We start from the raw sequence: 72,089 nt of genomic DNA, 5'->3' as shown, positions 1-72,089 counted from the left end.
GCAATTCTGGGTGTGGTGTGGCTATCTGTTTCCAGGAAAGCTGTGTTTGTCTGTGCTGCAAGTTTTGGGATGAAACAAAGACAATTGTGTGATTAGGTTGGAAGACAAATGATTCAGTGGAATGTGAATGGGTGTGGCTTTGAGTTGTAGTGGAGTTGAAAGTGTGAAAGAGCCCTAATGGATGCTTATTAGCAGAGCTGTGTGTGCAATTCAGTTTTTATGTGTAAGGGCGTGGTTATGAGCTGTTTTGTGAAGATGAGTACATGAAAAGGTATATGAATGTGTATGGAGTATGATATTTGTTTTCATATAATAAGTGCATTGAGAATTTTATTTTATTTTTCTTGGAAGTTTTTGGTTTTTATTGGTGCCAACAGCATTGATCAAGCTGTACATTTTTTTTATTGATTGAAGTCAAAGAAAAGTTTTTATGGGCCTTTTGTGTGTTATGTCTGTATTGTCAGATCTGTTTGTTTCAATGTTTGAAGTTATGTATTACATGTTAAGTGTTGTGCTTCACATCAGAGCTCTGTCCTCATGGGCAGCTGGGACACTAATGACAGAGAGTAGGAGGACCACAGCGTCCGACTAAAAGGGGTGGACTTAAATGACTGAGAGTAGGATTCATGGTAGATAGCAGTGCAACCTCAAGTGTGTTAAGTAAAGATTTGTTCATTAAGCTTGACTTACAAGTGTCAGCCAAAAATCAGGGCATAAGAGTACACTCCGATCTCATTCCAATCTCTACACCAGTGCCACTGATTCTTGCAAACATACAGAACCACCCAGAACTTAATAACATTAACCCTGCATTATGATCTTCAAATGAATATGCCACAGGATTCATAGATTGCACACCTTACAAAGCTACTGTAAAACCAGGTGTCATCTCAGTGTTCCAGAAACAATACCTACTGCCAAAAGAGAAACTCGATGGACTTAGGCCAATGATAAAAGAATTCCTACAAAAAGGGAATCCTGGAAGAGGTGATTTCACCCTACAGCACGCCTGTAAACCCAGTGACAAAGGCAGATGGTACTACCCGCTTTGTACAGGATTTAAGGGCCATCAACAACATCATTGTGCCTAAAGCCCCTATTGTACCTGACATCACTCAATTACTATCTGCCATTCCAGCAGACGCTGTTTGGTTCAGTGTGATAGATCTGAAAAATGCATTCTTTTCTGTCCCAGTTGACAAGAAGACCAGACTAATTTTTGCTTTTTCCTTTGACAGACGTCAACTGACCTGGGGAAAAATGCCCCAGGGATGTGCTGATTCACCTGTAGTGTACAGCATAGTCCTCCAAGCCACGTTAGAACCATGGTACCCCCCTCAAGGTTCCGTGTTGTTGCAATACGTGGATGATTTACTGTTGTGCAGTATGTCAGTGGAGGCCAACATTGAGGATGGTATAACACTGTTACAATGGTTGTTTGAATGTGGACACAAAGTGTCATTAGGGAAAATGCAATGGTGTAAACAGCAAGTCGAATACTTGGGGTTAGTCCTCACAAAGGGGGAAAGAAGGATCAGTCCAGGGAAAGTTCAGTCTGTAGCGGGCCTGGTCACCCCGCTCTCCAAGAAGGAAATGCTATCCTTCCTTGGAATGATAAACTACTGCAGACAATGGATCCCAGACTGTTCCTACTATGACAATATCTTGAGGCAGGCAACACTACAGGACAAACCTGATTTAATAAAATGGTCTTCAGAAATGTACAATGCATTTGATTATCTGAAATGTTCATTAATGTCAAGTCCAGGATTGGGCCTCCCCGACTACAAACTGCCCTTCCACATGTTTGCACGACAAAATTGTAAAACCATGGCGGGTGTACTGACACAAGAAAACGGAGGCAAGTTGCGTCCTTGTGTATTTTTCTCAAAGGTAATGCCCACCCCTGTTCAAGGGATGCCGGCATGTCTGTGTTCTCTTGCAGCCTGTGCTATGATGGTAGAGTTGGCAACTCCTTTCACAATGTGACGTTACACCATTTTTGCACACTACACATGATGTTGTAGGCCTACTCAAGGGCATCCACACTCAACACAGCAGGCAGCTGAGCTCATTGCACTCACTAGAGCATGTATTCTACATGCTGGAAGACCTCTCACCATCTATACTGATAGTAGATACGCACATGGGGTAGTGTGAGACCATGGTATGATTTGACAGAGGAGAGGATTCACGGCAGCAGATGGTAAGGATCATGTCTCACAGGGCAATGCGCTGGCAGATAAGGTGGCGAAACGAGTGGCCAAATGCAACCCCACAGGTCCGTGTACCCATTGGGAGATGCTACGTCCGGCACCTCCAACCCCTGAGATGTCGCAAATGCTTACTAATCTTCAGTGGTATGCCACTGAACAGGAACAGAAAGACTGGTGTTATCCAGTATTGCAGAAAAATCCTAAGACAGGATTAGTCTGCAAAGAGGGGGTAGATTATAACAGCATTGAGAATCCTTACAGATACTCATGGGAAGGCCTTTCCCCACCCGCCCAACAATAGTGCAGGACGGAGACCTTGATTTTATAAAGGAAAAATGTCACCAAATTGATACAGGTACTTAATAAAACTGAGGAAAAAGTTGCTTGTAAGTCTCCCTCTCTTCCACAGGAACCCACCCACCCATACAGGGTGGGGGATGAGGTAGAGATCAAAACACTGAAGAAAGGAGAATCCCAAGGTGACTTTGCATATGGCCCACCCACTACCATGGTCGCAGTAACCAGAACAGCCATGCTGACTGAACAGTCTCCAACTTGGATCCACGCCACCCGAGTGAAGTTTGTGAGAACAAGAGAGGAGGCAGGAACGGAGGCAGACAGCCTTGGCCTTGAAGAAGGACAAGAGGTACTAACGGGGGCAGACAGCCCTGACCTCCGACAAGGCCCAGAGGTACTAACGTGGGCAGACAGCCCTGACCTCCAACATGATGAGCTCATCACTCTTTTCTGGAAAATGGTTGAATGTACTGACTAAGATTGCTTCAATAATCTTGCTGATTTTACCAATTAGCAGTATGGGAGAAGTAGCCGCAACTAGTAAGGGCGGCGTCATCACCTTTTGGTATAATTCATCTAACACTCACGTAGCTACCTACACCTTTTGTCTTTGTGATATATTGAAAACATGTTCATATTATAACTACTGTTCCAACAAGGACAGGCCTATATATGTGTAACAGACTCATACTGGGGAAAAGGTTGTGCATATTGGGGATCAGTAGGATGGAATACAGGGACTGAATGGGGATATAAACCAGAAAGCGCCCTCAAAAGGAGGGATAAAAATTCTAAGTCCCTTTTGACTAGAATGACACTCCTTGAGAGACGGACATGTTATGTGGACACCTCCTCATTGAATTATTGCAAAAAAAGGTCAGCGGAAATGAAAATTGTATTGACAATAGAAAACCCTGGTAAATATGATGAAGGAGATTATGTACTGGGATGGTACTTCCATAAAATGTGGGGAGCTGCGACTTCCCGGGTAACAGAAATGTTCAGACTTAGAGATATGTATAAGTCTAAGGAATACCAACCCATCACAGGTGTCCCCAAAAACCCACTAGCCCCACATATAGTTTCTCTAAAAAACCTAAGGGCCATATCTGATCCCACATATGAGGATACTTTGGCCATGGAGACGAGTTTTTCTGATGCTAATTTGTGGCTGGAGTGGATGAAGTATAGTGCAGCCTCTGTGAATAAAAGCAACTGTTACATATGCGGTGCTGCCAAGCCACACCTAGGTACCGTACCCCTAGTGTTACCAGAAAGTGTTGTAGAATGTTTTTTGACTCTTTTTGTTAATATGTCTTATAACCACAGTGCATGTACAGAATGGAAGTCAAAATACCCTCTGTTATTAAAAAAATCCTCGCCCGGGGCAGGAATCCAGGTATATCCAGGTAACTACACATGTTACAAAGGGAGTACACATGGGAGGAATGTACAGAATTTCACCAAAGGTTATTGTCACAAATACAGCAATCTGAACATATCACTCACTCAGAACCAAGTGTACTCCATAGGAGATGTGTACTGGATCTGTGGAGATGGAAAAATAAGATCCAGATTGGAAGGTCCCTGGAAAGGTGAATGTGCGCTTGCCAAAGTTATAATGAACATGCACATTTTTACTGAATCAGATATTATAGAAAAAGGGGTGCTAAAGATAAACAAAAGAAGCAGCCCCCTTTCAATTTTTGACCCCTATGTGTATATAGATGCAATAGGTGTTCCAAGAGGGGTCCCAGATGAGTTCAAAGCTAGAGATCAAGTAGCCGCCGGATTTGAATCAATATTTCCCATCATTACTGTGAATAAAAATGTGGATTGGATAAATTATATATACTACAATCAGCAAAGGTTTGTAAACTATACCAGAGATGCATTACAAGGGGTAGCAGAAGAACTACAAGCAGACTCGATCATGACATTCCAGAATCGAATGGTGTTAGATATGATTCTTGCAGAGAAGGGCGGAGTGTGCCGAGTATTGACTGATCCAACCTCCTGTTGCACATACATACCAAATAATACTGGCCCCACTGGTAAGGTCACAATAGCTATAAAAAAAGCTTGAAGATCCGTCAATAGAACTGAAAAAGAACTCAGGTATAAATAATCCATGGGATCAATACTTTGGGTGGTTCACAAGTTGGAAACAAGGTCTCATGCAACTAGGGATTGTCATACTAATAGTAATTGTAGTAATAGATGTAGTAGCATTATGTGTTATTCCTTGTGTGAGACGAATGCTAGAAAAAGGGCTCTCTAATATGTCATGATATCAGACTACTCTACCCCAGGAGGATCGAAGCCCAGATGGGTATAAGAATTACCTAATATCATATAGAGAGAAAAAGGACAAGAAAGGAAAGAACCATGTAGTGTGATCCCCTAAAGGTTCTTAAGAGGGGATTTGAAAGGAATCCATGTTCTTTTTTATGTCAAAACCAAATGTGCTTTTTGCTGAAGTTTCGTTTCTCTGTTAGGAACCAACTCTGATTGCTGTGAAAATAATTGCTGTAAGGTTTCTATTCTCTGTAACCCTGAATCTTATCTCTTTGGCACTACTCCCGGACAATATTCCTAATATTGAAGTTCCGTTTTTGTTTCTCTTTTTCTGTCTGTAGCATGAAACGTGTTAATATGATAGGTTGAATACATAACTTACGATGATATGCTAATAAAGGGGGTAAAGCCCCCTCTATATAACCTGTGTGCATTAAAAATAAACCTCAGAGTGTTCATTCAGTACATCACTGTTGTGTCTTTTATTACCTACTGAGTGAAACGCTCTCCTGACGTCAGAAAAGGACTCAAACCAAGCCGATACTAGAAGTTTGGTGCCAGGGGTACCAAGTGGGACGTTGAGATTCCTATCAGCACCCGTGCGGAAAACTCGCTCGTGTGAAAGGGGCCTAACATGGGGCCACTTTTAGTTCCCAGTCTGCCCCTGGGGAGCACAGTGGGCACGGTATTGGGAGTGGCAAGATTGGGTGTTTAGAAGGTGGGAGGATGATGGAAAAGTAGGAACTAAAGAAGTCTGCGTGACAAACCCTGCAGAGACGAGACATGGCTGAAAGAAGTCATTATGGCGGTCAGGTCCAAATGGAGAAGATGAGGAAAAAGAGCATCAGAAGAGATGTCCCTGGATATGAGACGTATGTGGTGTTGTATTCTCCTGTATACTTGGTAACGTAAAATGTAATTTAAAAAGTAATGTGGTGTCTGTCATTTTGACAGGATAATTAGCGTTGCATGCTGCTCTATTCTTTCTGTCCATTCTGAAGGGACCGCTGACAGGGGCTTGGAATAGAGCCTATTGCAGTGGCACGAAGTAAGCTAACATTTATCACCGCTCACTCCCTTGGAGGTTGTCGGTTCACACTTCTCGTTACTAGCAGATACTCGGCGCAAAATGGTGGACATCCACTGTTCTTCTGTATGTGAATAGGGTCTTAAATACCCCATTCACTTCCACTGTATGCAGAATCTCCTGCCTAAACTCCCTCACAGGGCCCTAATAAAGTCAGGTCCATAAATATTGGGACATCGACACAATTCTAACATTTTTGGCTCTATACACCACCACAATGGATTTGAAATGAAACGAACAAGATGTGCTTTACCTGCAGACCGTCAGCTTTAATTTGAGGGTATTTACATCCAAATCAGGTGAACGGTGTAGGAATTACAACAGTTTGCATATGTGCCTCCCACTTGTTAAGGGACCAAAAGTAATGGGACATAATAATCATAAATCAAACCTTCACTTTTTAATACTTGGTTGCAAATCTTTTGCAGTCAATTACAGCCTGAAGTCTGAAACGCATAGACATCACCAGACGCTGGGTTTCATCCCTGGTGATGCTCTGCCAGGCCTCTACTGCAACTGTCTTCAGTTCCTGCTTGTTCTTGGGGCATTTTCCCTTCCGTTTTTTCTTCAGCAAGTGAAATGCATGCTCAATCGGATTCAGGTCAGGTGATTGACTTGGCCATTGCATAACATTCCACTTCTTCTACTTAAAAAACTCTTTGGTTGCTTTTGCAGTATGCTTTGGGTCATTGTCCATGTGCACTGTGAAGCGCCGTCCAGTGAGTTCTAAAGCATTTGGCTGAATATGAGCAGATAATATTGCCCGAAAAACTTCAGAATTCATCCTGCTGCTTTTGTCAGCAGTCACATCATCAATACATACAGAGAGAACCAGTTCCATTGGCAGCCATACATGCCCACGCCATGACACTACCACCACCATGCTTTACTGATGAGGTGGTATGCTTAGGATCATGAGCAGTTCCTTTCCTTCTCCATACTCTTCTCTTCCCATCACTCTGGTACAAGTTGATCCTGGTCCCTGTCCATAGGATGTGGTTCCAGAACTGTGAAGGCTTTTTTAGATGTCATTTGGCAAACTCTAATCTGGCCTTCCTGTTTTTGAGGCTCACCAATGGTTTACATCTTGTGGTGAACCCTCTGTATTCACTCTGGTGAAGTCTTCTCTTGATTGTTGACTTTGACACACATACACCTACCTCCTGGAGAGTGTTCTTGATCTGGCCAACTGTTGTGAAGGGTGATTCTTCACCAGGAAAATAATATTTTGGTCATCCACCACAGTTGTTTTCCGTGGTCTTCCGGGTCTTTTGGTGTTGCTAAGCTCACCGGTGCGTTCCTTCTTTTTAAGAATGTTCCAAACAGTTGTTTTGGCCAAGCCTAATGTTCTTGCTATCTCTCTGATGGGTTTGTTTTGTTTTTTTCAGCCTAATGATGGCTTGCTTCACTGATAGTGACAGCTCTTTGGATCTCATCTTGAGAGTTGACAGCAACAGATTCCAAATGCAAATAGCACACTTGAAATGAACTCTGGGCCTTTTATCTGCTCATTGTAATTGGGATAATGAGGGAATAACACACACCTAGCCATGGAACAGCTGAGAAGCCAATTGTCCCATTACTTTTGGTTCCTTAACAAGTGGGAGACATAGTAACATAGTACATAAGGCCGAAAAAAGACATTTGTCCATCCAGTTCGGCCTGTTATCCTGCAAGTTGATCCAGAGGAAGGCAAAAAACCCTGTGAGGTAGAAGCCAATTTTCTCCACTTTAGGGGAATAAAAAATTCCTTCCCGACTCCAATCATGCAATCAGAATAACTCCCTGGATCAACGACCCCTCTCTAGTAGCTATAGCCTGTAATATTATTAAGGTCCAGAAATACGTCCAGGCCCCTCTTGAATTCCTTTATTGTACTCACCATCACCACCTCCTCAGGCAGAGAGTTCCATAGTCTCACTGCTCTTACCGTAAAGAATCCTCTTCTATGTTTGTGTACAAACCTTCTTTCCTCCAGACGCAGAGGATGTCCCCTCGTCACAGTCACAGTCCTGGGGATAAATAGCTGATGGGATAGATCTCTGTACTGACCCCTGATATATTTAAACATATTAATTACATCTCCCCTCAGTCGTCTTTTTTCTAAAGTGAATAACCCTAATTTTGATAATCTTTCAGGGTACTGTAGTTGCCCCATTCCAGTTATTACTTTAGTTGCCCTCCTCTGAACCCTCTCTAGCTCTGCTATGTCTGCCTTGTTTACAGGAGCCCAGAACTGTACACAGTACTCCATGTGTGGTCTGACTAGCGATTTGTAAAGTGGTAGGACTATGTTCATATCACGGGAATCTATGCCCCTTTTGATGCAACCCATTATCTTGTTGGCTTTGGCAGCAGCTGCCTGACACTGGTTTTTGCTGCTTAGTTTGCTGTTTATTAAAATTCCTAGATCCTTTTCCATGTCAGTGTTACCGAGTGTTTTACCATTTAGTATGTACAGGTGACTTGCATTTTTCCTTCCCATGTGCATAACCTTACATTTATCAGTGTTAAACCTCATCTGCCACTTATCTGCCCAAGCCTCCAATCTATCCAGATCCCTCTGTAGTAGTATACTGTCCTCATCAGTGTAAATTACTTTACACAGTTTAGTGTCATCTGCGAAAATTGATACTTTACTATGCAAGCCTTCTACAAGATCATTAATAAATATATTGAAGAGAATAGGGCCCAATACTGACCCCTGAGGTACTCCGCTAGTGACAGTGACCCAATCTGAGTGTGTACCGTTAATAACCACCCTCTGTTTTCTATCACTCAGCCAATTACTTACCCACATACAGATGTTTTCTCCCAGTCCGAGCATTCTCATTTTATATACTAACCTTTTATGCGGTACAGTGTCAAATGCTTTGGAGAAGTCCAGATATACGATATCCATTGATTCGCCGCTGTCAAGTCTAGAACTTACCTCCTCATAGAAACTGATTAAATTAGTTTGACATGACCGATCCCTCAAGAAGCCATGCTGATATGGCGTTATTTGCTTATTTCCGTTGAGATGCTCTAATATAGCATCTCTCAGAAAACCTTCAAACAGTTTACCCACAACAGATGTTAAACTTACCGGCCTATAGTTTCCAGGCTCTGTTTTTGGCCCCTTTTTGAATATTGGCACCACATATGCCACGCGCCAATCCTGTGGGACATTCCCTGTCAGTATAGAGTCTGCAAATATCAGAAATAAGGGTCTGGCTATGACATTACTTAATTCCTTTAGGATACGGGGGTGTATGCCATCCGGTCCCGGCGATTTGTCTATTTTAATCTTTTTAAGTCGCTGATGTACTTCTTCCTGGGTCAGACAGGACACTTTTAATGGGGAATTTATTTTTGCATTCTGCATGTCATCTGACAATTTATTTTCCTCAGTGAATACATTGGAGAAAAAAATATTTAACAGCTTTGCTTTCTCCTCGTCGCTCTCTGCGACTCCCCCCTCATTACTCTTTAAAGGGCCAACACCTTCAGCTTTATACTTTTTAACATTTATATAATTGAAGAACATTTTAGGGTTAGTTTTACTCTCTTTGGCAATTAATCTCTCGGTCTCTAGTTTGGCCGCTTTTATTTGTTTTTTACATGTTCTATTTTTTTCCTTATAGTTTTTCAGCGCTTCCTCACTCCCCTCCTGTTTTAGTGTTTTATATGCTTTCTTTTTGTCATTTATTGCTTTCTTTACAGTTCTGTTTATTCACATTGGTTTCTTTTTGTTCCTTAACCTTTTATTACCATACGGTATGTACCTCTCACAATGAGTTTTTAGGATGTTTTTAAAGATATCCCATTTTGTGTCTGTATTTGTGAGGACTTTGTCCCAGTTAGTTTGGCCTATGGCCTCTCTTAGTTGGCTAAATTTAGCTTTTTTGAAGTTTGGTATATTTGTTCCTCCCTGTAGAAACGCTCTTTTGAATGATAATTGGAAGGTTATTACTTTATGGTCACTATTTCCCAGGTGTCCCCCGACCTGCACGTCTGTTGTTCTGTCAGGTCTATTGGTTAATACTAAGTCCAGTATGGCCGTCCCTCTAGTCGGGTCCTGAACCAGTTGGGAGAGGTAATTGTCTTTGGTTATTGCCACGAACCTGTTTCCCTTATGAGATATACAAGTTTCAGTTTCCCAGTCTATATCTGGTTAGTTGAAGTCCCCCATAATAACCACCTCATTATGATTTGCCGCCTCATCTATCTCGTTTAGTAGTAGATTTTCTGTGGACTCCGGTATATTAGGTGGTTTATAGTAAACTCCTATTAGTAATTTATTGTTGTTTTTAGCTCCATGTATCTCTACCCATAGTGACTCCACATGTTCATGTCCCTCACTTATATCTTCTCGGACTGTGGGCTTTAGACAGGACTTTATATAAAGGCAGACCCCTCCCCCTCTCCGGTTTTGACGATCCTTTCTAAACAGACTATAACCTTGTAGATTAACTGCCCAGTCATAGCTATCATCCAGCCATGTCTCAGTTATTCCCACTATGTCATAGTCCTCCTCACACATCACTAATTCCAGTTCACCAGTTTTATTAGTCAGGCTTCTGGCATTAGTTATGTATATTTTTTACCCTACATCTTTCCTTCTGAATTGTTCTAGTCCCTCCTTCCATTCCTCCCCCATTCTTATTACCTTGCCCCCGGTCTCTATCTGCACTATCTTCCCCTCCTATAACGTAATTACCCTCCCCCCCAGTCCCTAGTTTAAACACTCCTCCAACCTTCTAGCCATCTTTCTCCCCAGCACAGCTGCCCCTTCCCCATTGAGGTGCAGCCCGTCCCTACGATAGAGCCTGTTGCCGATAGAAAAATCGGCCCAGTTCTCCAGGAACCCAAACCCCTCCTTCCTACACCAGTTCTTGAGCCACTTGTTAATCTCCCTAATCTCCCATTGCCTTTCTTGTGTGGCTCGTGGTACAGGCAGTATTTCGGAAAATACTACCTTTGAGGTCCTTGCCCTCAGCTTTTGACCTAAATCCCCGAAATCATTTTTAAGGACTCTCCACCTACCTCTAACTTTGTCATTGGTTCCGATATGGACCATGACCGCTGGATCGTCTCCATCCCCTCCCAGTAATCTGTCAACCCGATCCGCGATGTGTCGAACTCTAGCGCCAGGAAGACAGCACACTGTTCGGCGATCACGGTCTTTGTGACAGATTTTCCTATCTGTTCCCCTAATAATGGAGTCTCCCACTACCAGCACCTGTCTGGCCTGCCCTGCTCTCCTGGTTCCCTGCTTACTGGAGCTGACATTCCCCTGACTGGCAGAGGAAGTGTCTGGCTGCAGCAGTGCCGTCCCCGGACTGACATCCCCCTCATCTGCCAAACGTGCAAACTTGTTGAGGTGTGTCAGATCAGGGCTAGCCTCCCTGGCACTCTTCCCTCTACCCCGCTTTCTAACTTTTACCCAGCTAGCGACCTCACTTTCCTCAGCCTCCTCTCTGTCACCCTCCCCCTCATCTACCCCAAAGAGTGCTTGCTCGGTGAGAAGCAAACTCTTTTGCAAATTATCAATGCCTCTCAGTGTTGCAACTTGCCCATTTAGAGACTCGATCTGCGATTCCAAACGGGTAATTTGCTCACATCTAGAACAAAGATATACACCCTTGAACTCCTGTTCCAGGACTGCATACATCATGCAAGATGTGCACTGGACTGCGTTGTAAATTGTGCAACACATACTAAATGGGGATTACAACAGTAAAAAAAGTAAAACAGTATAAATGATTTAGATTTAGACCCTGTCTGCTGTAGTTGAAGGACCACGTAAAATTAAGCCAACAACACACAAGGAAATTATATCCAACCTTAGTTTCCAAACTCCTTTTCTTAAACTCCTTATTTTTTAACTCCACTTAATAAGAAGCCACTTAGTAGAGCAAGCCTCAGAAAGAGCAGGCTCTGAAGAGTATAAGTGGCTCAATTTATAGCACCTGGTTGCCCCGGGCACTCGCCTTAATTAACCACCTCCGGACCGCTGTACGCACAGACGCGTCCTGGAGGTGGTTGATTCATTCCTCCTGGACGCGCCGGCGCGTCCTCTCGCGAGACGCGAGATTTCCTGTGAACGCGCGCACACAGGCGCGCGCGCTCACAGGAACGGAAGGTAAGAGAGTTGATCTCCAGCCTGCCAGCGGCGATCGTTCGCTGGCAGGCTGGAGATGTGTTTTTTTTAACCCCTAACAGGTATATTAGACGCTGTTTTGATAACAGCGTCTAATATACCTGCTACCTGGTCCTCTGGTGGTCCCCTTTGTTTGGATCGACCACCAGAGGACACAGGTAGCTCAGTAAAGTAGCACCAAGCACCACTACACTACACTACACCCCCCCCCCGTCACTTATTAACCCCTTATTAGCCCCTGATCACCCCATATAGACTCCCTGATCACCCCCCTGTCATTGATTACCCCCCTGTCATTGATCATCCCCCTGTAAAGCTCCATTCAGACGTCCGCATGATTTTTACGGATCCACTGATAGATGGATCGGATCCGCAAAACGCATCCGGACGTCTGAATGAAGCCTTACAGGGGCGTGATCAATGACTGTGGTGATCACCCCATATAGACTCCCTGATCACCCCCCTGTCATTGATTACCCCCCTGTCATTGATCACCCCCCTGTAAAGCTCCATTCAGACGTCCGCATGATTTTTACGGATCCACTGATAGATGGATCGGATCCGCAAAACGCATCCGGACGTCTGAATGAAGCCTTACAGGGGCATGATCAATGACTGTGGAGATCACCCCATATAGACTCCCTGATCACCCCCCTGTAAAGCTCCATTCAGATGTCCGCATGATTTTTACGGATGCACTGATAGATGGATCGGATCCGCAAAACGCATACGGACGTCTGAATGAAGCCTTACAGGGGCATGATCAATGACTGTGGTGATCACCCCATATAGACTCCCTGATCACCCCCCTGTCATTGATTACACCCCTGTCATTGATCAACCCCCTGTAAAGCTCCATTCAGATGTCCGCATGATTTTTACGGATGCACTGATAGATGGATCGGATCCGCAAAACGCATCCGGACGTCTGAATGAAGCCTTACAGGGGCATGATCAATGACTGTGGTTATCACCCCATATAGACTCCCTGATCACCCCCCTGTCATTGATTACACCCCTGTCATTGATCAACCCCCTGTAAAGCTCCATTCAGATGTCCGCATGATTTTTACGGATGCACTGATAGATGGATCGGATCCGCAAAACGCATCCGGACGTCTGAATGAAGCCTTACAGGGGCATGATCAATGACTGTGGTTATCACCCCATATAGACTCCCTGATCACCCCCCTGTCATTGATTACACCCCTGTCATTGATCAACCCCCTGTAAAGCTCCATTCAGATGTCCGCATGATTTTTACGGATGCACTGATAGATGGATCGGATCCGCAAAACGCATCCGGACGTCTGAATGAAGCCTTACAGGGGCGTGATCAATGACTGTGGTGATCACCCCATATAGACTCCCTGATCACCCCCCTGTCATTGATTACACCCCTGTCATTGATCAACCCCCTGTAAAGCTCCATTCAGACGTCCGCATGATTTTTACGGATCCACTGATAGATGGATCGGATCCGCAAAACGCATCCGGACGTCTGAATGAAGCCTTACACGGGCGTGATCAATGACTGTGGTTATCACCCCATATAGACTCCCTGATCACCCCCCTGTCATTGATTACACCCCTGTCATTGATCAACCCCCTGTAAAGCTCCATTCAGATGTCCGCATGATTTTTACGGATGCACTGATAGATGGATCGGATCCGCAAAACGCATCCGGACGTCTGAATGAAGCCTTACATGGGCGTGATCAATGACTGGGGTGATCACCCCATATAGACTCCCTGATCACCCCCCTGTCATTGATTACCCCCCTGTAAAGCTCCATTCAGACGTCCGCATGATTTTTACGGATCCACTGATAGATGGATCGGATCCGCAAAACGCATCCGGACGTCTGAATGAAGCCTTACACGGGCGTGATCAATGACTGTGGTTATCACCCCATATAGACTCCCTGATCACCCCCCTGTCATTGATTACCCCCCTGTAAAGCTCCATTCAGATGTCCGCATGATTTTTACGGATGCACTGATAGATGGATCGGATCCGCAAAACGCATCCGGACGTCTGAATGAAGCCTTACAGGGGCATGATCAATGACTGTGGTTATCACCCCATATAGACTCCCTGATCACCCCTCTGTCATTGATCACCCCCCTGTCATTGATCACCCCCCTGTCATTGATCACCCCCCCTGTCATTGATCACCCCCCCTGTCATTGATCACCCCCCCTGTCATTGATCACCCCCCCTGTCATTGATCACCCCTCTGTAAGGCTCTATTCAGACATTTTTTTGGCCCAAGTTAGCGGAATTTTTTTTTTTTTTTCTTACAAAGTCTCATATTCCACTAACTTGTGTCAAAAAATAAAATCTCACATGAACTCACCATACCCCTCACGGAATCCAAATGCGTAAAATTTTTTAGACATTTATATTCCAGACTTCTTCTCACGCTTTAGGGCCCCTAGAATGCCAGGGCAGTATAAATACCCCACATGTGACCCCATTTCGGAAAGAAGACACCCCCAGGTATTCCGTGAGGGGCATATTGAGTCCATGAAAGATTGAAATTTTTGTCCCAAGTTAGCGGAACGGGAGACTTTGTGAGAAAAAAATTAAAAATATCAATTTCCGCTAACTTGTGCCAAAAAAAAAAAAATTCTATGAACTCGCCATGCCCCTCATTGAATACCTTGGGGTGTCTTCTTTCCAAAATGGGGTCACATGTGGGGTATTTATACTGCCCTGGCATTCTAGGGGCCCCAAAGCGTGAGAAGAAGTCTGGTATCCAAATGTCTAAAAATGCCCTCCTAAAAGGAATTTGGGCACCTTTGCGCATCTAGGCTGCAAAAAAGTGTCACACATCTGGTATCGCCGTACTCAGGAGAAGTTGGGGAATGTGTTTTGGGGTGTCATTTTACATATACCCATGCTGGGTGAGAGAAATATCTTGGTCAAATGCCAACTTTGTATAAAAAAATGGGAAAAGTTGTCTTTTGTCAAGATATTTCTCTCACCCAGCAAGGGTATATGTAAAATGACACCCCAAAACACATTCCCCAACTTCTCCTGAATACGGCGATACCACACTTGTGACACTTTTTTGCAGCCTAGGTGGGCAAAGGGGCCCATATTCCAAAGAGCACCTTTAGGATTTCACAGGTCATTTACCTACTTACCACACATTAGGGCCCCTGGAAAATGCCAGGGCAGTATAACTACCCCACAAGTGACCCCATTTTGGAAAGAAGAGACCCCAAGGTATTTCGTGATGGGCATAGTGAGTTCATAGAAGTTTTTATTTTTTGTCACAAGTTAGTGGAATATGAGACTTTGTAAGAAAAGAAAAAAAAAATAAAAAATCATCATTTTCCACTAACTTGTGACAAAAAATAAAAAGTTCTATGAACTCACTATGCCCATCAGCGAATACCTTAGGGTGTGTACTTTCCGAAATGGGGTCATTTGTGGGGTTTTTGTACTGTCAAGCCATTGTAGAACCTCAGGAAACATGACAGGTGCTCAGAAAGTCAGATCTGCTTCAAAAAGCGGAAATTCACGTTTTTGTACCATAGTTTGTAAACGCTATAACTTTTACGCAAAGCATTTTTTTTTTACCCAAACATTTTTTTTTTATCAAAGACATGTAGAACAATAAATTTAGAGCAAAATTTATATATGGATCTCGTTTTTTTTGCAAAATTTTACAACTGAAAGTGAAAAATGTCATTTTTTTGCAAAAAAAATCGTTAAATTTCGATTAATAACAAAAAAAAGTAAAAATGTCAGCAGCAATGAAATACCACCAAATGAAAGCTCTATTAGTGAGAAGAAAAGGAGGTAAAATTCATTTGGGTGGTAAGTTGCATGACCGAGCAATAAACGGTGAAAGTAGTGTAGGTCAGAAGTGTAAAAAGTGGCCTGGTCTTTCAGGGTGTTTAAGCACTGGGGGCTGAGGTGGTTAAGCAGAGAAAAAAAAAAAAAAAGCGATTTTAAATGCAAGTACTAGAATACAAACACTTAACTTTCAATGATCTCTGCTGCAATCCACACTCAGCCACCTGCAATCACTCCCACAAAACCACACACAGCTCTAGAACTCCTTATTTTTTAACTCCACTTAATAACAAGCCACTTAGTAGAGCAAGCCTCAGAAAGAGCAGGCTCTGAAGAGTATAAGTGGCTCAATTTATAGCACCTGGTTGCCCCGGGCACTCGCCTTAACTAAGCAGAGAAAAAAAAAAAAAAAAAAAAGCGATTTTAAATGCAAGTACTAGAATACAAACACTTAACTTTCAATGATCTCTGCTGCAATCCACACTCAGCCACCTGCAATCACTCCCACAAAACCACACACAGCTCTAGAACTCCTTATTTTTTAACTCCACTTAATAAGAAGCCACTTAGTAGAGCAAGCCTCAGAAAGAGCAGGCTCTGAAGAGTATAAGTGGCTCAATTTATAGCACCTGGTTGCCCCGGGCACTCGCCTTAACTAAGCAGAGAAAAAAAAAAAAAAAAAAAAGCGATTTTAAATGCAAGTACTAGAATACAAACAGTTAACTTTCAATGATCTCTGCTGCAATCCACACTCAGCCACCTGCAATCACTCCCACAAAACCACACACAGCTCTAGAACTCCTTATTTTTTAACTCCACTTAATAAGAAGCCACTTAGTAGAGCAAGCCTCAGAAAGACACATATGCAAAATGTTGTAATTCCTACACCGTTCTCCTGATTTGGATGTAAATACCCTCAAATTAAAGCTGACAGTCTGCAGTTAAAGCACATCTTGTTTGTTTCATTTCAAATCCATTGTGGTGGTTGAAGGGATATATATGACTTCATTTTGTCTGTTTTAACAATGTGTATTGTGATAATATCTTGGTCAATGCACTGTTTCAAGTTCCCCCGCACTGGAATTTGGGAGTCTTACTGTGTCCTTGGACAGTTTCTTGAGACCCTTAAATTCCTAAGTGAAAACAGTCACACCTTATAAGGTCATCCCGGCTTAATGCATACTAAGCATATATGTGTCTACACATGATTGGTTAATGATGTTACTATGTAAATTGTACTCCCTGCTTCTTTAAAAGGCTGAACTAAGGGGCAATAAAATGATAGTGAATTTTGTACAGACCCGTGTTTTGTTGTATCTGATAAGTTCATTCTCCTGGCGTCAGAAAATACTTAATCCAAGCTGATCACCGAGGTCAGGTATCAGGGATGCCTAGTGAAGAGACGAATAGCATTACAGCTTTGGGGGCTCGTGTCCGGGATCGAGAGGGTCATCCTCGGGTCCGGTGAGAAAGACTTTGTCCTCCGTCTGATCCGAGGGCACTGGCCACGTCTCGACCCAAGTAAGTTGAACCATCTACTTAAGACTTTGGTAGGTCGCTGTGTCAGGGACACAGACAAAGGCTCAGGGAGCCTAAGTTGATTATAAGGGACTCCGGGAGTCCACATCACCGCAGATAGATTTAAAGTTCACTAAGAAATACTGTTCAGGGAACAGAAGGTTATAAGCTTGGATTAACTCTTATATATATATAGTATAAGTATCTTAGAAGTGATAAGATTATCTGTTTGTGTGAGATACTGACCGGGTGGTAGGTGTACGATCACATCCCACTGTTATTGTCAAATTAATGTATTTTGGGTTAACCACTGTTAATGTGTAAAATTGTTTGTGTTGTGGAGGACTGCAAGACGCCCCACTCCTTCGGCTAGGATTAAAATCCGCTGACCCGGAGACAGTGAACGCAAGTGGCGGTCCAAAACAGCAATAGTAGATAGGGGTCCAAAGAGTATAGAGAGACATTAAGATACGAATCCGCTGATCAGTTGACAGGATTTTTGTCGGGGCCTTTACGGTTCAGTACAGCCAGTCCTGACAATGATTGTCTCGCTAATTCTTTGAACTAAGAATATCAACATGGGAGGACAAGGGTCAAAAACAGATTACCCCAAACCTGAGACGGGAGAAACATGTAAAGTTTATGTTGCATGGTGTAGTCCCACAAATTACTTCCTAGTTAACCCATTGGTAGACAATTTAGCAGGATGTGATATTAATGGAGAATTGAAAGTTAAAATGTGAAAAAGAATGTTACTGAGAAGGTGTGGCCCCGGACAGCAGGTCGCCTGGCTGGCAACAGGGATAAAAATCTGTAAGAATCTGTGAAGTTAGAGCTTACAGACTGTATAACATCAGAACTCCTGTGATGTTGAGGGGGGGTTCTAATGAGTGAGAGAACAGAGCAGTGTCAGGAAGTTAATTGATGGCACTAGCAAGAAAGAAAGTGCCTCAGTATCTGCAATCAGAAAGGCGCTTGTGTTAAATGTTCAGAAATGAACTGGTTAAGTTTTGTTACCCTAATGATATGTGTGTGTTTAAATAGGGAAATAGGGAAGACCCATAGCCTGGTCAGTTAATGGATAAGTATTGTACGTAGTGTGAGAAAACACAGTATTGTCTGGTGCAGTATCTGTAAAAATTTGAGGAATATTTAAGACAGCTGAACGTCCTGCCTTAACATTCCTAAGATAAGAGAAGAGCAGGCAAAGGAAAAGGGGGGAGGGAATCATGCAGAGTAAGTAATGTTATAGGTGTAATAATCCAGCTTTTAACAAAAATTATTATATATGTGCAAACACTAACTAAGACCACCTGGCATATAAGATGATTTGGGTTTAACAAAATTACTGTATGATTATAACATGTATATTGTCTTCTTATAAGAGTTGATTAATCACAGAGTGAAGACCAGAAGACATTGGAAAACACAGTACAACAGCGACATAGACCATCAGCAATTCTGGGTGTGCTGTGGCCATCTGTTTCCAGGAAAGCTGTGTTTGTCTGTGCTGCAAGTTTTGGGATGAAACAAAGAAAACTGTGTGGCTGGGTTGGAAGACAAATGATTCAGTGGAATGTGAATGGGTGTGGCTTTGAGTTGAAAATGTGTGAAGACTGATGGATGTTTTTAGCAGAGCTGTGAATGCAATTCAGTTTTTATGTATAAGGGCGTGGTTATGAGTTGTTTGTGAAAATGAGTACATGAAAATGTGAATGCGTATGGAGTACGATATTTGTTTTCATATAATATGCGCATTGAGAATTTTATTTTATTTTTCTTGGAAGTTTTTTTGGTTTTTATTGGTGCCAACAGTGTTGATCAAGCTGTACATTTTTTTAATTGAAGTCAATGAAAAGTTTTTTTTTATGGGCCCTTTGTGTGTTCATGTCTGTATTGTCAGATCTGTTTGTTTCAATGTTTGAAGTTACGTGTTACATGTTAAGTGTTGTGCTTAACATCAGAGCTCTGTTCTTATGGACAGCTGGGACACTATTGACGGACAGAAGGAGGACCACAGCGTCCGACTAAAAGGGGTGGACTTAAATGACTGAGAGTGGGAGGAAGGAGAGTCTGAGCATTCTATGTGAATTAATGGGGTTTTGACAAAACCTTTCAAAACTGACTCACTACCACTCGAGACCATGGACAGGGAATACATCACAGATCATGTATTTAGCATTATACTAGATTGCCCAGTCAGCCTGTTAGGGAGAGATTTGTTCATTAAGCTTGAGAAACTTGATGGACTAAGGCCAATGATAGGAGAATTCCTACAAAAGGGAATCCTGGAAGAGGTGATTTCACCCTACAGCACGCCCGTGAATCCAGTGACAAAGGCAGATGGTACTACCCGCTTTGTACAGGATTTAGGGGCAATAAATAATATCATAGTGCCTATTGCTCCTATTGTCCCAGATGTCACCTCACTTCTTTCTGCAATTCCTGCAGACGCTGTCTATTTCAGTGTGATAGTTCTGAAGAATGCTTTCTTCTCTATCCCAGTTGATAAGGCAACCAGACTACTTTTTGCTTTTTCCTTTGACGGATGTCAACTGACCTGGTGCAGAATGCCCCAGGGATATGCTGATTCACCTGTAGTGTACAGCATAGTCCTCCAAGCCACATTAAAACCATGGTACCCCCCCCCAAGGTTCTGTGCTGTTGCAATATGTTGATGATTTGTTACTGTGTAGCATGTCAGCGGAGGCCAGCATTCAGGATGGTTTATCACTGTTACAATGGTTGTCAGGATGTGGTCACAAAGTGGCACTTAAGAAAATGCAATGGTGTAAAATGCAGGTTGAATACTTGGGCTTTGTCCTCACAAAAGGTGAAAGGAGAATCAGCACAGAAACAGTCCAGTCTATTGTGGGTCTGGTCACCCCGCACACCAAGAAAGAAATGTTATCTTTCCTTGGGATGATAAACTACTGTAGACAATGGTTTCCTGATTGCTCCTATTATGACAATATTTTGAGGCAAGCCACTCTGGAAGAAAATCCAGATTTGATTAAATGGTCTTCTGAAATGTACAATGCATTTGATTATCTGAAATGTTCACTCATGTTGAGTCTAGGGCTGGGTTTCCCTGACTATAATATGCCCTTCCACATGTTTGCACGCCAAAATTGTAAAACCATGGCGGGGGTACTGACACAAGAACACGGAGGCAAGTTGCGTCCTTGTGCGTTTTTCTGAAAGGTTATGCCCACCTCTGTTCAGGGGATGCCGGCATGTCTGCGTTCCCTTGCAGCCTGTGCAATGATGGAAGAATTAGCAACTACTTACACCCTGGGACATTTAACCTTTTTGCACACTACACATGATGTTGTAGGCCTACTCAAGGGCATCCACACTCAACACAGCAGGCAGCTGAGCTCATTACACTCACTAGAGCATGTATTCTACATGCTGACAGACCTATCACCATCTATATTGATAGTAGGGACGCACATGGGGTAGTGTGGGACCATGGTCTGATTTGGCAGAGAGGAGGATTTACGGCAGCAGATGGTAAGAATCATGTCTCACAGGGCAATGCGCTGGCAGATAAGGTGGCGAAACGAGTGGCCAAATGCAACCTTACAGGTCCGTGTAACCATTGGGAGATGCCATGACTGGCACCTCCAACCCCTGAGATGTTGCAAATGCTTACTGATCTTCAGTGGTATGCCACTGAACAGGAACAGTAAGAATGGTGTTATCCAGTATTGCAGAAAAATCCTAAGTAAGGATTAGTCTGCAAAGAGGGGTAGCCATGCATTCCCCAACACAGTGCTTCCATCTTAATAGCATATTTCCACGGAGTAGGACATAACAGCATTGAGATACCCATGGGAAGGCCTTTCCCCACCCCCTGGGCCCAATGATAGTGCAGGGAGAAGACTATGTCACCAAATTGATACAGGTACTTAGCAAAACTGAGAAAAAAGTTGCTTGTAAGTCTCCCTCTCTTCCACAGGAACCCACCCACCCATACAGGGTGGGGGATGGGGTGGTGGTCGAAACACTGAAGAAAGGAAGAGCTCAAGGTGATTTCGTATATGGCCCATCTACTACCGTGGTTGCAGTAACCAGAACAGCTGTGCTGACTGAACAATCTCCAATTTGGATCCACGCCACCCGAGTGAAGCTTGTGAGAGCAAGAGAGGAGGCAGGAACGGAAGCAGACAGCCTTGGCCTTGAAGAAGGACAGGAGGTACTAACGGGGCAGACAGCCCTGACCTCCAACATGATGAGCTCCTCACTCTTTTCTGGGAAATGGTTGAATGTACTGACTAAGATTGCTTCAATAATCTTGTTGATTTTACCAATTAGTAGAGAATGATACTCCTTGAAGGAGGGACCTGTTACATGGACACCTCTTCATTCTCTGGTATAGGTCATTGTCCGCAAATATCATTGCACATGAAAATAATGTTAACAATAGAAAATCCTGGTAAACAGGATGAAGGAGATTATGTACTAGGATGGTACTTCCATAAAATGTGGGGATCTGCAACACAAATGTTTAGACTTAGAGATATGTATAAATCTAAAGAATATGCAATGTAATATTACAAAAACAGTACCATCCCTAGACAAACATGTACCTCTACCAACAGGATGGGTATTGGCCTGTGAAAATACTAGTCACACATACATACCGGCCAATATTACAGAGGGACCCTGTACAATAGCTAGGTTGACATTAGCAATGATACCACTATTCCCAGCAATGCAGACACGACACACGAGAGACACTTCCCTACAGTTACCAGAAAATTGTGATTATAATGTGAATCTCCTCTCTAGAGCAGAATATATGAGTTTAGGGATGTCTTTGATAGGAGTACCAGGGTTGGCCATATATAACCACAGGACAATATCAAAACTTGCCTGTTTTATGGTAAAACAGATAAATGTCACTAGTGCAATTCTGCAAGATATGCTGCTGGATATACAATCATATAAAAAGGCTATCTTGCAGAATAGGGCAACTATTGACTATTTATTGCTCCAACATGGTATAGGATGCTCAGCGTTCGCAGGGATGTGTTGTTTCAATTTATCAGACCACTCCCGTGGAATAAAAGATAAAATAGGCCAACTATCACGGTCGGCGTGACTATCACATACGTGACACAGAGGGAGGGAACAAGGAAGGCCCTGCCCAAGTGAGAGGGAAGGTGGTGACCCCTGACTCACCTAGCGGCTGGCACCTGGCTGCCCTGACGTCCCTAGACGGGTTCCTCACCCGTACGCCGATCACGTGCCTAAAGCCCTGGCTTTCCCTAAGCTGAGCCCTAGATAGTGAACAGGGCGGTGGGAACACTAGTCCGCACCACTAGCTCTAAAGGAAAACACCAAGGGAAGGACAGACAATACAAACTCAACATATAATCCCAGGTGGGCGACAACAGGAGACAACAAGAAGCCCAACAGGGATCCGGAGGGTAGCACTCTGGAACGACAACCAGGATTCACAACTCCAGTGGGTTAGTATAGATGTCCAGGCAGGAAGCTCTATAACTGGCAACTAGAGAAGAGTGAGGGGAGAATATAAGGAGGTTGGGAGTGGCAGACAAGAAACAGCTGAGGAGGAGAAGCTACGGATCCCTGAGAGAGACAAAAAGGATAGCAAGGCAAACACAGAAAACAATCACTAAGAAACAACGTGATCTTTAGATATAGAGCGCGCAGCCACCCGCTGCGACCTCCTGACCCCGGGTATAACGGAGTCAGACGTGGCTCTTGATACCCTCGTGACACCAACTGTAAGAGATGATAAAACATATAAAACAAGATGTTGACCAAGGTTGGTGGGACTGGCTTTTTGGCTGGATACCTGACTTTGGTCAAATAAGATATGTTGTAGGAGTGGCATTTGCCGTGGTCGCTGCAATAGTGTGTCTCTGCTGTTGTCTACAGTGTGTGCCCTCCCTTCTTGCCGTATGTAAAAATGTGGCCGAAAGAGGGGTACACTCAACATTCCTCTATACACCGGTAGAGGTAGAAGAGGTAAACACAACCCCAACAAAGCCTGAGGATTATACTCCTGAAGGGTATATGGAATACCTAAAGGCTTATAAGCAAACCAAGAGAGAACAGAGAAAGAACCATATAGTATTAGGTATATATATAAGGTTCTAAGAGGGGATTGAAGGGATATATGTGACTCCATTTTGGCTGTTTTAACAATGTGTATTGTGATAATATCTTGGTCAATGAACTTTTTCAAGTTCCCCCGCACTGGAATTTGGGAGTCTTTCTGTGTCCTTGGACAGTTTCTTGAGACCCTTAAATTCCTAAGTGAAAACAGTCACACCTTATAAGGTCATCCCGGCTTAATGCATACTAAGCATATATGTGTCTACACATGATTGGTTAATGATGTTACTATGTAAATTATACTCCCTGCTTCTTTAAAAGGCTGAACTAAGGGGCAATAAAATTAGAGTGAATTTTGTTCAGACCCGTGTTTTGTTGTATCTGATAAGTTCATTCTCCTGGCGTCAGAAAAGACTTAATCCAAGCTGATCACCGAGGTCAGGTATCAGGGATGCCTAGTGAAGAGACGAATAGCCTTACAGTGGTGTATAGAGCCAAAAATGTTAGAATTGTGTCGATGTCCCAATATTTATGGACATGACTGTATATATTCTGATCTCTGTTTAAAAACGTGCACAACATGGATTAGGACAACTGGTCATAAACAGTGATGGCCAGTTCGCATTGTTGGCCCGCGAACATATGCGGGCTGCCATCTTTTTTCACAAGTCCGGCGAGGCGCAGGTAAGCCCTTACCTGTGCCGCGAGCCGGTCTGAAAACAAATACGGTCACCGGGAGCAGGCAGTTCCGAGAACAGCCCGATGAAGGCCCCCGGTGGCTGTTCTCAGAACTGCCTGCTCCCGCTGACCGCACTTGTTTTCACACCGGCTCGCACACAGGCACAGGTAAGGGCTTACCTGTGCCTCGCCAGACTTGTGAAAAAAGATGGCAGCCCGCATATGTTTGCGGGCGAACAATGCAAACTGGCCATCACTGGTTATAAAGCCACAAGTTTGTCTAGCCTACAGATCCATGCTGCGGCGCCATTATTAACCCTTCTGCCCAGGTGCCAATAAAGAGCCTCAACTGTCACACAAGCACTGGCTAAATCCTGTGCGCCGTTGTTCTGCCAGATCTCTATACCTTGCGAAAAGTCTATACCGGAAGTGACGTGGCCGCACAGGAATCAGCTGGAGGAGGGTGTGCGCGGCGCTGCGCACATTCACCGGCTTACCAAAAAATCATTGCAGCGCCGCAATAGAAGTACTTCGTACACCGCACGTGCGCACTTAGGGGTATAGAGATTTTGCAGCGCAAAATGTTAGGAGTATAGAGATTTTGCAGCGCAAAATGTTGCATCAGATCTCCCTACCCCTGAGTGCGCAGGCGCCCACAAATCATCAGTTGCAGTTCATCCTTACCGCAGAGCTGAGTGCTGGATACCGAGGTTACCAGTCGCCTGCGCACTCAGGGGTAGGGAGATCTGATGCAACATTTTGCGCTGCAAAATCTCTATACCCCTAAGTGCGCACGCGCGGTGCACGAAATAATTCTATCTCGGCACTGCAATGATTCTTTGATAAGCCAGTGGATGTGCGCTTGCGCAGCGCACACCCTCCTCCAGCTGATTCCGGTGTGGCCGCGTCACTTCCGGTATAGACTTTTCGCAAGGTATAGAGATCTGGCAGAACACTGTAATGATCTTATGATGTCACATGGTCAAGTGAGGCGCTAAACCAGGAGTCAGCAACCTCAGGCACTCGAGCTGCTGTGAAACTACAATTACCAGCATTCACACTGGCTCAGCTGCTCTTGCAACTCCTATAGAAGTGAATGGAGCATTCTGGGAGTTGTAGTTTCAGAACAGCATGAGTGCCGAAGGTTGCTGATCCCTGTGCTAAACTGACCTAGAAGCCGCTGGATGTAGTGGCAGCGTACTGTCTACGTCCCACGCACCACAACTAACTAATGACAGCCCGCCTCAGGCCGCCTGTACTCCTACGTCACGAGCGTAGTGGGAAATCTTCCTCCCGCATCTAGACGATTGCAAGTCACGTGGTATTTCCCCGCGCTCTGTTTCGTGCAATGGCTGCTGAAGAGGAGATGACTGCGAATGTCGCCGCGATACCTGAGGCTGGCGAAGGTCCCGAGAACACAGAGGCCCCCGCGCCGCCAGTGGCGTCTCAGAAGCTGATTAGACTTCCCATGTCCCGGGTAAAGTCGATAATGAAGTCAGATCCGGACGTGTCACTTGCCAGTCAGGAGGCCGTGATGATCATCAGCAAGGCGACGGTGAGGTCCTGCTGAGAAGGGCGCCTGTAGCTGATTGGCTGGCTGCATTGGTTCCCGAAGAGCGGGCTTGGTCGGTTGCTACGGGTGACGGACAGATTTCCTTTCACAGGTTGGAGACTGAACAGAATTTGGAGGGGTGTACGCAGGAGAAGACTGGCCCCAGTTCAGCACTGCAGCTCCTGCCTGACTATGGCAGTTCTCCATAGGAACATATTAAATGTCCTATTGGAAGCAATGGAAATTCATGGCAGTCAATGGGACAAGTAGTCTAACAATCGTATGTTCAGTCCCTTAAGAGGGTTTATGGGGATTGTTATACTGATGACCCACCTTTTCTCAAGATAGGTCTTCAGTAACTGATTGGTGGGGGTCCCGAGTGTCAGACCCCCACCAATCAGCTGTTTGAGAAGGCGCTTCCGTGAGTGTCTTCTCACAGCGCCGTATAGTGGCTAGTGGTATTGCACTCTCGCTGCGAGCGAACTGCCTTCTTCGGACCCCCACCAGATACTGATCTCGAGGAGGATAGATCATCAGTATTAACATCTTGGAAAACCCCTTTAATATACATGTTAAAACCTGTTAAAAATTTAATAAAAAGTAAAAATTCTAATCATGCCAATCATTAATTAAAATATATATCCTTTGCATGCCAGAAGTCCAAACTATTAAAATATACATCTATTTATCCTATATGGTGAATACTATAATGCATAAAAAACCAAAATGTCATACACACTCCCAAATGGTATCACTGAATACTACAGATCGCCCTGCAAAAACCCAGCCCCACATTTAGGCCTCATGCACATGACCGTTGTGTGTTTTGCGGTCCGCAAATGGCGGATTCGCAAAACACGGATGGCGTCCGTGTGCGTTCCGCCATTTGTGGAACGGCACAGACAGCCATTGATCTAACTGCCTATTCTTGTCTGCAAATACGACAGGTTATATATATATTTTTACGGAACGGGGCAACGGATGTGGACAGCACACAGAGTGCTGTCCGCATGTTTTGCGGCCCCATTGAAGTGAATGGGTCCACATCCAAGCCGCCAAAACTGCGGCTCGGATGCAGACCCAAACAACGGTCGTGTGCATGAGGCTTTTAAAGGTCCCTTTACACAGGACTATATTACAGCAGATAGTTGGGAGGGAAGCGTTCCTTCCCAGCAATCACCTGTTAGCGGAGGAGACTGCTGCGATTACATGCAGCGATCTCCTCCACAGTATGGGGAAGGGCGATCCCTCGTCCTCATAACTATTTGTTGTTATAGGGCAGCAGATCATGTTTATACCACACGATCTGCTATGGGGAAACGAGGATTCTTGTGTTCACACAAATGATCCAATTACCGGATGAATGAGCGTTATGCTCGTTCCTCGGGTAATCAGTGGTGTATTTCCACCACAAGGTAATCGCTAACGAGCATTACTATAAACTCTAAAGGGCCCTTTAGACATAAATATTAACAAGTTATGTGGTCAGAATAAGGCGATGCTAAGCAAACCTTTTTAGTTTACATTTTTTTGAAAGTATTAAAAGCACAAGGAATACGATATAAATGTGGGGTCATTGTAATGACCCAGATAATGAAGTTACCGAGCGGAATTTCTCCCTCTAACCCCCCCCCCCCCCCAGCTTCCCACTATATTGTATGTAATACTGAATGATGGCGTGGGGTGAGATACATGTGTCTATGCGCCCATGCCCAGTCACCCAGGCAGGGAAGGTGCTCGCTTTAGTAGACACACTCTTCTGTCAGTGACCTGGTAGGATGCGGCTCCCTCTGTCTTCCGATCGGAGCCCCTGCAGTGAAATCGTGGGGCTCCGATCGGTTGCCATGGTGGCCTGGATGCTGCTGAAGTGATCCAGGGCAATCTCCACAAGGCATAGCTCAGAATGGAGAGTGTAAAAATCCTATTCACCCTAATAGATCTCTATTAGGGTGAATCAGAGCAGGGGTCAAAGGATCCCAGGTTCTAGCCCCTAAGGGGGTTATTGTTTTTCAATACAAGATATGGTAAATGAAATGGTGGCATTAAAAAACACATCTTGTCCTGCAAAAAATAAAGCTAGCATGTCTTTTTACTGCACAGTGAACACTAAGAAAACCCATAGTGAAATTGTGTATTTTTGTTCCAGTTTGACCCATTTCGATAATGTTTTCCTACTACATTGTATTTAACAAATGGTGCCATTAGAAAGTACAAGTACTGTGACGCCCTCATACGACTTTGGACAAAAGTGTACAGAGTAAAAAAACTAAATTGGAAAATGGCTGCGTCAGGAAGGGGTTAATTTTGATGTTGAAAAATACCAACTATCATACAATAGCAAGACCATTCCCCTCCATGATTATAAGTGTTTTTTTTGTTTTTTCCCCACAGGAATTATTCATTGAAACTATTGCCAAAGATGCATATGTGTATGCCCAACGAGGAAAAAGGAAAACGCTGCAGCGGAAGGACCTCGGTATGGATTGTCGGAGGTGGAAATTCTCCAGACCTTCCCAGTTGTATCCTGTTCCTCAAATAGTTAAAGTGCTCCAGCCACATTTTCGTTACTGTTGACCAGTGTGTTTGGATGATTACTGTATGGCGCTTACTAATATAGAATTTGTAGATATTCTGCACCATTTTCTATATTTCATGAGATACGCCCCATTGTTTGCCAGGTCTTTTGTGCTGTCCGTACGGAGGTTCTGTCCATAGATTGCTGCTGATGGAGGGTCATGGGACCAGACACATCACTCAACCTCCTCCATGCACTTCTTATGTCCCCCTGTACTATTCATTTCTGAAACTAGAACTGGGAGGTATGCTTTTAAAGGAACCTGTCCTCTGCTGTTACTGGGCTGGAAATGGTCAGACTTTTCCCACGTCTCCAGACTGTGCCAATGTCGTTCCCCCCCCCTTTCCCCCATTTCTTTTCTTTCAGTGTAACACTCTTCCTTCTAGAACAGCAATTACTGTAGAGAACCCTGGTGGTCTAGGGTAGTGAAAGAGTTAAATGGTGTGTAATGTTTCAGCAGGAAATGACCTAAAGGAAGGAATGGATGTGGATGTGGCTCTCTAATTCTCCCTGCAGTGACAACCTGTGACTGCTGCAGTCAGCGCCTGGTCCCAAAGGTGTGAGGTCCCCCATCTCTGTCACAGACTGCCCCTCCATGTTCTTCATTTCGCTGACAGACTGTTCTCCCATCCCTCCCACTCTCTACACAGTTCTGTGATTGGGCAGAGAGCTTCATCAGTGCTCCGGCAGATCATTAAGGGGATCTCTTAGGAAGTCTGTACCGGAGCAGATTTTGCCTGAGTGGGGGGAGTTTTTAAGCCATGTAGCTGAAGGAACAGTGTCCGCAGGGACATTGTGCTGGTTCAAAGCAACACAAGCATGACTTCTGCGATTCTGGGTCCACATTTCCGGAGATGCGGAACGGAGTCACGGATCGGAACAGAGTGCTTCTGTGGTGTTTCTTTCCGTCGTTCCGCACCGCAAAAAAAAAAGACATGTCACAGTGCTCCAGACTAAAAAAAATACCTAGTAGCCATTGGCTCCTGAACTGAAAAATTTAGGAAATTAAATTTTTAGTCGCCAAATCGAAACCGAATCAAAATTTTGGTATCGTGACAACGCTACGCCGATCAGATCGGCGTAGGGTTGTTTCGATACCAAAATTTTGATTCGCTTTCGTCACCATAAAAAAGTATTGCGATACTCAATACCGCGCAAAAAAAAAAACACCAAAAAAAGCTGCGTGCATTTCGCATTTTATGAAATGTTCGGCCCATAATAGAACAGTCCTATCCTATTTTTTGGGGTGACAAAAAAATGGCGAATCGCATGGTTTTTATTTATTTCTGTTACGACGCTCACCGCATAGGAGATATTTTTTAATAATTTAATAGTTTGGACTTTTCGGACGCAGCGCTATGTAATATGTTTATTTATTTATTGTTTATATATTTTATATGTAAAATTGGGAAAGGGGGGATTTAAACTTAATATTTTAGGGTACTTTCACACTAGCGTTTTTCATTTCCGGCATAGAGTTCCGTCACAGGGGCTCATACCGGAAAAGAACTGATCAGGCATATCCCCATGCATTCTGAATGGAGAGTAATCCGTTCAGGATGCATCAGGATGTCTTCAGTTCAGTCATTTTGACTGATCAGGCAAAAGAGAAAACCGTAGCATGCTACGGTTTTATCTCCGGACAAAAAAACTGAAGACTTGCCTGAATGCCGGAGACGGCATTTTTCCCCATAGGAATGTATTAGTGCCAGATCCGGCATTTAAAATGCCGGAGATCCGGCATTTAAAATGCCGGATCCGTCCTTCCGGTCTGCGCATGCGAAGACCGGTAAAAATGTGTAAAAAGATACAAGACGGATTCGTTCTTGCAATGCATTTGTGAGATGGATCCGCATCCGGATGCGTCTCACAAATGCTTTCAGTCACATCCAGATCGGCGGATCCGGCAGGCAGTTCCGACGACGGAACTGCTTGCCGGATCACACTGCCGCAAGTGTGAAAGTAGCCTTAGTGTTTTTTGTTTTTTTTTCTTACTATTAGCCCCCTTAGGGGCTGGAACCCTTGTCCTATTCACCCTTAGGCCCCTTTCACACGGGCGAGATTTCTGCGCGGGTGCAATGCTTGAGGTGAACGCATTGCACCCGCACTGAATCCGGACCCATTCACTTCTATGGGGCTGTGTACATGAGCGGTGATTTTCACGCATCACTTGTGCGTTGCGTGAAAATCGCAGCATGCTCTATGTTGTGCGTTTTTCACGCAACGCAGGCTCCATAGAAGTTAATGGGGCTGCGTGAAAATCGCAAGCATCCGCAAGCAAGTGTGGATTTGGTGCGATTTTCACGCATGGTTGCTAGGATGAAAGTCTATTCACTGTGTTATTTTCCCTTATAACATGGTCTTCAACACAGTGAAAGCCAGATATCCCTCAAAGGTAGGAAAACCGAGCAAAGGGGTGTCCCCATTACAGAGATCACCAAATCCACCATATTAAGTGGCCCCTATGTCAAGATCCCGCTCTTTTACAAGCTTTAAAGAGGACCTTTCATCAGCATCAAGTATGTAAACTGAATATACATACATGGAGAGCGGCGCCCAGGGATCCCCCTGCACTTACTATTATCCCCGGGCGCCGCTCCGTTCTCCGGTTATAGCCTCCGGTAAAGTCATAGTTAGGCTCCACCCATTTGAGCCTGCCGGCTTCTCTTTCTCCTATGTTGTAGCGCTGGCCAATCGCAGCGCTCAGCTCATAGCATGGCTAAGAGCTGAGCGCTGCGATTGGCCAGCGCTACAGCATAGGAGAAGGAGACCGCGGCAGGCTCAAATGGGTGGAGCCTAACTATGACTTTACCGGAGGCTATAACCGGAGAACGGAGCGGCGCCCGGGGACAATAGTAAGTGCAGGGGGATCCCTGGGCGCCGCTCTCCATGTATATTCAGTTTACATACTTGATGCTGATGAAAGGTCCTCTTTAAGGATGTGACGGGGAAGACCTAAGCCAGTTATCCATCCACAGACAGCTGTTTCGGGGTGTTGCCCCTCATCAGTGTGGAGTAGGATTCTGGCTAGGTCTTCCCTGATGAGGGGCAACACCCCGAAACAGCTGTCTGTAGATGAATAACTGGCTTAGGTCTTCCCCGTCACATCCTTAAAGCTTGTAAAAGAGCGGGATCTTGACATAGGGGCCACTTAATATGGTGGATTTGGTGATCTCTGTAATGGGGACACCCCTTTGCTTGTTTTTCCTTCCTTTGAGAGATATCTGGTTTTCACTGTGTTGAAGACCCATAACTGGGGCTCCACGGTTATTTTGCATATTACTGTTTCCCAGGGAGCTTTGCACTTTGGATTGCTGTGTCGAGACTCTTAAATGAGGCTCCACAGTGTTTTCTGTAGTTGGTCTCCCAGATCAGCAATTGTTTTGTTACAGACAAGAAAAGGCATTTCTATAGTGCCGGCCATGTGCGGTCCGCAAAATGCGGAACGCACATGGCCAGTGTCCGTGTTTTGCGGACTGCAAAACAGTTGCGGGTGTGTGGACCCTCATACGTTTAACCAAATCGGTTCCAGCTTTCCCAGTATGTCTATTTTTAGTAACTGCCTGCATTCCAAATAGAAGTTCTTTCATGTCTTACAGGGTGTCGAATCTGTATGTAGGGTAGGTGCCTCGAAATATAACCGTACCTTTCTGGTGGAAATCTGCTCCTCTACTCCTGAGCAATGTTTTTGTGTTTTTTTTTTTTTTTTTGTATTTATTTATTTTCAGGAAAATATGGTTTTTAGGGCACATGATTTCCCCATGTCATCACTACGGTCTCAGAAATCTCAGGGACTTTTAGGTAAACGAGAGGAGGCGTTGGGTGGCATAATGGGGGGGGGGGGGGGGGAGGAGTGAAGATACACCCGTTCATGGCACAAGAAAAACCGTACTTGCAAAAAATATTAAAAAAAAGCGTTTCTCAGGATTGAAAGACTAGATTTTCACAAGAAAGTTGTGGAGCACCAAACCCTACATGGTTGTATGCTTACTTTAAAAAGGATTATGAAGGTAACAGACCTCCTTTAAAGCTCTGTTAGTCCTCCTAGAAATGAATAAACTGGGTGCTACCAGTTGGGGTGTGTCCTTACACAGTGGGACATTGTCCGGTGCTGACCATGTAGGGACCCACCCTTTTCACAAGAGCAGCGGTAGCACCCAGTTGTCAATTTCTTCATAAGTTACTATGAGAAATAACAGGAATGGCACCAGAAACAGACGTGAGGAGCTAGCTGACAGGTCCTCTGTAAAGATTTTAGATTTACAATATGCTCTTCTTTGAATTTCAGATAATGCAATAGATGCTTTTGATGAATTTGCATTTTTGGAAGGTAAGTCATACTGAAGGCTATTTTCAAACTGCTCTACTTGGTATGGATGTAGTGAGCAGAGATTAACACCTCTATCTTTCACCTCTACATTGTGCTGTTTCTCTGTTATTTCTCCTGGAAATGTATAACTACAACTGGCCATTACCCTTCTTTCCATTACCAGTGACCATCTAGAGCAGTGGTGGCGAACCTATAGCACGGGTGCCAGAGGCGGCCCTGAAAAAGTCTATGGTGTACCAATATACGTTAGACCAGGGATGCCCAACCTGCGGCCCTCCAGCTGTTGCAAAACTAAAACTCCCAACATGCCTGGACAGCCTACAGCGGGGCATGATGGGAGTTGTAGTTTTATAACAGCTGGAGGGCCGCAGGTTGAGCATCCCTGCCTTAGACTTTTCCTCCTATTCGTCAGCGCAGGACGCACTATGAACACCACAGGCAGAGCATTGAATGTAGGCAGGCTATCATAGCTAAATGATAAAGTACATGGAAGATGTACTATATTGGACTGTAGTATTCAGGGTAAATTGCTGTGTTGGCATTTTGCAATAAATAAATTGGGTTTTGGGTTGCAGTTTGGGCCCTCGGTCTGTAAAATGTTCACCATCACTGATCTAGAGCAATACACTAATGTTGCCGCCTATAGGATATCATTGTCTGTAAGAGTGCATTGAAAATATCTGCCGGTCTATATCGCCTGTGCTTTGGAGGATACACCTAATTTTCACGCATCCTTCAGCAGTCCACTGAAAACTGGCATGAAAGAAGATAAATCTGCTGGCCCCACCTTGCTTTTATGAAAAAAAAAATCACAGAAAACAACTAAAATTGCACTGACACAATAGATGCAAGCATTATACACTGCTCAAAAAAATAAAGGGAACACTTAAACAACACAATGTAACTCCAAGTCAATCACACTTCTGTGAAATCAAACTGTCCACTTAGGAAGCAACACTGAGTGACAATCAATTTCACATGCTGTTGTGCAAATGGGATAGACAACAGGTGGAAATTATAGGCAATTAGCAAGACACCCCCAATAAAGGAGTGGTTCTGCAGGTGGTAACCACAGACCACTTCTCAGTTCCTATGCTTCCTGGCTGATGTTTTGGTCACTTTTGAATGCTGGCGGTGCTTTCACTCTAGTGGTAGCATGAGACGGAGTCTACAACCCACACAAGTGGCTCAGGTAGTGCAGCTTATCCACGATGGCACATCAATGCGAGCTGTGGCAAGAAGGTTTGCTGTGTCTGTCAGCGTAGTGTCCAGAGCATGGAGGCGCTATCAGGAGTCAGGCCAGTACATCAGGAGATGTAGAGGAGGCCGTAGGAGGGCAACAACCCAGCAGCAGGACCGCTACCTCCGTCTTTGTGCAAGGAGGAACAGGAGGAGCACTGCCAGAGCCCTGCAAAATGACCTCCAGTAGGCCACAAATGTGCATGTGTCTGCTCAAATGGTCAGAAACAGACTCCATGAGGGTGATATGAGGGCCCGACGTCCACAGGTGGGGGTTGTGCTTACAGCCCAACACCGTGCAGGACGTTTGGCATTTGCCAGAGAACACCAAGATTGGCAAATTTGCCACTGGCACCCTGTGCTCTTCACAGATGAAAGCAGGTTCACACTGAGCACATGTGACAGACGTGACAGAGTCTTGAGACACCGTGGAGAACGTTCTGCTGCCTGCAACATCCTCCAGCATGACCGGTTTGGCATTGGGTCAGTAATGGTGTGGGGTGGCATTTCTTTGGAGGGCCGCACAGCCCTCCATGTGCTCGCCAGAGGTAGCCTGACTGCCATTAGGTACCGAGATGAGATCCTCAGACCCCTTGTGAGACCATATGCTGGTGCGGTTTGCCCTTGGTTCCTCCTAATGCATAACAATGCTAGACCTCATGTGGCTGGAGTGTGTCAGCAGTTCCTGCAAGACGAAGGCATTGATGCTATGGACTGGCCCGCCCGTTCCCCAGACCTGAATTCAATTGAGCACATCTGGGACATCATGTCTCGCTCTATCCACCAACGTCACGTTGCACCACACACTGTCCAGGAGTTGGCAGATGCTTTAGTCCAGGTCTAGGAGGAGATCCCTCGGGAGACCGTCCGCCACCTCATCAGGAGCATGCACAGGCATTGTAGCGAGGTCATACAGGCACGTGGAGGCCACACACACTACTGAGCTTTATTTTGACTTGTTTTAAGGACATTACATCAAAGTTGGATCAGCCTGTAGTGTGTTTTTCCACTTTAATTTAGAGTGTGACTCCAAATCCAGACCTCCATGAGTTAAAAAATTTGATTTCCATTTTTTTATTTTTGTGTGATTTTGTTGTCAGCACATTCAACTATGTAAAGAACAAAGTATTTCAGAAGAATATTTAATTAATTCAGATCTAGGATGTGTTATTTTTGTGTTCCCTTTATTTTTTTGAGCAGTGTATATGGACTAAGCCCTCAATCTGATATAATAAAATCTGAGACTCTCAGACAAAATATTTTGATCAAAACACATCTGTGCCCACCTACCCCCACCAAGGTGGTCTCAGGCAGGCAGAGGTCGCACTACATTTTTTCCGAAAGAATACTCCTCTTACTGTTTTTGAGGAGTATTTTCAGCCGAAGAGGAGTACGAAAGTTGAAGTAATCAATATATATAATACGTAGGTCTAAATAACATTAAGAGGGTGCTATTTATGCAGGAAACCGTTACCAGTCTACTCTAGAATTGTCTTCATAAATAGCAAATTTTGACAATTTAAAGAGAACCTTTCACCCGAAGAAAGTATGTAAACTCACCATAAAGACGTGTAGAGCGGCGCCCAGGGATCCCCCTGCACTTACTGTTATCCCCAGGCGCCGCTCCGTTCTCCGGTTATAGCCTCCGGTATGTTTGCAGTTAGGCTCCACCCAGTTGAGCCTGCCGCGGTCTCCTTCTTCTATGCTGTAGCGCTGGCCAATCGCAGCGCTCAGCTCATAGCCAGGCTATGAGCTGAGCGCTGCCATTGGCCAGCGTTACAGCATAGGAGAAGAAGACGCCGGCAGGATCAAATGGGTGGAGCCTAACTGCAAACATACCGGAGGCTATAACCGGAGAACGGAGCGGCGCCTGGGGATAACAGTAAGTGCAGGGGGATCCCTGGGCGCCGCTCTACACGTCTTTATGGTGAGTTTACATACTTTCTTCGGGTGAAAGGTTCTCTTTAACATTTCTGACAATTTTGTGTGCAATTAAAAAACTTGTGTTTTCTTCATCATATTTAAAATATTACACAGCCAAAAAGGCAAATTATCAGTGCTCTGCATCTCCAGTATGAGATTGGTCCCATCAGCACCATGATTATCCACACAATGTTCTGCTGTGTAGATCCAGTGCCCGCATATGAGATGACCGAGCAGAAATATCATTGCTGGGATAATGCTGATGGGGCCAAAAATACAGGATACACAAAGCACTGCATTAACATGATATACACTGACTCAATATATATACACTAGTGGTCGGCTCATAAGAAGTCAGGAAATGTCATTTATTACCATCACTCAAGGTAACAACAGTATCAAGAATATTGTAACAATCGAACAATAATATTAAAAGGCGCCTTAAAAACAATTAAAGAATTAAAAAATCCATCAATGACTTTCAGTCACGGTCCCTCTTATATTCTGAGTTGCGGAGCTCACGCAACTCATCGGTTTTGTGATACAGCTGCAACTATAAAAAGCTGGTATAAATATATCCAAAATTGCTTGTATTTGTATTTATATATATATATTTGTAGTTTATCCAAGCAATATCCTGCAGCGTTATGTTGGAATATAGATCAGAATGTTCAGTTTATTATTATGTTACATAGCCACTGAGAAAGGAACCGCACGGTTTTGAAACAAGTCTGGTGTTAATAGCTGCGACTTAACGAAAATATCCTGCGATACTATGGGAGTCTGATTCAGATGCTCAGCCTCTGGACTCGCTGATCACTGCACCAGCAGGCTCCGGCTGAGCACCTAACACAGGAGAGTTTAGCATTGTACTTTACATTCCGGTGGCAAGACTCTGAGAGGTATGATGACCTCTTTCTGGCAGTCACCTCTGATGTCAGCAGCTGGCTCCGTAGTCAGAAGAATCCAGCCACGCTGCACTCCCCTGGGCAGAGCAAAGATCAGTGCTCTGCTGTCCGTCCACAGCTCCTTATCAGCTTGTCCCCAGACATCAGTTGGCCTCCTCACGAGCTGCTCTCCCGTCTTCATGGAGCTTTCCTCTGCCAGCCACTAGTTGGCCTACCCAGTCAGGGACTCTGGAGCAGCATGGAGAAGCAGCGCTCTGAAATTGGCCACTGAGCAGCCTCCCTTCTTAATAACAAGATCCTTACTTGCTGCCAACCCTAAACCTATGAGTAAGGAGCTTAGCTATTGGATGTTTTGGGCAACATCAGTATTGCTGGGCTGCCCATGAGATTAACAGCGTGCAGTGTGCTGGTTACTACACTACATGAAAAGCCTTAATGCATATTCATACGCATTAGCCTTTTTTCAAAGTGTAAAATTGCCTTAAGGCTGAGTTCACACGGGCGAGTATTCCGCGCGGGTGCAATGCGGGAGGTGAACGCATTGCACCGCACTGAATCTGGACCCATGCACATGAGCTGTGATTGCAACGCAGGCCCCATAGAAGTGAATGGGGCTGCGTGAAAATCGCAAGCATCCGTAAGCAAGTGCGGATGCGGTGCGATTTTTCACGCACGGTTGCTAGGAGACTATCGGGATGGAGACCCGATCATTATTATTTTCCGTTATAACATAGTTATAAGGGAAAATAATAGCATTCTGAATAATAGCGCTGGAGGGGTTAAAAAAATAATAATAATTTAACTCGCCTTAATCCACTTGCTTGCGCAGCCCGGCATCTCTTCTGTCTTCATCTTAGCTGAGTGCAGGAAAAGGACCTGTGGTGACGTCACTCCGGTCATCACATGGTCCGTCACATGATCTTTTACCATGGTGATGGATCATGTGATGACCGGAGTGACGTCACCATAGGTACTTTTCCTACACACAGCTAAGGCTACTTTCACACTAGCGTTTCACGGATCCGTTTGAAGGGCATTTCAAACGGATCCGTCAATAAACTGACCAAACAAAGACATTCAGACGGATCCGTTTGTACGGATCCGTTTGTTTTACGGATCCGTTTGTCACGTTGGTTTCCGTTTTGTCATCCGTTTAGCGGATCCGTTTTGGTAGGAAAAGCATCTCTAGGTTCCATCTTCATGTATTCAGATCTATAGGGTTGTAATGCTCCTATATTTCTCCAGGGCTATCTTGTTGAAGTTCCAAAGCTGGTCCGGCTTTGATAATGGACCACACCTTTCGGACTCTTGTACATGACTACATGCACTTAAAGATGTATAGTGTTCGTTAGAGGGCCATATGTCCCTGATCGTCCTTGATCGTGCATACGGGAGTACAGAGCATCATGATGCTGACCATGTTGTGCCGCAAACTGGGCTATTGTCCCGCACTCATATGATCTATTAGTGCAAGACTATATCCCCGCGGGCAGCTCGACTTGCACAGAATCATTGTACACTATGATGCTGTGTGCTCTCGTGCGCACGATCAATGCCACTACGGGACATATGGCCCGCTCACGGACCGTATGTCTCTTGGGGCATACAGTCGTGTGCAAGAGGCCTTAAAGGGGTTTTCTCATCTAATACAATGGGGGCATACCACTTTAAGATATACCTACATTGTCTTATAGGTGCGGGTCCCACGGCTGGTACCCTCACATATATTGAGAACGAAGCCAAGAAAGTAGATTAGGTCGCACTGTGCTGCCGCCCTCCATTCACTTCTATGTGAGAGGCGGGGATTAGCGCTTGGTGGTGGACATACCATGGGAAATGTGTCCTACAGCAACAGTGCTCCCCGATCCGTTCTCGATATAGGTGCGGGTCCTACCAATGTTTACCCACACCTATCAGACAATGGGGACATATTCAAGTGAAATCCCCCCATTGTCTATGTGAATACCCCTTTAAAAACTGTATGTCCCTTGCGTGTCCCTTGTGGTAATCACACTAGTTATATTAGCGTCATCGGGAAATCATTAAACGTTAAAATCACAATTTATTAATGAATTCCTGATGATGCTGATGGACCGTGACTCCCACAAGGGCTCATATGAAAGGGCACAAGATTGAACAATGAACAAGCATTTGCTTGTTCATGTGCCAATCATAGGGTCTACGATCAATAAAGAGCCAAAAGATAGCTCATTATTGATGGTCCGGTTTTAATGGATCTTACGACATTGGCACTAATGCTGTTTTGATATAAAAACTACCAAGGGTGTTGTAATAAACGCACAGTAGTGAGACTAGGGTAGTTTTAATTTCAACACAGCTGTAGTGCCAAGGTTCCCTGTACAGGACAATAAAAACACAGACACAGTGCAGTAAAGTATAAACATTTTTTTATTTTTTATACAGAAAAAAAATAAAATAAATATAACCAAAATTTTTATTTACAACTGTTCATAACGGTGAGGGGAGGTGGACTGTCGTGGGGTTGATGGTCTGGGGCTGTCAATGGTAGCCCCCCTGTCCTGGCGATCCACTGAGGTAAAACTACGGGCCACAGGAAAGGATGCAGGGCGTAATTGCGGGGTGTGGAGAAAGGAAGGGTCTGAGGAGGAGGGGACCCGAGCATGTGTAGAGGTGGAGGGAGTTTGAAAAGAAGTAGGAGGAAAATACGGGGCAGGAGAAGAAAAAGAAGCAGAAGGAAACACATGCTCGGGGGGGGTGGGAAGGGAAAGGTTGGCGGTACTGGCCACTCGTGTGGGATGGGGGGTAGGTGTGGGATGGGGGGTAGGTGTGGGATGGGGGGTAGGTGTGGGATGGGGGGTAGGTGTGGGATGGGGGGTAGGTGTGGGATGGGGGGTAGGTGTGGGATGGGGGTGGGGGTGGGATTTGGGGGCGGTGCATAATTTCCCATGCCCCGTTCTCTTGCATGATCTTGAACTCATGCAACTGCTCGGGCGTCATTGAGTCCATCAAACTGATCATGCTTAGCCCATAATGGTAGTTTGGGCTGCGTTGAAACGCGGACTCCGTCCCCTCCCAGCGGCGAATCAAGTCGGCACCAAACTCCATCTGATGTTGGGCAAAACCTTCTAGAGCGTCGGAAACGACCTCTACAAGGTTCGCATAATCAGCTCGATTTGGCCTACCGGATCTCTGCCTGCTCACCAGGGCTCTCAAATTTTGACGAAAACCTAAGAGCCTCTGTTGAGCGGAGGGACCCGGTAGGGGACTCGGATTATCCGGAGCCGATGCATGAGGGACAGGAGGGCTGGCGATGGCGATCTGTTCCGGTTCCGCCTCAGGAGGTTGGTCAGGCTCCCGAGTCCTGCTGGCACGTCTGTAGAAAAAAAAAAAAGGAAAGTTAGGAATTGTTCTTTAAATAAAACATCCATGTTCTATGCTATGTCTACCGTATACCATAGGGGGCTGGCCAAAACAGGGGAGCCAAACGCTACCCTGTCTCAGACAGCCCCTTAAACTCAGACGGAGAGAACAGTTGTCCATCTGACTGTGGGGGGCTGGCCAAAACAGGGGAGCCAAACGCTACCGTGTCTCAGACAGCCCCTTAAACTCAGACGGAGAGAACAGTTGTCCATCTGACTGTGGGGGGCTGGCCAAAACAGAGGAGCCAAACGCTACCCTGTCTCAGACAGCCCCTTTACAATTTTATTTTTTGAACAGTTGTTATAAATATTTACCTTTTTGGTGCCATTGCCTTTCGTAGGAACCCCAGGGCCGCCGTATGGATGTAGGTGGCCCCTGAGGTTCCTCCGGAGCCACTCGGGGCCTGAACCTCCTTGTTGTAATCCCTCCTGAAGCGGTCCCGGATAGATCGCCAACGCGTTGTAACCAGTTTGACTATCGAAAAAAAAAACAATAAAAAATAAAATCAGCATGATGAAAGGAAAAGAACAATATTTTAAAGTACTAAAATACATATTGTTTTACTTACCATATTTCTCCTGAGCCGCCGCATCGAGATCCCCCCAGGTCTCAAAAACTTCAGCACAGATGTCCCTCCAGAGCTGCTGGGTCCCATAATGCTGGATGCGCCTCCACCAGTTGGATGAGGAGCAGGTTATCTATGCTCGGAACCCCGAACTCCTCATCTTCCCTGGTGGAGCCTACGGAACCCTGAAAAAAAGGAAATACAAAATTTAATGTAAATCCTAATACAAAATGCTAATTAAAACTACTTAATTCAATACTTACACGTCTACGACCGCCACGCTCATTCCCGCGGACTCTGGAGGCGACTGGGGGATCCTCGCTGGCGGCTCTAGGTGCAGATTGCTAAAAACAAATTTATTTTTTTTTTAGAAGACTGTACTTAAAAAAAAAAATATAAAATTACGATATCTATATATATATAATCTTACTTCTTGACAGCCCCGGTCCGGGCTTGGTCCACCTCCCCTGGACGCTGGCGATTCGGCAGGTGAGCTGGCCATTGCTGGAGAGCCCTCCGCAGATGACGATGACGAAATCTATAATAAGAGCACATACTGATTAATGCAAGGAATCAAACAGTAAAAACTCCAAGTGTTGATTTTATACTTACTGGCCACTGAATACGGCGGTGCCTTCTGGGTGGGTCACTCCAGTCAATCGATGTCTTCTTTGAGGACATCTGTACGCAACAGAATACCAGACAAAATGCAGATAACGTTAAAGGAACTTGTAGAGCACTATTTCCTCATATATCAACAATTTTTTTTTTCAATACTTACTTTTTAAAATATAGATCTGGGCTTGCCCACCGCAGATATTTCCTGTTCTTTTTTTAGGAACGACCCTAATAATAAAATGATTAAAAAAATGAATCCGACAGGAGCCATAATCCCCCCCCCCCAACTGCCATAAACACCTCCAGAGACAGCAGCCCCGCATAGTGCCAGCAGCCCCCCACAATGACATCAGGCCCCCAGTTCCAAACAACCTTCCCACAGTGCCCTCAGCCCCCCCAATGCCAGCAGCCCCCACAGTTCCAGCCACAAACACCCCCGCAATGTCAGAAGCACCGCACAGTTCCAGCCACAAACACCCCCGCAATGTCAGAAGCACCGCACAGTTCCAGCCACAAACACCCCCGCAATGTCAGAAGCACCGCACAGTTCCAGCCACACACACCCCTTCCCAAGTGCCAGCAGCCCCCCCACCCTAGAAATATAGAGATAGATAGATAGATAGTAAAAAAAGAAAGATAGACAAACAGACAAAACTTCATACTTACCAGTCTCACCAAGTCGATAATCCAAAATGGCCGACGATGAGGGGGAGGGACAGGAAGTTACTGGGCATGCGCAGAGACGTGAACGGTTTCAAACGGATCCGTGTCAAAGCGGAGCCAGGACAGACGGATCCGTCCCCATTGACTTCCATTGTAAATCTGAACGGATCCGCACGCCTCCGCACGGTCAGGCGGACATCAAAACGCTGCAAGCTGCGTTCGGGTGTCCGCCTGCTGAGCGGAACGGAGGCTGAACGCTGGCAGGCGGATGCATTCTCAGTGGATCCGCCTCCACTGAGAATGAATTAGGGCCAGACGGATGCGTTCGGGGCCGCTCGTGAGCCCCTTCAAACGGAGCGCACGAGCAGACACCCGAACGCTAGTGTGAAAGTAGCCTTAGATGAAGACAGAAGAGATGCCGGGCTGCGCGAGCAAGTAAATTTTATTTATTTTTTAACCCCTCCAGCGCTATTTTACTATGCATTCTGTATTCAGAATGCTATTATTTTCCCTTATAACCATGTTCTAAGGGAAAATAATACAATCTACAGAACACCGATCCCAAGCCCGAACTTCTGTGAAGAAGTTCGGGTTTGGGTACCAAACATGCACGATTTTTCTCATGCGAGTGCAAAACGCATTACAATGTTTTGCACTCGCGCGTAAAAATCGCGCATGTTCCCGCAACGCACCCGCACCTTTTCCCGCAACGCCCATGTAAACTCAGCCTAACAGGCATTATTGTGACCTCTGTCAGGCAGGTCCTACTTTAAACCTACCTATGCCTGTTGGGCATCTATGTTCAGGAGAGCAGACTCCACTTTTACATATGTCCAAAGTCACTTTTGGCTGTCAGATTTATTAATGGTCCTTTAACCTCTTCAGGACACATGACGCTCGGCGGGCGGTGATCGGAACAAGGTGCCTGCTCAAATCATTGCAGCAGGCACCTTGGCTCAATGCCCAGTGGGGTCCTGTGACCCCCCCCTTGTGTCGGCAATCGCCGCAAACCGCAGGTCAATTCAGACCTGCGGTTTGCGGCTTTTACATGCGGCGGTTGCGGTCGGCAGTGCCATCGGGTCCTTCCGGTGACGAGCCTGTGAGATCCAGCCCCCTGGATCTCAAAGGCCGGAAGCTGTATGAGTAATACACACAGTAATACTCATACAACCAATACATTCCAATACAGAAGTATTGGAATGCATTGTAAAGGATTAGACCCCCAAAAGTTGAAGTCCCAAAGTGGGACAAAAAATTAAGTGAAAAAATAAAGTTTTCCCCCCCAAAAATTAAGTTTTTAAGTAAAAATAAACAAAAACGTAATTTCCCCCAAATAAAGTTTAAAAAAATTGGTAAAAAATAGGTGGGGGGAAAGTAGACATATTAGGTATCGCCGCGTCCGTATTGACCGGCTCTATAAACATATCACATGACCTAACCCCTCAGAAGAACACCGTAAAAAATAAAAACTGTGCTAAATAAACCATTTTTTGTCACCTTGCATCACAAAAAGTACAACAGCAAGCGATCAAAAAGGCTTATACCCACCAAAATAGTACCAATCTAACATCACCTCATCCCGCAAAAAATGAGCCCCTACCTGAGACAATCGCCCAAAAAATAAAAAAAACTATGGCTCAGAATATGAAGACACTAAAACATAATTTTTTATTTTTATTTTTGTTTTAAAAAAGCTGTTATTGTGTAAAACTTACATAAATAAAAAAGAAAAGTATACATATTAGGTATCGCCGCGTCCGTATCGTCCGGCTCTATAAAAATATCACATGACCTAACCCCTCTGATGAACACCATAAAAATAAAAACTGTGCTAAATAAACCATTTTTTGTCACCTTACATCACAAAAAGTGTAATAGCAAGGGATCAAAAAATCACACGTGCCCCAAAATAGTGCCAATCAAACAGTCATCTCATCCCGCAAAAATCATACCCTACCCAAGATAATCGCCCAAAAACTGAAAAAAACTATGGCTCTCCTCAGACTATGGAGACACTAAAACATGATTTATTATTTTTTTGTTTCAAAAATGAAATCATTGTGTAAAACTTACATAAATAAAAAAAGTATACATATTGGGTATCGCCGTGTCCGTGACAACCTGGTCTATAAAAATACCACATGATTTAACCTCTCAGATGAATGTTGTAAATACCAAAAAATAAAAACTGTGCCAAAACAGCTATTTCTTGTTACCTTGCCTCACAAAAAGTGTAATATAGAGCAACCAAAAATCATATGTACCCTAAACTAGTACCAACAAAACTTCCACCCTATCCCGTAGTTTCTAAAATGGGGTCACTTTTTTGGAGTTTCTACTCTAGGGGTGCATCAGGGGGCTTCAAATGGGACATGGTGTCAAAAAACCAGTCCAGCAAAATCTGCCTTCCAAAAATCGTATGGCATTCCTTTCTTTCTGCGCCCTGCCGTGTGCCCGTACAGCGGTTTACGACCACATATGGGGTGTTTCTGTAAACTACAGAATCAGGGCCATAAATATTGAGTTTTGTTTGACTGTTAACCCTTGTTTTTTAACTGGAAAAATGGAAAATCTGCCAAAAAAGTGAAATTTTTAAATTGTATCTCTATTTTCCATTAATTCTTGTGGAACACCTAAAGGGTTAACGACGTTTGTAAAATCAGTTTTGAATACATTGAGGGGTGTAGTTTCTAGAATGGGGTCATTTTTGGGTGGTTTCTATTATGTACGCCTCACAAAGTGACTTCAGACCTGAACTGGTCCTTAAAAAGTTGGTTTTTGAAAATTTCTGAGAAATTTCAAGATTTACTTCTAAGCCTTGTAATGTCCCCCAAAAATAAAATGTAATTCCCAAAATGATCCTAACATGAAGTAGACATATGGGGAATGTAAAGTAATAACTATTTTTGTAGGTATTACTATGTATTATAGAAGTAGAGAAATTGAAACTTGGAAATTTGCATATTTTTTCAAATTTTTGGCAAATTTGGTCTTTTTTTTTTTTTAGAGATAAAAATGAATTTTTTTTACTCCATTTTACCAGTGTCATTAAGTACAATATGTGACAAAAAAACTATCTCAGAATGGCCTGAATAAGTCAAAGCGTTTTAAAGTTATCACCACATAAAATGACACTGGTCAGATTTGCAAAAAATGGCCTGGTCCTTAAGGTGAAATAAGGCTGTGTCCTGAAGGAGTTAATACTGTGATAAATGTGGTTTGACGGTAGCAGTTTATCCTTCAGTAAGCAGCTTTACAAAAGTCGCACGTCTTTACGAAAAAGTCGCATGTTCTATTAAAAAGTCGCATAAGATAAGCATGGTCCTCACTGGAGTGAAATTGCGCAATTTTTTTGCGACTTTTTAAATTGTTGCAATCGTAAATGTCTAGATTCATTTACATAAGAAAACGCCTACTTTCAGAAAACTGGCGAGCATAGCGCAGAGCCAATAAGTCTAAATTTTTGTGCAGTTTTAGCGATTGCTCAAAAATTTGCGACTTTTTCACTTCATAGTTCATAGTAGTTACCTCTGTGTGCATCCAGCAACCAATGAGAGGAGGAGCACGCTCAGCTATATGTACCACCTAATCAAGGCGGCCTGTTTGATAGGAAGGACAAAAGTGCACAGGAATGCTACACTCGGGTGCCCTTGCCAAATCTACAGAAAGGGGGTGCAGTGAGGGCGGGGCCCTTCGCCCAAGCTAGTTCATCATTATTTACGTCAGAAAGTGCCATAAATAATGACTGAAATATATGGCAACTCTGTGCTGGCGTAGATTTAATTACACCACATGGAGAACTGGACGAGGCCTACTGATAAATCCGGGCCTTAGTGTGACACATTTTACTATGCTATAATGCCCCCAAAATACCCGGGCCCCTCACACAGGTTGTCCTTACCTGGCACCTCGGAACCCGCATTGCTCCTGTTCCCCACACCCCAACCTTTGCATGTCCCCGTCGCGTGGGTCAAATCATCCGGTGACAGGGGAGGTATAGCCAAAAACATTCCCGTCGCGGCTTGCTATTTATTGGCTGACCCCCATCGCCGAATGTTTTGATCTGCACAACTGGAAGATGCAGTGGCAGGGAGCAGGAGCGGCGCGGGTGCTGGGGAGCAAAGCAAGTATAACCTGTGTGAGAGCGGCCTGGGCATTATCTGTAGTTGATTACCCCTTTTAATTGTAAATTTGGTTGAAATGTTCTGCTTTTAGTTATTAATTTTCTAAAATTGAATTTCTCTGCTCTTAAAACAGATTTTTATACCTCACAAATATTTTAATATTTTATTTACTATACAAAGTAAATAAAATTACTGAAAATGTGTTATCACTGTAATCGTACTGACCCGTGTCATTTTTACCATATACGGAACACTGTAAAAACTGAACCCATTAAGCCAATGGTGGAATTTATTTATATTTTTTTCCAGCTTCAGTAAGGGGTTAATTAGTTCTGAAGTGGTTTTAAGGGGCCTATATATTAGAACCCCCCCCCCCCCCATATCACCCCCTTCTAAACCTGCACCCCTTAAAGCATTAACTCTCTAGGTGTTTCACGTGAAATAAAACAAAATGAAAAAGTGTAAGTTGAAAATGTCTTTTTTGTTTTTGGCAGATTCTCCATTTTAATACATTTGCCTACACAGTAATGTTGTATGGATAGGTCAGGGGTCAGATGTTGCATTCCCACCGATTTACATACTGATGACCTCCTATCCAGAGGACATCTGTTAAAAAAAAAAAAAAAGCCTGGAAACCCTTTTAATATTTATCTAAGCTAGAGTCAGTACATTTCTTCTGATTCCACCAAAATTAGCTTCGAGTATGATTCAGACTCCCTTGTGATAGATACATACAGTGCTGCCCATAATTATTCATACCACTGGCAAATTTTGACTTAGTTACTTTTATTCAACCAGCAAGTAATTTTTTGACGGGAAATGACATAGGTGTCTCCCAAAAGATAATAAGACTATGTACAAGATGCATTATTGTGGGGGAAAAAAAAAAATTCTCAGCTTTTATTTACATTTGAGCAAAAAATACTAGATGTTCTACACTGTGGAAAATCTCAGAGGACGTGGTCGGAAGCCAAAAGTGACACCTGTGCTGGCCAGGAGGATAGTTAGAGAGGTGACAAAGAATCCAAGGATCACCACCAAGGCCATCCTGGTGAATATGGGCTCTGCTGGTGGCAATGTCTCAAGGCAGACAATCCAACGGACACTGCACACTGCTGGGTTCCACGGCTGCAGACCAAGGAGGACGCCACTTCTCCAGATAAGGCACACAAAAGCTCTCTTGGCCTTTGCAAAAGCTCATGTGAAGAAGACTTCTGGTCTTCTGTGTTATGGTCAGATGAAACAAAAATTGAATTGTTTGGTCACAATGATGTTTCCTTCATTTGGCTTAAAAAAAGAAGCCTTCAACCCAAAGAACACCATCCCCACTGTCAAACATGGTGGTGGGAACCTAATGCTTTGGGGGGTTTTTTCAGCCAATGGACCAGGTAACCTAATCACAGTAAACGGCACCATGAAAAAAGAGCAATACATGAGGATTCTCAACGACAACATCAGGCATTCTGCAGAGAAACTTGGCCTTGGGCACCAGTGGACATTTCAGCATGACAATGACCCAAAACACACAGCAAAAGTGGTGAAGAAATGGTTAGCAGACAACAACCTTAACGCTTTGGAGTGGCCCAGCCAGAGTCCAGACTTGAATCAAATTGAGAATCTGTGGAGGGAGCTAAAGATCAGGGTGATGGCAAGAAGACCCTCCAACCTGAAAGATTTGGAGCTCATTGCTAAAGATGAATGGGCAAAAATACCTGTGAAGACATGCAAAAAGCTGGTCTGCAATTATAGGACGCGTTTGATTGCTGTAATAGCCAATAAAGGCTTTTCTATTGATTATTGTGAAGGGTATGAATAATTTTGGACTGGACACTTTTTGCTCAAATGTAAATAAAAGCTGAGAAATGTTTTTTTTCCCCCCACAATAATGCCTCTTGTACATCGTCTTATCTTTTGGGAGACACCTATGTCATTTCCCGTCAAAAAATTACTTGCTGGTTGAATATTTGCCAGGGGTATGAGATAGATATAGATATATATCTCTCTATCTCTCTCATTTATATACACATTGTATTCTTTGGACTGTAAGGGTACTTTCACACTAGCGTTATTCTTTTCCGGCATAGAGTTCCGTCAAAGGGCTCTATGCTGGAAAAGAACTGATCAGGCATATCCCAATGCATTCTGAATGGATAGAAGTCCGTTCAGTTTGCATCAGTATGCCTTCCGTTCAGTCACTGTCAGGCGTTTTGGCCGGACATAATACCGCAGCATGCTGTGATATTATGTCCGTCCAAAATGCCTGATCAGATGCCGGATCCAGCATTAATTCCTATTGACTTGCATTAGTGCCGGATCCGGCATTGCAAAACAACTGAAGGACGGATGCGCAGACCGGGAAAACTGTGAAAAAGACTGCAAAACGGATCCGTCCATCCACATGACAAGCGGAGAGACGGATCCGTTCTTGCAATGCATTTGTAGACGGATCCGCACCCGGATCAGTCTACAAATGCTGTCAGTTGTCACACTGATCGGCGGATCCGGCAGCCAGCTCCGACGACGGAACTGCCTGCCGGATCACACTAACGCTAGTGTGAAAGTACCCTAAGACACAAGAAAAAATGTTGCTAAAAAGTCCCTGTATCTTATAGTCCAAAGGCAGCGATCTCAGCAGTTTCGAAGTGCTCTGCACTTGGCTTCCTCTGCTCTGCGCTCCATTCACTGCTATTCCGGCACTTTGCTCTGTTACTTTGGGCTTTTCCAGTAGCAATACTTATACGCTGCTATTGCTGTGAGACACGGCAGTATAAGGGGCAGTGGTGTGTAAATTAGAGGAGGGGATAGATCAGAAGCTGCCGTGTTACTCCGTGCAGATTGCACTGCTACAAGGAAAGAGCTCTACCATTCAGCAATAGAGAAGAGGTGATCTGCCAGCAGGATGTGAAAATATTATCAGCCTGGAGAATGATGGTCGTAGGCCTGAATCCTTCATCCTCTATTTAGTTTGCATATGCTGCACTGTACATCCCCTTTTTGCACAGGGAGCTGCTGCTGACTATAGTATTTTTTAGGTCTGCATAAAATGATGTTATCAGCCTACATTCACACATGAACGTTTATTGAGCCGCTTATAACCCCTAGTGTAAAAGGACTGCTGCCTTATGAAGTTTTAATTGGTAGGAAAATTAGTAGGAAATAATTCTTCTGTTTCTATTTTTCCCTCCCCCCACGACAGCACTCCAGGGCAGGAAACCTGCAGAATAAAAAGGTGGAGCCTCTCTCCAACCTCAGTGGTTTCATGTTCCTGGAGCGGGAGACCTGCAGTTTTCTTTTCTCAGGTACTGCTAGTCTGGAAGTCCCAGAGATGTTCTGGAGGGCTATTTGGTAATACCTGCTGGGGTCTATAGCCCATAGGTTGGGCTGGCAGGACCCTAGGAGCTGGTGGGGGTCCGGGCCCTCCGTTCGGTTCCTGCGGCAGGTACGTGGGCCCCTCCAGGGGAGTAAGGCCACGTGACGTTTGGAGCCCAGGGGGTATTGCGTTCCACCGCATGCAGCCCGGATCCATGGAGGGAACATGTATTCCGGTGCGGCTCAGACGAGGAAAAAGGAGCCTAGATCATGCAGCCCCCAGGGCTGTGAAAGTAGGTACTCCTTATGATGGATTGTACTTAGGTTATACAGCGAATATTTGTGTTATGTGGTTGGTATGAATCTGGGGATTCTGTCACCTCGTTTTAGCCTATAGAGCTGGGGACATGCAAGGCTAGATTGCCACTAGCATGTCCGCCATATACCTGTCCCATAGCTCTGCACAGATTTGGCCTTTTAAACGCATGTGGTCCTAAAATTTGGATCTGCTGAAAAACAGCCTGTTTCAGTTTAATCGTTATTTTCAATTAATTGAATGCTCAAAAAATGTTTTGTCTCACTCTCATTTCTTCTTGTGGCATGTTGAAGCTCTACTTGGAACCTTGTTAAGATCCAACAATGTAAAATATGATTTTTTTGCCATTTTTCAAGTGGTCTTAAACTTTTGATCAGGACTGTATGATGGCAAACTTATATTTTGTTTTACTACTTTTCTACCCTAAAATCACTTTTTAAGAAAAACTGTGCTGTATTTTGAGACCAGTAACTTAATTATTATTTTTTTTGGCAGAGCGCCCGTTTTTTGCATGACAAGTTCTAGTTTCCTTTGGTACCATTTTTGGGAACAAATGTCCCTTTGATCACTTATTCCATGTTTTGTCAGGCGAGGTGGCCAAATACTAGTACAGTAAATTTTTTTTTTTTTTTTTTTTACAAGTTTAGAATCATAAAATCTTTTTGACCTTTCAATCATGTGATGGGGGAGCCTGATGGTGCACAGAAGGAACTTTATTCTTCTGTAAACCACTTAGAGGCTTCAGGCCCTTTCACAATTTATGTTGTGGCCTTGTGATAAAATAAAAAAGGTGTTTTTTATTTTATTTTTTCTCCATTTTGTACTCAATACCCTATATTGACAAAGTGAAACAAGAATGATCTTAATCTTTAATTTATTGAAAAGGATTAGTTTTTTTTTTCTGCCATTCATCTCTGCAGATTCTGTCAGGTTGGATGGAAACGGTCAGTGGCCAGCCATTTTCAGGTTCAAGTCAAGTCAGAGCTGTTCAAGTCAGGGCTCTGGCTAGACCACTGAAGGACTTTCACAGAGTTGTCCCTAAACCATTCCTGTGGTGTCTTGACTGTTCTTAGGATGTTTGGCGAAAATGTATCTGGTTCCCTTATGCCAGTTTCAGGAGTAAATTGCAAGTCCCTGTTAAATGTAGGCGTACATGACGACGTTTTCACACCGTTCTCACTACTGGAGAGTCCAGGCCATTGGCCCCAGCAAATTCACTAAAGCCGCCTGCACATGAGTGCGGGTGAACGCACATAAGATCCACACAAATTTCTAACAGAGGTTTTTGGTGTGGATTTGAGGCAGTTTTTCAATGAAGGGAGGATCTGTGGTAAAACGGTGAAATCCATCTAAAATGGCAGACATAATTGACATGTTGCGTATTTGGAAATCCGCACACCATGCCATTTGCCGAACAGAAAAAATCTGAAAAGTGTGCTTGAGATTTGTGTAATCTCTTCCGCACAAGAATCTGCATGGAAAAAATGTGTGCAGGTGGCCTAGCGTTTATGCCTGTTTCCAGCTTTAAATGACGATTGAAGTGTAACCCAGTCAGTACTGGAGTAGATTTGAGTGTAAGCACATGGACTGCTGTGCATCTCGTCATAAATTGGGCATATCCTCCAGCAGCACAGGGGCTGTCAAAGAACAGCATAAAAGTGGTCTTTGATAAATGACCAGTATCCACACACAGGACAACTTTTAGCTGTTTGCTGTGGAGCCTCACCATGCTTCTATTCACATATGCCATAAATGCAGCCCAGCAATCAATGAGTTAATTCTGTTTTTCAAAGTGAGCACCGATTCATTACTCACGACCACAAGCTACTTTAAAGTGCCATAAATTCTTGCGTGAGTGAGGGGGTGTTCCTCCCCGAAAGGTTGCATGGATGGATCAGGAAAGTCTCCTAAATGCTATACTATGAATTATGGATTGAAGTCTGAGAGCTGAATAAAGAATTGATGGCACTTAAAAGTACCTAGTGGTCGTGAGTAATGAATCGGTGGTCACTTAGAATAAATTTATTGATTGCTGGGCTGTGTTTATGGTATCCTTTGATCAATAATCCTCATTGTCTTGTTTAGAAAGTGAACTTTCGGCCCAGTCTGAGATCCAAAGCACTCTGGGTCAGGTTTGCATTGAGAATATTCCTTCTTTGCTCCATTCAGTTTTCCCTCAATCCTGACCAGTCTCCCTGTCTCAGCTGCTGGAAAAAAAAAAACTCCTCCTCCCCCCGCAGCATGCTTCATTGTAGGAATAGTATTGGGCAATTGATGAGCACTGCCTGGTTTTCTCCAGACATGATGCTTAGAATTGAGGCCAAAAAGTTAAATCATGGTTTCATCAGACCAGAGAATCTTGTTTCTCACAGGTTAAGGCCGAATGCACACGGCCGTGTTCCGCGGCCAAGAGCGGTCTGTGGTATGCAACCAATGACGCCGTGCGCTCCTGCTCTGAACAGGAATCCAGCCCGGCATACCACGGACCGCTCTCGGCCGCGGAACATGGCCGTGTGCATTCGGCCTAAGTCCATTAGGTGCTTTTTTGCAAACTCCAGGTGGTCTTTCTTGTGAAAAAATGAAAAAAATGTCTTGCTCACGAAGGTCCAAAACAGGCTGGTCATGGATTAACTGCTGAAAAAGCATGCATTGTGTAAATTGTGCTGTTCTGAGCATCATTTGCCTTCTCAAATTGGGCCAAATTGCCTATTTATTTTGTCAACCTTTTTTTTTTTTTTTGGTATTGACTAACCAAACTATTTGGTTTATGTTGTGAAGTGCAATAAAGAATATTGCACTGGCATATACACAATAGGATGTACTCTCTCATTAGCTTTGCTGTGTAGACAGTGGGGGGGGGGGGGGGGGGGGGATTAGCTGAAACTCATCTTTACAGCAGAGCGCTTTTGTGATTTCATGATTGATTGATGCAGGATATCAACATTGTAAAAACACAGCTAAGGATACTTCTTTTTTTTTTTTCTTCTCTATGTAAACTAAAAGGGGGATCAGATCCCGGCACCAGGGAGAAGGGTAAAAATTGCAAACATTTCCTAGGAGTTTTCCCTTCTTCCTAGTATGGAGGTCCAGTCCATCTTTTATCCTGAAATATGACTAGCCTGGGTTTTTACCTCCTCTTCCACTCCATGGACACTGCAGTATGCATGTACCTTCCATTTCACAGCTCCCAGGGACGTTTTTAATTAGTTATGTTTTATGTAATTAAACTAAAAAATGTTTTTGTTTTTTTTGTCTTTAACCAGGCACATTAGATTAACTCAGAAGATTTACCCGAACATTTTTCATGGTCCTCCATTCACAAGAAGAAGAAAAAGTATTTTGTAAAAATTCAAAGTCACTTGGCAGTGGTTTATGAGTACAGACACTTATAATGAATACATTGAGCCACCTTTTTAAATTGATTAATGCCCACATATTTTGGAAATAAATCTTAAATTGCAGAAAAAAACATTGGCGCTTTAGTTATTTGAAAAGCACTGTGACTTGTGGTAAAGCAGCTTTGTGGGCACACAGTGGCAGCTGTGTACTCTAAGGTTGTTTGACTAAGGCTACTTTCACACTAGCGTTCGGAGCGGATCCGTCTGATGTTTCATCAGACGGATCCGCTCCGATAATGCAGACGTTTGCATCCGTTCAGAACGGAACCGTCTGCATTATAACTTAGAAAATTTTCTAAGTCAGAAAGTAGCCTGAACGGATCCGTTCAGACTTTACATTGAAAGTCAATGGGGAACGGATCCCCTTGAAGATTGAGCCATATAGTGTCATCTTCAAGCGGATCCGTCCCCATTGACTTCCATTATAAGTCTGGACGGATCCGCTCGCCTCTGCACGGCCAGGCGGACACCCGAACGCTGCAAGCAGCGATCAGGTGTCCGCTCACTGAGCAGGGCGGAGGCTGAGCGCTGGCAGGCGGATGCATTCTCAGTGGATCCGCCTCCACTGAGAATGCATTGGGGCCAGACGGATGCGTTCGGGGCCGCTCGTGAGCCCCTTCAAACGGAGCGCACGAGCGGACACCCGAACGCTCGTGTGAAAGTAGCCTAACACTTGCAAGCTAGAGAATATTGTGGAAATGCTACCGGATTACTTTGAGTGGAAAACCTCACTTGTGTATTTAAAATGTACATATTAATGTCATTGTTGATATATTAAATTGTTTTTGAAAATGGTTTTGTCATTGGCAATCATTCTGTTAACAAGTTAACAATCTCCTTGATACTGTAAGTAACAATCAACCTTGCAATCTTTATCAAAGCTGCTGGGCCATATGTGTATAAGTATTACATTTAGGGTTGAGAAAATCAACCTTCAGATCATAAATCCAAAGTCAATTTCCGTACAGCATTAAAATGTATGTGCTTCGTATAGGCGAGACTGTGAGATTTCAGTAAATGATTTCGGTATTCCTATCTGTGCATTTAAAAACATTGAAAAATAGGAATCCGAAGTGAGCTTTGGTACCAAGGTACCAGTCAGTACCAAAGCCGACTTCATTTTACTATTTTAAAATGTTTTTAAATACACAGATAGGAATACCGAAGTAATTTACCAAAATCTTGCTCAACCCTAATTAAAATCATAAGAGTGCTGCTTTGCTGGGAGAAATTATGATTAGACAGCTGTAGGAATTTTTAAACTAGAATTTGGGGAAGGAGGGTGGTCAAGAAAAAAAAGGGGTAGTTAGTGGGACCGCTTCCCTGCTCAGACATCTCCACTGCACCTGTTCCACGGAGCACTATGACGTCATCGCGCAGGCGCAGTGGAGATGTCTGAGCAGGGAAGCGGTCAGACATTCACTGCGCATGCGCCGAATACAGGCGCTCACAGGGAGGATCGCATTCAGGAGGAGATGGGCGGGCTGGAGGGACGCGCTGGGCGGCGGCAGTTTGTGAAGGTAGACCGAGCCTCTAGGTGCTAATGACGCCCCCATAGCACCTAGAGGCTCATTAGCATATTAATAAAAGTTATTTTTTTAGCAAAACGGCTGCCCCAAAAGCAATTATATTAGGATGGTTTGGCAGAGCAGACACTAGCGGGTCGCTAGTGTCTGAAAGCTAAGGCTACTTTCACACTAGCGTTCGGGGCTCCGCTTGTGAGTTCCGTTTGAAGGCTCTCACAAGCGGCCCCGAACGGATCCGTCCAGCCCCAATGCATTCTGAGTGGATGCGGATCCGCTCAGAATGCATCAGTTTGGCACCGTTTGTCCTCCGCTCAGCAGGCGGACACCTGAACGCAGCTTGCAGCGTTCGGGTGTCCGCCTGGCCGTGCGGAGGCAATCGGATCCGTCCAGACTTACAATGTAAGTCAATGGGGACGGATCCGTTTGAAGATGACACAGTATGGCTCAATTTTTTATTTATTTTTTGTTCATGGTAATGCAAACGGATCCGTTCTGAACGGATCTAAGCGTTTGCATTATAGGTGCGGATCCGTCTGTGCAGATACCAGACGGATCCGCACCTAACGCAGGTGTGAAAGTAGCCTAATTATGTGAAACGAAGTGATAGAAACCCTTTAATAAATATATTGAAGAGAATAGGGCCCAATACTGACCCCTGAGGTACCCCACTAGTGACAGTGACCCAATCTGTGTGTACCATTAATAACCACCCTCTGTTTTCTATCACTGAGCCAGTTACTTACCCACATACAGACGTTTTCTCCCAGTCCGAGCATTCTCGGACAGTTCAGCCACAGTGCTAGTGGGGGAGGGGAAGACAGATGTAGCAGAGCTGTATATGAGGCAGTTCTGCCACTGTGCTGGGGGAGAGAGATAAATAGACAGATGTAGCAGAGCTGTATATGCATCTATATTCACTGCTCAAAAAAATAAAGGGAACACTTAAACAACACAATGTAACTCCAAGTCAATCACACTTCTGTGAAATCAAACTGTCCACTTAGGAAGCAACACTGAGTGACAATCAATTTCACATGCTGTTGTGCAAATGGGATAGACAACAGGTGGAAATTATAGGCAATTAGCAAGACACCCCCAATAAAGGAGTGGTTCTGCAGGTGGTAACCACAGACCACTTCTCAGTTCCTATGCTTCCTGGCTGATGTTTTGGTCACTTTTGAATGCTGGCGATGCTTTCACTCTAGTGGTAGCATGAGACTGAGTCTACAACCCACACAAGTGGCTCAGGTAGTGCAGCTTATCCAGGATGGCACATCAATGCGAGCTGTGGCAAGAAGGTTTGCTGTGTCTGTCAGCGTAGTGTCCAGAGCATGGAGGCGTTACCAGGAGACAGGCCAGTACATCAGGAGACGTGGAGGAGGCCGTAGGAGGGCAACAACCCAGCAGCAGGACCGCTACCTCCGCCTTTGTGCAAGGAGGAACAGGAGGAGCACTGCCAGAGCCCTGCAAAATGACCTCCAGCAGGCCACAAATGTGCATGTGTCTGCTCAAACGGTCAGAAACAGACTCCATGAGGGTGATATGAGGGCCCGACGTCCACAGGTGGGGGTTGTGCTTACAGCCCAACACCATGAAGGACGTTTGGCATTTGCCAAAGAACACCAAGATTGGCAAATTCGCCACTGGCGCCCTGTGCTCTTCACAGATGAAAGCAGGTTCACACTGAGCACATGTGACAGACGTAACAGAGTCTGGAGACGCCATGGAGAACGTTCTGCTGCCTGCAACATCCTCCAGCATGACCAGTTTTGCATTGGGTCAGTAATGGTGTGGGGTGGCATTTCTTTGGAGGGCCGCACAGCCCTCCATGTGCTCGCCAGAGGTAGCCTGACTGCCATTAGGTACCGAGATGAGATCCTCAGACCCCTTGTGAGACCATATGCTGGTGCGGTTGGCCCTGGGTTCCTCCTAATGCAAGACAATGCTAGACCTCATGTGGCTGGAGTGTGTCAGCAGTTCCTGCAAGAAGAAGGCATTGATGCTATGGACTGGCCCGCCCGTTCCCCAGACCTGAATCCAATTGAGCACATCTGGGACATCATGTCTCGCTCTATCCACCAACGTCACGTTGCACCACAGACTGTCCAGGAGTTGACAGATGCTTTAGTCCAGGTCTGGGAGGAGATCCCTCAGGAGACCGTCCGCCACCTCATCAGGAGCATGCACAGGCGTTGTAGGGAGGTCATACAAGCACATGGAGGCCACACACACTACTGAGCCTCATTTTGACTTGTTTTAAGGACATTACTTTAAAGTTGGATAAGCCTGTAGTGTGTGTTTCCACTTTAATTTGGAGTGTGACTCCAAATCCAGACCTCAACGGGTTAAAAAATTTTGATTTCCATTTTTTTATTTTTGTGTGATTTTGTTGTCGGCACATTCAACTATGTAAAGAACAAAGTATTTCAGAAAAATATTTAAGTAATTCAGATCTAGGATGTGTTATTTTTGTGTTCCCTTTATTTTTTTGAGCAGTGTACTAACCTTTTAAGTGGTACAGTGTCAAATGCTTTGGAGAAGTCCAGATATATGACATCCATTGATTCGCCGCTGTCAAGTCTAGAACTTACTCATAGAAACTGATTAAATTAGTTTGGCATGACCGATCCCTCACAAAGCCATGCTGATATTTGCTTATTTCCGTTGAGATGCTCTAAGATAGCATCTCTCAGAAAACCTTCAAACAGTTTACCCACAACAGATGTTAAACTTACCGACCTATAGTTTCCAGGCTCTGTTTTTGGACCCTTTTTGAATATTGGCACCACATTTGCCATGCGCCAATCCTGTGGGACATTCCCTGTCAGTATAGAGTCTGCAAATATCAGAAATTAGGGTCTGGCTATGACATTACTTAATTCCCTTAGGATATTGGGGTGTATGCCATCCGGTCCTGGCAATTTGTCTATTTTAATCTTTTTAAGTCGCTGATGTACTTCTTCCTGGGTCAGACAGGACACTTTTAATGGGGAATTTATTTTTACGTTCTGCATTTCATCTGACAGTTTTTATTTTCCTCAGTGAATACATTGGAGAGAAAAAATATTTAACAGCTTTGCTTTCTCCTCGTCGCTCTCTGCGACTCCCCCCTCATTACTCTTTAAAGGGCCGACACCTTCAGATTTATACTTTTTAACATTAATATAATTGAAGAACATTTTAGGGTTAGTTTTACTCTCTTTGGCAATTAATCTCTCGGTCTCTAGTTTGGCCGCTTTTATTTGTTTTTTACATGTTCTATTTTTTTCCTTTATAGTTTCAGTGCTTCCGTGCTACCCTTTTGTTTTAGTGATTTTATATGCTTTCTTTTTGTCATTTATTGCTTTTTTTACAGTTCTATTTATCCACATTAGTTTCCAATAAAAATAAAGACGGTCCAGCTTCACTGAAAAATACTTGAGGCTTTATTTAATCCCGTCCAGAAAAAAACCAACATACAGCAATGCAGAAAAGCAACCGGTTTCGGATCACTATAAATGTGGATCCTTAGTCATGATGTGCATCAGTAGGAGGTGAAGTCGAGACTAAATAGTGAACCACTGAGAACAGGTGATCACAATCAGGTACAGGACACACCTCCTGATGACATCCTCCACAGATAAAGTGCATAACAATTACAACATGCCAAAAGACAGAAAGTAAGATAAAATTTACAAATTACAATAATAAAAAAGTAAAAATATTAGTAATGTAGAATAGTATCATGACGCCTGTTCAATCCTGACGGTATCCGTGAGCCTAATTTGAAAATCCAAAAGCACTCACGATTGAGCAGCTTTTCCTTGTGATCACCGCCCCCGCTTGGTCTGTTAACCCTCTCCACTCCTTGTACTGACATGCTATCTGTATTACCATTATGAACCGCAGCCTGGGAGAAAAAAACCTCCCAGGCTGTGAGCTCTGCGCTGCGATTGGCCAGAGCTGCAGCCTAGGAGAAGGAGACGCCCACAGGACAAGGGCAGACACCGCCTACTATAACTTAAAGAGAGAAGATACCGGAGGGCATAACGGGAGAACGGAGCGGCGCCCGGGGATAATAGTAAGTGCAGTGAGATCCCCGGGCGCCGCTCTCCATGTCAGCATACCTCGTTCACAATGTTTTTCCAGGTGAAAGGTCCTCTTTAAGCTATGGGGGCTGAGGTGGTTAACCTTTCATTCCCATACGGTATGTACCTCTCACAATGAGATTTTAGGATGCTTTTAAAGATATCCCATTTTGTGGCTGTATTTTTCTTTTTGAGGACTTTGTCCCAGTTAGTTAGGCCTATGGCCTCTCTTAGTTGGCTAAATTTAGCTTTTTTGAAGTTGGGTATTTTTGTTCCTCCCTGTAGAAACGCTCTTTTGAATGATAATTGGAAGGTTATTACTTTATGGTCACTATTTCCCAGGTGTCCCCCAATTTGCACGTCATTTGTTCTGTCAGGCCTATTGGTTAATACCAAGTCCAGTATGGCCGTCCCTCTAGTCGGGTCCTGAACCAGTTGGGAGAGGTATTTGTCTTTGGTTATTGCCAAGAACCTGTTTCCTTTATGAGATATACAAGTTTCAGTTTCCCAGTCTATATCTGGTGTAGTTGAAGTCCCCCATAATAACCACCTCATTATGATTTGCCGCCTCGTCTATCTCATTTAGTAGTAGGTTTTCTGTGGACCTGAAATCATTTTTAAGGACTCTCCACCTACCTCTAACTTTGTCATTGGATCCGATATGTACCATGACCACTGGATCTTCTCCAGCCCCTCCCAGTAATCTTTCAACCCGATCCGCGATGTGTCAAACTCTAGCGCCAGGAAGACTGCACACTGTTCGGCGATCACGGTCTTTGTGACAGATTGCCTTCTCCTTTTGTGTGCTGATCTTCTGCTGAAGATAGAGCAGTGGGAGGATCCAGGAAGGGGCATTTATTGTAAAACATGATTTCCCTAGTAGAATCCCATAGTCATGTTTAAAGTTTAAGCTAACAATCTGAGTTTACAAGTTTTTATAGCCTTAGCTGAATGACAGCAGGTTTTCAAATGGTTTACAGCTTCAGTCTTGAACTATTGACTATCCATTCCCTTCACTTATACAAGTGTCTCTAGTCCTGCAAAAAACATATTTACTCAGTTATCAGTGAGAGGCTAGGTTAACCATGGGCGTTGCGTTCCCTGTAACAGCGGAACACAACACAATGGAAAGTATAAGTATTGCCGCTCTTTAACTGTGCGTTGCGTGCCATATAGTGAAGCATATGAAAAGCATGCTTCTTCATGGTCACTTAACGTGTTTGTTTTGCGGTAACGTGACGCACTACATGCATTGGCCTTTATTCTTACAGTAGAGAAGTACCGTATTTTTCACAAAAGTGGGGGAAAAATAGCAGTGCGTCTTATGGGGGCGAATGCTGCGAACGCCCGGTGAATAGGCTGAGGGGGAGGAGGGGCTGGGGGCCGGCATCTGTTTCTGTAATGGCAGCGGGGCCCGGTGCAGTCACTGTATTCTACTACACCGGGCCCCGCTCACTGTAGTATACGGTAATCATATCTAACTTGTGGGTATTGTTAAAGTATTCCAATCATCTTAAATCTAGCGCTGTACTACTTACTACTAACTTCTTGGCAGCCAGGAGGCCGGGTGGGTGCTCGTAGCGTAGCTCACTACGTCACGCGTCTGCTCCGCCCAATTTATGAATGAAGCAGGCATCGGGCCCCGCTGCCATTACAGAAACAGATGCTGACCCCATTCACTACACAGGGACACTGTTATGGGGGGGATCTGTGGATGACACATAAGATAAGATGCTATATATGTGTCATCCACAGATGCCCCCACAATGATCCCCCATAACAGTGCCACTCACAGATGCCCCCATAACAGTGCCACCCACAGATGCCCCCATAACAGTGCCACCCACAGATGCCCCCATAACAGTGCCATCCACAGACCACCATTTGATCAAAACCCACCAAAAGCACACCTTTTGGTTAAAAATATTTTTTTTCGTGCGTCTTATAGGGCGAAAAATACGGTAATTAATTATAATTTTTTTGGAATTGGGACATTTAAACTTGCTTTATTATTTTTTTTTTTATTCCAGTTTAAATCTAGTAGGAGTCGGAGTCGGTTAAATTTTTGCAGACTCCCACTCCAGGTACCCAAAATTGCCTCAGACTCCAACTCCACAGCCCTGCTTACGGCCTTTAAATTTACCGGCAAACAGGATTAGAAGATTTTCATCTCTTCTAAACTCCTTTGATCTATCCACATAGATCTGGAGGCATCTCGAGACATCCAGAGGATGTCTAACAGGTTCCTCGGAGGAGGTAGAAGGTGTAGAAAGAAACGGGAGGGATATCACCTGGTTGATATTCTGGAACGAAGGAACCTTAGGCCTAAAGTACGAGAGAAATCTTAGAAGGATCCGGTCTTACAAAAAGATGATATTGGGCTCGTGTGCTGAGAGCCTGAAGTTCAGAGACCCTCTTGGCCGGAGTCACTGCAAGGAGAAAAACAAGTTTCCAAGTGACTAACTTGAAATCTACCTCCTCCAAAGGGGAGAGATGCTAACCCCTTGAGAACTACTGATAAATCCCTCTGATGAATGGGTCTCGGTACTGTACGCTTTAATCTTTCATCTCCTTTAAGGAACCATTTGATGAGTGGGTCCTGAGAAAAAGACTTAAGGCAAGCTGAAATGTCTGAAACTTGAACCCTCAAGGTAGATGGAGCAAGGCCTTTATCAAGGCCGTCTTGCAGGAATTGGAGAGGGGCGTATCTGCAGACGCCACCTCCTTTGAGGAATACCAGGAAGAGAATATCCTCATAATCTGTGCGTAGGCTCTCTGGGTAGAGTCTGCTCTTGAATGAGACAGCGTTCTCAGGACTGACTCTGAACCTGTGCAGATCTAAGCAGAGGTGAGTGTCCCACGACACCAGGGTCTGTTGAGGGGGGAGCCTCCAATATTACCCTCAACTAATTTAGGTGAGCTGGGTAAACCAGGATCTCTTCGGCCAAAACGGTATGATGGCCATCACTGAGGACCTCCAGGATATTGACAGAACATCTATCGCCAGGGGGTTGTCCTCCCTGTAAAGGGAGAAAAACCTCTCCACCTTGGCGTTGAACCTTGTTGCCATAAGATCCACCTCTAGCATTCCCCACTTGAGGACTATCTGCTTGAATATCTCCGGATGTAAAGACCACTCCACCGTTGGAAGACCACGGCTCAGCCGATCTGCTATCGAATTGAGGGAGCCTCGAATGTGGATTGCAGATAAGTGGGAAAGATTCGACTCCGCCCAATCAAGAATCACTCCGATCTCTGACAAGAGGGGAAGTGATCTTGTGCCTCCCTGTTTGTTGATGTAAAGTGCAAAGTTAGAGGTAGGTGGAGAGTCCTTAAAAATGATTTCAGGGATTTTGGTCAAAAGCTTAGGGCAAAGACCTCAAAGGTAGTATTTTCCGAAATACTGCCTGTACCATGGGCCACAAAAGAAAGGCAGCGGGAGATTAACAAGTGGCTCAAGAACTACAAGTGTAGGAAGGAGGGGTTTGGGTTCCTGGAGAACTGGGACGACTTCTCTATCAGCTACAGGCTCTATCATGGGGACGGGCTGCACCTCAATGGGGAAGGGGCAGCTGTGTTGGGGAGAAAGATGGCTAGAAGGTTGGAGGACTGTTTTTAAACTAGGGACTGGGGGGGGGAGGGAAATTACATTATAGGATGGGAAGATAGTGCAGATAGAGACCGTGGGACTGGGGGGGAATGGAAGGAGGGACTAGAACAGTTCAGAAGGAAAGGTGTAGGGTAAATAATATACATAAACCTCTCAAATGTATGTACAGTCGTGGCCAAAAGTTTTGAGAATTACATAAATATTGGAAAAGTTGCTGCTTAAGTTTTTATAATAGCAATTTGCATATACTCCAGAATGTTATGAAGAGTGATCAGATGAATTGCATAGTCCTTCTTTGCCATGAAAATTAACTTAATCCCAAAAAAACCTTTCCACTGCATTTCATTGCTGTCATTAAAGGACCTACTGAGATCATTTCAGTAATCGTCTTGTTAACTCAGGTGAGAATTTTGACGAGCACAAGGCTGGAGATCATTAGGTCAGGCTGATTGGGTTAAAATGACAGATTTGACATGTTAAAAGGAGGGTGATGCTTGAAATCATTGTTCTTCCATTGTCAACCATGGTGACCTGCAAAGAAACGCGTGCTGCCATCATTGTGTTGCATAAAAATGGCTTCACAGGCAAGGATATTATGGCTACTAAGATTGCACCTCAATCAACAATTTATAGGATCATCAAGAACTTCAAGGAAAGAGGTTAAATTCTTGTTAAGAAGGCTTCAGGGCGTCCAAGAAAGTCCAGCAAGCGCCAGGATCGTCTCCTAAAGAGGATTCAGCTGCGGGATCGGAGTGCCACCAGTGCAGAGCTTGCTCAGGAATGGCAGCAGGCAGGTGTGAGCGCATCTGCACGCACAGTGAGGCGAAGACTTTTGGAAGATGGCCTGGTGTCAAGAAGGCCAGCAAAGAAGCCACTTCTCTCCAAAAAAAACATCCGGGACAGATTGATCTTCTGCAGAAAGTATGGTGAATGGACTGCTGAGGACTGGGGCAAAGTAATATTCTCCGATGAAGCCTCTTTCCGATTGTTTGGGGCATCTGGAAAAAGGCTTGTCCGGAGAAGAAAAGGTGAGCACTACCATCAGTCCTGTGTCATACCAACAGTAAAGCATCCTGAGACCATTCATGTGTGGGGTTGCTTCTCATCCAAGGGAGTGGGCTCACTCACAATTTTGCCCAAAAACACAGCCATGAATAAAGAATTGTACCAAAACACCCTCCAACAGCAACTTCTTCCAACAATCCAACAACAGTTTGGTGAAGAACAATGCATTTTGCAGCACGATGGAGCACCGTGCCATAAGGCAAAAGTGATAACTAAGTGACTCAGGGACCAAAATGTTGACATTTTGGGTCCATGGCCTGGAAACTCCCCAGATCTTAATCCCATTGAGAACTTGTGGTCAATCCTCAAGAGGCGGGTGGACAAACAAAAACCCACTAATTCTGACAAACTCCAAGAAGTGATTATGAAAGAATGGGTTGCTATCAGTCAGGAATTGGCCCAGAAGTTGATTGAGAGCATTTCCAGTCGAATTGCAGAGGTCCTGAAAAAGAAGGGCCAACACTGCAAATACTGACTCTTTGCATAAATGTCATGTAATTGTCGATTAAAAGCCTTTGAAACGTATGAAGTGCGTGTAATTATATTTCACTACATCACAGAAACAACTGAAACAAAGATCTAAAAGCAGTTTAGCAGCAAACTTTGTGAAAACTAATATTTGTGTCATTCTCAAAACTTTTGGCCACGACTGTATACTAATGCTAGAAGCCTGACTGGGGAACTGGAATTAGTCATGTGTGAGGAGGACTATGACATAGTGGGAATAACGGAAACATGGCTGGATGATAGCCATGACTGGGCAGTTAATGTACAAGGTTACAGTCTGTTTAGAAAGGATCGTCAAAACCGGGGGGTGGTATGCCTTTATGTAAAGTCCTGTCTAAAGCCCACACTCCGGAAATATATAAGTGAGGGACATGAACATGTGGAGTCGCTGTGGGTAGAGATACATGGAGCTAAAAACAGTAATAAATTGCTAATAGGAGTTTACTAAAAACGCCTAATATACCAGAGTCCAGAGAAAATCTACTACTAAACGAGATAGACAAGGCGGCAAATCATAATGAGGTGGTTATTATGGGGGACTTCAACTACCCAGATATAGACTGGAAAACTGAAACTTGTATATCTCATAAAGGAAACAGGTTGTTGGCAATAACCAAAGACAATTTCCTCTCCCAACTGGTTCAGGACCCGACTAGAGGGACGGCCATACTGGACTTGATATTAACCAATAGGTCTGACCGAACAACAGACGTGCAGATTGGGGAGACACCTGGGAAATAGTGACCATAAAGTAATAACCTTCCAATTATCATTCAAAAGAGGGTTTCTACAGGGAGGAACAAAAATAGCAAACTTCAAAAAAGCTAAATTTAGCCAACTAAGAGAGGCCATAGGCTTAACTAACTGGGACAAAGTCCTCAAAAAAAAAAAGATATCTTTAAAAGCATCCTAAAATCTCATTGTGAGAGGTACATACCGTATGGGAATAAAAGGTTAAGGAACAAAAAGAAACCAATGTGGATAAATAGAACTGTAAAGAAACCAATAAATGACAAAAAGAAAGCGTATACATCACTAAAACAGGAGGGTAGCACGGAAAAAACTATAAGGAAAAAAATAGAACATGTAAAAAACAAATAAAAGCAGCCAAACTAGAGACCGAGAGATTAATTGCCAAAGAGAGTAAAACTAACCCTAAAATGTTCTTCAATTATATTAATGTTAAAAAGTCTAAATCTGAAGGTGTCAGCACTTTAAAGAGTAATGAGGGGGGAGTCGCAGAGAGCGACGAGGAGAAAGCAAAGCTGTTAAATATTTTTTTCTCCAATGTATTCACTGAGGAAAATAAACTGTCAGATGACATGCTGAATGTAAAAATAAATTCCCCATTAAGTGTCCTGTTTGACCCAGGAAGAAGTACAACAGCGACTTAAAAAGATAAAAATTGACAAATCGCCAGGACACCCCCGTATCCTAAGGGAATTAAGTAAAGTCATAGCCAGACCCTTATTTCTGATATTTGCGGACTCTATACTGACAGGGAATGTCCCACAGGATTGGTGCATAGCAAATGTGGTGCCAATATTCAAATAGGGTCCAAAAAAAGAGCCTGGAAACTATAGGCCGGTAAGTTTAACATCTGTTGTGGGTAAACTGTTTGAAGGTTTTCTAAGAGATGCTATCTTTCCATCTTATCTCAATGGAAATGAGCAAATAACGCCATATCAGCATGGCTTCTATGAGGAGGTAAGTTCTAGACTTGACAGCGGCGAATCAATGGATGTCGTATATTTTGACTTCTCCAAAGCATTTGACACTGTACCACATAAAAGGTTAGTATGTAAAATGAGAATGCTTGGACTGGGAGAAAATGTCTGTATGTGGGAAAGTAACTGGCTGAGTGATAGAAAACAGAGCGTGGTTATTAACGGTACACACTCAGATTGAGTCACTGTCACTAGTGGAGTACCTCAGGGGTCAGTATTGGGCACTATTCTCTTCAATATATTTATTAATGATCTTGTAGAAGGCTTGTATAGTAAAATATAAATTTTTCGCAGATGACACTAAACTGTGTAAAGTAATTATCACTGAAGAGGACCGTATACTACTACAGAGGGATTTGGGTAGATTGGAGGCTTTAGCAGATAAGTGGCAGATGAGGTTTAACACTGACAAATGTAAAGTTATGCACATGGGAAGGAATAATGTAAGTCACCCGTACATACTAAATGGTAAAACACTCGGTAACACTGACATGGAAAAGAATCTAGGAATTTTAATAAACGGCAAACTAAGCTGCAAAAACCAGTGTCAGGCAGCTGCTGCCAAGGCCAATAGGATAATGGGTTGCATCAAAAGGGGCATAGATGCCCGTGATAAGAACATAGTCCTACCACTTTACAAATCGCTAGTCGGACCACACATGGAGTACTGTGTACAGTTCTGGGCTCCTGTGAACAAGTCAGACATAGCAGAGCTGGAGAGGGTCCAGAGGAGGGAAACTAAAGTAATAACTGGAATGGGGCAACTACAGTACCCCGAAAGATTATCAAAATTAGGGTTATTCACTTTAGAAAAAAGACGACTGAGGGGAGATCTAATTACTATGTATAAATATATCAGGGGTCAGTACAGAGATCTATCCCATCATCTATTTATCCCCAGGACTGTGACTGTGACGAGGGGACATCCTCTGCGTCTGGAGGAAAGAAGGTTTGTACACAAACAGAAGAGGATTCTTTATGGTAAGAGCAGTGAGACTATGGAACTCTCTGCCTAAGGAGGTTGTGATGGTGAGTACAATAAAGGAATTAAAGAGGGGCCTGGATGTATTTCTGGAGTGTAATAATATTACAGGCTATAGCTACTAGAGAGGGGTTGTTGATCCAGGGAGTTATTCTGATTGGAGTCGGGAAGGAATTTTTTATTCCCCTAAAGTGGGGAAAATTGGCTTCTACCTCACAGGTATTTTTTTTGCCTTTCTCTGGATCAACTTGCAGGATGACAGGCCGAACTGGATGGACAAATGTATTTTTTTGGCCTTATGTACTATGTTACCGCAGTCATACTGTCTGACTGTACTTTCACCGCTTCGCCCCGGATCTGAGGGGCGAAGTGAAGGAGGGCTAGCCGGATAGCACGAATCTCGCGGAGATTGGATGAGAGAAGCCTCTCTTGAGGGTACCGTGGACTGGAGTGTCGTCTAGGTGAGCGCCCCAGGCTACTTGGGACGCATCTGTTGTCAATATGATCCAGGTTGGCTGGGTCATAGACTTCCCATCTGAAAGATGGCACCACCATCTGAAGGAATGCCGAGTTCGCCAACACAGAGAGTTCAGCCTGGCGGAGCTGCCATTCCATTTGGAGAGGATCTCCGACTGTAGCGGCCGGAGGTCCCACAGAGCCCAAGGGACTGTTCCCGCAGACGCTGACATGAACCCCAACATCTTCATGAGGGTCCGAACTAGAACTCCGGAGAGACATCCCAACGGAGTCTATTATGAAGCCTAGATATCTTACTGAAGTCGACGGGCTCGCGTTCGACTTCTGCAATTTGATGATCCACCCTAGGCGGAACAGAAAAGAAATTGCTACATGAAGATGGTGGGTCAGGACTGCTAGAGAAGAGGCTTTTAAAAGCCAATCGTCGGCGGGCGGAGCCTAGCGGCGCATGGAGTAGGACGCACGCCGCACTAGCTCCGGCAATTATCCTGTCTTTAATACCTCAAACGGTGGCGATATACTCTTAAAACTTCTGAAGGAGTGGGGGATACAGTCAGGAAGCGGTCCGGTACAAGAGACAACAATATGCCTGCGAAAAGAGGCAAAACGCCGAGCCGGCAGGACAGAGAGGCAAGATCCCAAGATGGCGCTGAGGAGGAAGAGTGGCCTGACCTGAGAGCGGCGGTGAGTCAGGGAGCGGCAGCGCGGCTAGAGCGCTTCGCTCATAAATCACACCAGTCCCCCAGCCATGTATGGGGAGAAGAAAAGGGCACCCTGGCACAAGTGGAGGAAGGAGTAAGGGAGCAAGATGGGCCCTGTAATGATGACCAGCATTCCCCAGTCCAGCATGAGGGGGGGGGCGAGTTCTAGCCTGTGCAGCACTGAAAAGTGTCTGCAAGTGATTAATGCCCCTGAGCCCACCTTGAAAGATGTGATGGCAGCTATTGCCAGCTGTAACGTCACTCTCCAGAATATGAATATCAACATTGGAAGCCTAAAAGCGGACATATCTATTATCCGGCATGACCTGCATAAGGTGGCTGAGCGCACCTCAGAGGTGGAGAGGAGGGTCTCAGATCTGGAAGATGGGGCTGTTACCCTACAGAGAGAGAGCAGGGCTGCGTCAAAGGATATAGCGGCGCTCTATGCGAAAACTGACGACCTTGAAAACCGCTCTCGCCGCAATAATGTTAGGCTGGTGGGCATTCCTGAGAAGTCTGAGGGCCCAGAGGCTACTGATTTTATTGAGAAATGGCTTGCGGAAAAATTCTGTGATAAAGGACTCTCTGCACTGTATGCTGTTGAACGAGCGCATAGGATCCCCACCAGGCCTTTGCCGCCAGGACGTCCGCCACGTCCAATACTGGCTAAAATCCTGCACTATCGAGACAGAGACACTATACTGAGGGCCGCAAGGTCCCATCCTGATTTAAAAATCAATGGGGTTCAGGTGTCCCTGTTCCCTGACTATTCGTCAGATGTACAGAAAAAGAGGGCTCGCTTTGTGGAGATTAAACGGAGGCTGAGAGATTTGCAAGTACAGTACTCCATGATGTTCCCGGCCAGGCTCAGGGTGGTGGCGTTTGGATCCGCTGTGTTCTTTGAAGACTCGGACTCTGCGGTCAAGTGGCTGGATCAAAATGAGCGTCGCCTTAGGATTCCATCAACAGACACCTGAGACTGATGGACATTCCTGCTCCTGAGTGAAGCTTTGATGTCCCCTGGACTGTCCACCCACCGTTGTGGACATTTTCTTTTGTCTTTAGCCGGTTGCTGGAGACATTTTGTGGGTGGAGCATACGCCCGAGGTTGCTCCCTACCTTCTTAATGTGCCTGCGTATGGTATCTTGTTGGGTGCTGTGCTGCTTCAGGCGCTGTTGGGCCAGGTTCACAATGTTGGCCCCGAGTTCATTACTGAATCTAATTATGCTACATATGTTTATTGTCTGGGGGGGGATGGTTGGTTGGGGGGATGGTTGGTTGGGGGGAGGGAGGGGGGAAGGGTTTAGCGGGGGTTAATACTGTCAAAGGTGCTATTGATGGCAATTCTAAAATGCTGAAACGTACAGTCCTTATATATTTTGTCGGGGGAAATAGAGAAGAGATGGGAGTCTGCAATCTGGTGATTAACATTATTTTTCCTCGCAGCTGTTGGGAGGTGGAGAGGTGTAAATATCAAATGTACTTTTATGTATGCATGCACTCTTATGGGACCTGTCACGAGAATACTTAGCTGGAATGTGAGGGGTATGGCGGATGCTACGAAGAGATACGGTCTGTTCCGGTACCTATCTAGATATCAGCCGGCAATAATATGCTTGCAAGAAACGCATATGACCAAACAATCTATACATGTCATGCAAAAGCCGTGGCTGGGGTATTCGGTGCATTCCGTCTTCTCCTCGCATTCCAGGGGGGTTAGTATCCTAGTTCATAAGAATATCATATTTGAATGTCTCAGGGAGTGTGTGGATGAAGAGGGAAGGTTTATAGGAATGCATTGTGTGGTCCAAGGGATGAGAATGGTGTTGGCGACAATCTATATACCCCCACCATTTTCCTCGGTGCCTTTAAGGAAGCTCATAGAGTTTATGGCAGAATTTTCTGAACTTCCAATGTTGATAGTGGGAGATTTCAATAATGTACTTGACAGTTCGCTTGATAGATGCCAGATCACACCTAGCGGTAGCAATACGGGTGAAACCTCGTTTGCAAGAATACTGAGGGAAGTAGGTCTGATGGATGTATGGAGAGAGACCCACCCCCTGGACAGGAAATACTTGTGTTGCTCCTCGACCTATGGCTCCCTGTCGCGTATAGATCTGGGTCTGGTAAATGCTCATATGTTCCCGTTTGTACAGAACTCAGAATATCTCTCTAGGACCCTATCTGACCACTCCTTATTTAGCATCGCCCTTGATATCTCTGTGACAGCCAGGCCGGGGGTTAGATACTGGCGACTAAATGCCTTTTGGTTAAAACTAATGGGGGACCCGTCCGATATGCTTCAATCCCTTAGGGAATATTTTTGTATAAACGAAGGGACTGCGTCTCCGTTAGTCGTCTGGGAAGCGATGAAGGCCTTCCTCAGAGGATCCTTTATTAAAACAGTCAGTCGGATTAAATCTAAATCTAGAGAGCTTGATCGGCAGAAACATGATGACATGAAGCTAGCGGAGGAAGCTTTTGTGTTAAATCCTTCTATCATAACAAGCAATACCTTGAAGACTAGGCAGGAGGAGTTGAGGTGTCACCTCTTGGAGGTAGCAGAGAGGAAACGACTGTTTTATAAGCAGCAATTTTTTACTGAAGGGGAGAGTGTAGGCCATATGCTCTCGGTTATCGCAAAAGCGCAACAAGGATCACAATGTATATCTGGCCTGTTGGATGCTGGTGGCGTCCTCAGGTGCGATACTGATAGCATTTTGAATATACTGAATAATTTTTATTCCTCTCTGTATGCTTCCAAGGTGACATGCTCGGATGAAGAGATTGACACCTTTTTGGCCACATTAGATCTTCCTAAGCTTTCCAGGGAAGACAGTATGCGGTTAGAGGAGCCGATTGAGCTAGAAGAATTGAGGGCGGCACTAGCTGCTATGGCTAATGACAAGGCTCCAGGTTTGGATGGGCTTCCGGCGGAAGTATATAAGTCCTTTGCGGAAGTGTTGCTCCCGGAACTTCTGAAGGTATTCAATTATTCCAGGGAAAGGGGGGTGCTACCTCCGTCTATGCAGGAGGCGGTAATAGTAGTCATTCCTAAGCCGGACAAGGATCACTCTCTCCCTGACTCATATAGACCGATATCGTTACTCTCCACCGATGTTAAGTTGCTTGCAAAGGTCTTGGCCATGCGTCTGTCTAAAGTGATTTTGTCTATCATACACTCTGACCAGACAGGCTTCATGCCTCAGAAATCAACGTCAATCAATATTAGAAGAGTATTTGCCAGTATTCAACTTCCAGCTGACAATGTTGGAGATAGGGCTATCCTTTCTTTAGACGCGGCCAAGGCCTTTGACAGCATTGAGTGGCGATTCCTGTGAAGAGTTATGACGTATATGGGATTTGGAGATGAGTATATATCCTGGGTTCGGGTGCTATACTCTAAACCCAAAGCATGTGTCAGGGCGAATGGAGGGGTGTCCCCTAAGTTCTGTCTGGGCCGGGGTACTAGACAGGGGTGCCCGTTGTCGCCTCTGCTATTTGCAGTTGCGATTGAGCCATTAGCTGCAGCGATTCGTAAGTCAACGGACATTAAGGGGTTTCAATATGGGACAGTTAATAATAAAGTGGCGATGTATGCAGATGACACTTTGCTTTTTCTGGGGGATACTGGTCCATCCTTGGAAGCGGCTATGAAAATCATTGATTGCTTCAAGGACCTGTCGGGTCTGACTATTAACTGGAGTAAGTCGGCGATTATGCTGCTTGACGGGCAAGTGCAATCACAGACAGTGCGAGACAGAAGTATTCCATGTGTAGCGACCTTTAAGTATTTGGGTATCCATATATCCCCGAGAATCCGAGACTTTGGGCGCCTTAACTTTGACCCGCTGGTTATTAAATTTCGTAATAAAACTAAGGCATGGTGTAAACTATACCTGTCAGTGGCGGGAAGAGCTAACCTCATTAAAATGGTGTTGATGCCTCAGCTACTTTATGTTCTACATAACTCCCCGGTCTGGCTGTCAAAGTCCAAAATTGTTCCAATCAATGCTATCTTCAGGGAGCTCATATGGCGTAAGGGGCAACCGAGAATTAAGCTTGAAACGTTACAATATCCTAAAACAGAAGGGGGCCTTGCAGTGCCAAACCCATGGGTGTACTTCCTGGCTGCGCAATGCCAACATTTTAAGGGGTGGATGGAACTGGAGTCGAGTGAGATGTCGTGTCAGTTGTTTAAACATTGCTTGTCCGCTAATGACCTACTACTGATCCTTGAGACTAGGGGGGCTGGGAAGAGTGGTCCGATGGGTGATTTGGGACACTTGATGCAGTCCGTGTGGAATAAGGTCAAGCACCTGAGGGGGGTTATCGGTAATACGGAATATACTCCACTG

General features: G+C 44.5%; 1 protein-coding gene across 1 annotated transcript; it reads left to right on the top strand.

The window, feature by feature from the left end:
* Window positions 1–25,472: 25,472 nt before the first annotated feature.
* POLE4 (DNA polymerase epsilon 4, accessory subunit) lies at window positions 25,473–53,136 on the top strand. Its single transcript, XM_040420431.1, has 4 exons — window positions 25,473–25,698; window positions 28,087–28,171; window positions 32,559–32,600; window positions 52,931–53,136. The coding sequence occupies exons 1-4, from the start codon at window positions 25,492–25,494 to the stop codon at window positions 52,942–52,944; spliced, it is 348 nt and encodes a 115-aa protein (XP_040276365.1). The 5' UTR covers window positions 25,473–25,491; the 3' UTR covers window positions 52,945–53,136.
* The last annotated feature ends 18,953 nt before the right edge of the window (window positions 53,137–72,089 follow it).

Source organism: Bufo bufo, chromosome 2, assembly GCF_905171765.1.
Source record: "Bufo bufo chromosome 2, aBufBuf1.1, whole genome shotgun sequence".
Taxonomy (NCBI): domain Eukaryota; kingdom Metazoa; phylum Chordata; class Amphibia; order Anura; family Bufonidae; genus Bufo; species Bufo bufo.
This window is presented reverse-complemented; position numbering and strand designations above follow the sequence as displayed.

Excerpts from the sequence above, each read along its gene's own strand:
- POLE4 (XM_040420431.1), top strand. The coding sequence starts at position 25,492 with ATGGCTGCTGAAGAGGAGATGACTGCGAATGTCGCCGCGATACCTGAG. Across the intron at positions 25,699-28,086 it reads TGATCATCAGCAAGGCGACG|GAATTATTCATTGAAACTAT; the intron begins GTGAGGTCCTGC and ends TTTTCCCCACAG. Across the intron at positions 28,172-32,558 it reads GCTGCAGCGGAAGGACCTCG|ATAATGCAATAGATGCTTTT; the intron begins GTATGGATTGTC and ends TTTGAATTTCAG.